Consider the following 72,089-nt stretch of genomic DNA (forward strand, 5'->3'; position numbering starts at 1 on the left):
GGTTCAAGGAAAATAGTTTATAATTCTTCATGTCTATGTGGAACGTAATCATAAAAATGTTTAATTAAAAAATAAGAAAATATAACAAGTTCCACAGATGGTACCCACTCATTTTTGATAAGACCATTTCAAAATTATACATATTATAAACATTGAAGATTATATCAGTTCTCATCGTTTTGGCTCTTATCCTTGTGTTTATTCCTCTTACTTTCCTTGCCTGACTTACTTCTCACCTTATCTTTCTTCTTTTTAACGACTTCTTCCTCGTCTTCTGACCGTTTCCTCTTATCCTGCTGTCAAATACCTTGATTAAGTTTTCTCTCATATAATGCCAAATTTCCTAATCGGGTCCAACTAGGAAGGGGCATTTGCCAAGGAAGTTAGTCTACCCATTTTAAACTATTAGTATCATTACTAATAGTTAGAAACGCAGGGGCAATGTTAAAGCACTATTGTGATTGCAATATGTGTGATGAAAATAATTACGTTAAGTTCTGATTATATTGGATACTAGAACTGAAATATATCTTGATGTTCAGTTCAACAAGACGTTCAGGACATTTTGATATTTCATTCGAGAATAACCTGCCCTTTTCTAGAGACTTATAAGTTTGGTTACATATCATAACCATGCTACATGTACCTATTACATGTACCCATTACACGACTGAGGTCTTATCTAGTCCCTGCTGAACCCGAATCAAAAGTTTAATATCACTTCTTTGAATTTTTCAAATCTGATGATATATATTATGGTTTAGATCAGTAATTCAACAGTCGAGGACAAACGTAAAACAGTTTGAAAGAGCAATCAATGGTTCTTGTTTCAGTGATTAAAGCAAATATTGAAAAAGAAAGGGCGCAGTAATAAAAAGGAATTTAAACAAACGATACTAAGCTGAAATCATGAAGTTATTTTTAAAATAGCGAGTAATGATAATTCTTAATGGATTTTTAAGCTCCTGAGCAGTCTAGGACTAGATCCTGAAGGTTTTATGATTAAGCAATATATGCGTCTCTATCAGCAGCAAATTTAGAGTATTCTATGCTTTACTGATAGTGCACTTCAATGTCTGCAGTATGACCTCTTCATTTTGCATTTAAAAATAATAACTTCATTAACGTTATTCAGTAATCAGTTAATATGCCAAGTGCCATTTACACCATTAAGATTATGTCATGGTTAAAACTAGTGTGAAGCAAATGTTAGACATTATGGCAAACATAAATTCTACTAAATCATCAATTGCTGCAAGAAATGGGTTCAGGCAAGGTTTTGAAACAGCAAGCTTCAACTTACTTAACTAAAATTTTAGTGATCGTGGGTACTTTTTAACCTGAGTTTAAACAAATTACAAATTACAGTAAGACGTTTTGCAGTTATAATAAAAGTTGGGCATCGATAAAATATGTAAGTAATAAGTAGGCTAAAATGAAAGGACCAGGTTACAGAACTAATATAAAAACAAAACTGGACTTTTAACGTTTTATCTAATCCTTACCTTCTCATCATCGTCGTACTTTTCTGATTTTATTTTAGATGACGATTCTGCTTCATCCCTTCTTTTATCCTAAAACAAGCTAGTTATTTTCAACAATTAAAATGACGAGAGGTAAAAGAAGGAGAGCGGTTTTTTGAGGCCGAAATTTATGCAACATAGATCATTTGAAAACTTCAGCCAGCCACTATCAATTGCAATAAACTGTTTCACGTAAATATACTTTTTTTTATTAAATACTTTTCAAATTTTACTGATTACAGAAATGGAGAAATTAAATTAAATAATACGAACTGATGATACACCATCTGTAAAATTTGATGGGCAACCAAACACGGAAGCTCATCGCAAGCGATGACCGCAATTACATGGACCCATAAATGGAAAAGCCTAAAACAAAAATAATTAAAAGTAAATTTGAAAATTCACCTCATAATTTTTTTCTAGCTTTTCATTTGCTGTCTTCAACTTGTCTTGTGTGTATTTAAGTTGCTGTTGTAGATGCAATATAGTTGCCTGCATGCCTTCGACCTGTGAAAATGTAACATTAAAATGTATAATGCAAATTGTAGTGTAAAAATTCAATAAGAGCACAAAACTATGAAATGGTACAAATCTTGAAATAAAAACACTTTTTCTGTGAGTTAACTAAAATATCCACATATTAAGACTCACTTCCTCATCTAGCTGAAGAACAAATCCAGTCATTTCATCCAAATTCTTCTGCATTTCTTCATTTGCACTCTTTTGCAGAGACAGTTCAGCTTGAAGCTGAGCTACACGACCCTGTGATAACTGACGTCCCAACTCTTCGTTCTCGTCAATCAACATTCTGCATTTCCCCATCAGTTTCTGAAATAAAAAACTAGTTAGGAAAAACTTTAGATTCAATGAGAGACTTACCATTTACCAAGAATGATACTATAAACATCTGGCTTTGGTTGCCAAATCAGAACATACATAAGAATAATATGAGTAGGATGATATTTTGTTTCTCTATTTTCATGATGACCATAGTCGAAAAATAGTATGAATAAATAGATAAGAACTAACCTTTCCTGTCACACTGTCAGCAGTAAAAGACCAGGCATTGAGTTCTTCTTCTGCTTTTGCTAGCTTACCCTGGAGTTCCTTTATTTGAGATTGCATCTTCTGGAAAAGCAAATTTACACAAGGATCCAATAGGGTTGTCCGCAAGTTACTTGTTGAAGGAGCCAGAGAACATTTCAGTTCCTGAAATTTGCATTTGATTAAAAATTGTAGATTGAGTAGATAAGTTTTGTTATTAAATGTTTCAAAAATTGCAACCAAATGCAGATGAAATCTAAAGAAATATATAAGAACATACATGACATCTTGTAATTATTTCATGAACTTTGAAGACTTCTTTTATAATATAGATACATTTTGAGACTATAGAGCATTACCTGAATTTGGTTTATCATATCTTGGGCCTCCTGTTCTTTGCTTGCAAGTCTCATAATCAAAATATTTTCTCTTCTGGTTGAATCTTGATTCTGCGAATCTAACTTTGATTTAGATTGGTCCTTCAGTTGATCTAACTTATCCTCTAAGAAATCGATATATTTGTCCTGTTGACGCCACTTTTCAGCTATCTTCTCTGCTTTAAATTTTTGCAGATGCCTCTCTTCCAACCTAATCCTCTGCAAATCTGTATCTAATGAACTAGTTTCATTAGTAGCTGATGCCATTTTTGAGCCTGCTAATGAGAATATTGTAGATTAGTTTTTTCAGAGATATTCATGCATAGGTGACCTAATGAGTTGAACGTCAATGTGATTTGAAAATATGCATAGCATAGGACAGTTTTAAGTTATGATCTATTATCAATCGAACTATCAACAACATACTAAGACTTTCATTTAGTGCAGTAGCCTAAAATTTGAGCTACAAGACACATTTAGGGATATACAGTCTTTGTTATCCAGCAACGTGTTGTACGGCAGGCTATGTTTTAAGAAACAGTTGTTACTATTCCCAATCAAGAATCAAGAATCCAAGCCACATTTCCATTGAGTGTGATTTTACAAGAACACTATGTATGGGTGTTAATTATTAATCAACAAGTAATATAGTACTATGTATAGTGTATACAGTCCGCCTTAGGGGAGCATTCATCAATGCGTAAAAAAAATATTTGGGGTACTTTTGGGGGCAGTAAAAATATTTGCAGGGGCGGCACACAGGTGCGTCTCGCCACTGTATACAGTACAATACAATCTAGAATGTAGATGTACTAAAGGGTATCCTAAGAAGATTATTGATCTTTTGGCAGGACCCCTCCTCATTTAACCATCAATAATGGTTCCAATGGCAGCTATTGATGGTGTTCAGGCGTCTGTGGACGCCCTAAAATTATTATCTGATGGCTGGTGCTTTTGTCGGTGAGAGGTTTGCAGGGAGCGAATGCAAGGGGATTTTGTTTTCCTTAATGCACGCGGCGCTCTTTTTGAGCTTCTCGAATTACGTGAGAGGAGCAAGCAATAGACTAGCAATCTAGGTAAGACTTAACTGAAATTAAGGTTGGCGATAATTTTGAGCTGAGCAAAATATTTTATTATGAACCAATGACCAACAAAAGTAGTTGTCAGTTGCGAAAAGCATTACTTGATGCACGGCACAGCCCATTCATGCATTTATGCATCGCGCTAAAAAATTAAAACATTTGGGCAAACAATTTAGCTAGCGCGGATTCAATTTCGAATGCGAGAAGCTTGAAAAAAGTGCCGCGTATTTGGCATTGTATGCGCGCGTGCCAGGCCCATGAAGTAAATTTCAAAACATCCCTATGACATAGGGTTAAAAGACAATTTATATTTCTACATTGACTTCTTTCAGACTTCATGGGTTTTAAATATACATTTTAATTACTTTTCAAAGAGAATGCAACAAATAAAATACTGGTAACCGTTTTGCTCTATCCAAGGAGGTGTTCTAGCAAATGTGTGGGCGAAATTGCGATTATGTCGCTTTATGTCGCGCGAGGTTTATTTCTCAGAATTGTGGGTATGTCGCTTTTATTTGGATCCATAAAATAAAGAAAAGTTACTTGCGTGCGCGTATTTTTATATAGATTATAGCGTTACATATTGTAAATCTGCTGAGCCTCTAGTAGCACGGCGGCTAAGGCGGCTTATGTTATTGAGCTCATCCCGGTTCGAACCTCAGAGGTCATTTTTTAGCATTTATGAGAAAATACTACAATATAATCAAGGTACGATGTTGGATACCTGAGTTCTATATCTTTCGATAGCAACTCCATCTATGTATCTGCTTAGCTGTTTTAAAAACAGTAGGTCATCAAATGTTTCCACCCCTGATCTGCCCATGCCTCCTTTTAATATAGGGTCACCCGCACCATGTGAAATGGACCAAGAACAGCTTCTCCTAGATGCACAGAAGCATGCAAGTGTAGACGACCCTAAGTCCAAGCACATTCTGTCGTATGTCCCAGAATTTGTAGATGAAAAATTGAACTCTGAGCTTTCAGTTTTCTTAGACCAACAGAAGGAAGCCTTTGATAGTAACTCCGAAAATGGACATGGGGTTGTGAGCTTTGGCGAACCTTATCAGTACCCGGGGGCTAAAGCTGAAAAACCGACATCAACAGAATTTCCTGAGGTTCTTAATAAGCTTGTCTCCAAGATAAAGGAAGGATGTCCTAGTTCAGCAATCAATCAGTGCTTGATAAATCGGTACACTGATGGGAACAGCTTTCTTCCTAAGCACTCTGATAACGAGCAATCACTGGTCCATGATAGTTCCATATTTACAGTATCCTTAGGTGGTGATTGCTCTGTAAAATTCACAAAAAAGGATCAGCTTGAAGGAGAGGTCGTAGAGACAATAGAGGGACGTAGTCTCTATGTCATGAGCAAACAGTCCCAGTTTCTTTGGGACCACCGAATTGATAAAAGCACAGAAAAGAGGGACTTAAGATACAGTATTACCTTCCGCTACGTAAGCAGGAGCATCAATGCGACCTTGATTGTCGGTGATTCAAACACCCGGTTCCTCAAATTTGGGGCTGGAAAAGGAACATTTGGACACAAGCTGCCTGGGAAAAGAATCGAATGTTTCACAATAGATCAGTTAGACCCTGTTCTTTGTGTTGGATACAAGAACGTTGTAGTACACTGTGGTATAAATAATATCAAGAGGGGAGGGGGTGATGTTAAACATTGGGCTAATGAGCTGATGAAGAAGCTCAAGAATATTTGTGATATGTGTCCATATTCTAAAGTTATTGTCTCACCCATCCTTCCAACTAGGTCCTCCTGGCTGAATGACAGAGCCATGGAGTTTAATAGTTTATTATTTGGGTACTGTAATACTAATACTAGAATAGGCACTTTAGATTTTGATAGTTTTGTTGATGAGGAGGGTCTACTGGACAAGCAGTTTTGTAGATACAAGAAGCCGGATGACCCAATCCACCTGGGGTCAAGCGGTATCTTTAAACTCTCCCGGGCAATTGCACATAAGATCCTAGGTAGCCCCGTTGATGGGAGGTTGTTCAGTGATGTTACCAAGGCCCAAAAAAGATTTTCCCCACGTTCTCGTAGATCCGTAGTTATGTCATGATAGCCAAACTAATATGCGAAATTTGCTGCTGCTGCAATAGACCTGTGCGTGCTGGACATCCATTCATAACTTGTCAGATGTGTGACAAAATAATGCACAAAAAATGCAAAACTGATGATAACATAGTCAAATTTCGAGATGCAACATACTGCAAAATATGCACTGATGCCAATGATATCGTTCGGTATAACCCTTTCTACCAAGCTCCCCACTTTGCAAACAATGGCCTCATTGATGATGAGCCAGTTAATTATATTGAATCTATCTACAATAGCTCAAAGATTCTTGAAAATTGCAAAACATTCTCAATAACAGAGTTGAATGCCACCATCCTACCTAAAAATTCAGCTAAATATTTGTCCAAATTATTTCTAAATATTGATGGAAATGCATCAAACTTCGACAACTTTGCAGTTGAATTGTCTTGTATCGACCACAAATTCTCTGTTATCGGCCTTGCAGAAACAAACACTAATCCCGAAAATGGAACTCTGTATCAGCTTAACGGATACTCCTCCTGTTACCAATCACGCTACTTTTGCCAAGAGAAAAACCAGTTCAAGGGTAAAGGGTCAGGAGTGTGTCTTTACCTACACGATTCCCTTAACTTTAACAAAATCACTGACTTATCTCTCTGTAATGAACACATAGAATCACTGTTTGTATCTATCACTAGCTTGCAAGATCCAACTGTCGTAGGGGTTATATACCGTCCCCCAAACGCATCACTTGAGATGTTCAACAAAGCGTATGAATGTATTCTCTCAAAACTGAATGGCAAAAAAGTATATATTCTTGGTGATTTCAATGTTAACATTTTGAACGACCCATCTCCATCAGAGGACAAATTCCAAGAAATAATATTCAACAACGGCTTCATACCAACCATATCAGTACCAACTCACCAAATGCCTGGCTGTTCCAGGACCTGTATTGACAATATCCATACCAATGTCGTAGATCAATCCCTTATTTCTGGTGTGATATCTGACAAGATCTCCCACCATCACCCTATATTCACTCTTATTGAACTTTCCCCTGACTCTGTGCCAACACCTGATTCATCAGACAAAATTACTATACACTACGACTATAGTAATGCTAACTTAGAGAAGCTCTGTCTTGAAATAGAAAACGATATAGATAGGTTCCACCACAGCTGTAACACATTTGACTCTTTCGTGCAGTTATTTCAAGAAAAGATAGATTTGTCTTGCAAACTTCTAACTCCTAGAACCACTAAACGTAACAGCATAACCAACCCTTGGATCACCCAGGGCCTCATTAACTCCATCGACAAGAAAGCTAGGTTGTATTTCGAATGGAAGAAGACTTGTACATTAAAACTACCTGATGGGGATCCAAACAAGCACATCTACTACAAGGAATTCGACAAGTTTCTCAAGAGCTCAATAAAGATGGCAAAGGCCATGTGCTATACTCAAAAATTCGAGAAGTACAGCATGAACTCAAAAAAGACTTGGGAAATTATAAATGAACTCCGTGGCAAAAATTTGTCTAGATGTAAGGACGATTTTGTCATAGATGGCCAGAGAGTTACTTGCAGACGAATAATTGCTAACAAATTCTGTGAATATTTTACATCTCTTGCAAGTAATCTCAATAAAAATGTACTGTCAAACAATAGTATTTCTCTGGAACCAGTAGAATCATTTGCTCAGTTTATGTCTAATTCGGTATCTGACTCCATATACCTGGAAGAAACTAATGAAGAAGAAATTATAGAGGTGATCCGAGACTTTCAAAATGGTAAGGCAAGTGACATACCTATAGTTGTTGTAAAAAAACCGGCCAAGCTCATTGCTGGTACCTTGGCTAGGCTTTACAACACATGTATACAAAGTGGTACATTCCCAAGTATTTTTAAAACTGGTAAAGTTATTCCTATTTACAAGAAAGACAATAAAGAATGCATTGAAAATTATCGGCCTGTATCAATATTACCTTTATTTGGAAAGATCTTCGAGAAGGTCATTTATAAACGCCTCTATAATTTCTTCACATCTAAAGGTGTACTAACAGACTCACAGTTTGGATTTAGAAAAGGCCATTCTACCACCCATGCTCTACACAAATCTATAGACTCCGTTACTAAGTCTCTGGCAAGCAATAAACATGTCCTAGGGATATTCATTGACTTGAGCAAAGCCTTCGACACCCTTGATCACGATATTCTTTTATGCAAATTAAATTCCTACGGTATTAGGGGCACAGCACTTACCTTACTAAAAAGCTATTTGACTAACAGAAAGCAGTATGTTATGTATAACGATGTACCATCAGAAACAATGGACGTGAAATTTGGAGTACCGCAAGGGTCAATTCTAGGGCCGTTACTCTTCCTATTGTATATGAACGATATAGTAAACTGCTTTTCAGACAGTGAGGTGAAATTTGTACTTTATGCTGATGACACTAATATCTTCATATCAGGACCATCTAGAGAAGCAACATACAAAAAAGCCAACTTAGTACTTAAACATGTCTCGATTTACATGAAATGTAATCTACTTCATATCAACATGTCCAAATGCTGCTACATACATTTTAAACCTGCCTCTGAATATGATGACACCTGTGCACGGACCAGACCATTTGCTATCCTGCTAGATGAATCTAGATCAATATTCATCAATGGTAAGGTTATTACTAAAGTCAAGGATACCAAATTCTTAGGTGTTGTTATAGATAGTAAGCTAAACTGGATTGCCCACATGCACTACATCCGTAAAAAACTGAGATCTATGACTGGTGCAATCTGCAGAATTCGGCACTCGATACCTTCTGAACTATATTTGAAAATATATAATGCTCTTTTTGAATCACATCTCAGTTATGGTATAAGTGTTTGGGGTGTTGTCCTCAAAGAACGGTCCAATGATAGTCTTTTCATCACACAGAAGCACTGTATAAGGATCCTTTTTGGCGACCTTGACTCATATTTAGATAAACAATCAACATGTGCACGTACTAGACCATACGGTATGCAAAAACTAGACCATAAACACTTTGAAAAGGAGCATACAAAACCCATTTTTAATAGATTAAAAATTCTTACGACTCAAAACTTGTACAAATATCACTGTATTTTAGAATTCTCTAAGATTATCAAGTACCACTGCCCATACTCCCTTTATGAGGCTATCAACATTTCAAACCGTGCAACGAGTCTAATGGTTATTCTCCTAAATAAATCAAACACCTTTTTGTTTAATGCAGCCAAGCTTTGGAACACTGTTCATAGAAAAATTTTAACTTCAAGCAATTGCTTAGAAACGTCCATTAGCTTGATAAAACTGAGAACCAAAGCACTATTAATACAAGCACAGGCAGCTGACTTAAAAGATACTTGGACTCCAAACAATTTCAAATTGCAGTAATCAAATCTAATTGCAGCGGCACACACTTACTATTACTATCATGATTGTACTATAGACAGAAAATCTTTCAAATCGATTTTGGGCGCTTTTTAACCATTTGTTGTAATGTTTTTAGATAAGTTAAACATCTAAATTTATAAAAATTTTTATCGGAATGAATTAATTGATATTTAATAATTTATTCGGTAGGTTTATCTGATATTGATATTGATTATATTGATATTGTTATTCACAAGAGTATTATACCCAACAATGACCGGCGAACTGATAGCTACTTCAGAAGCAATGAAACTACGATCTTCTAAATAAAATGAGTCATAGTACTTTCAGCCGGAGCCATCATAAGTGACATAAATCTAAAAGATAGTATGGTTAGTTTCTAAATATAAACTCAAACTCTGAAAAGGAAACTGCTGTGATAAATGAAACATCAATAAATGGACCAAGTATATTTTAAAATAATTTATGGAGAGCCCCTCGGACAAAATAAAAATTAATTATGCAGTAAAGGAATGTACTATTCATTCCTGAGGGGCGAAGGGACTTTAAGGCATGTATATATCGGTGCTCCTTTACATCTAAACTACTAGGACTTGAATTTTCTAGAATACACACTGAAACACTATTGTTAAAATTTTCCTTCTGAGACAATCCATGCTCTATATGGAGGTGGAGTCCTACACAGTTTGAGTCATCATCCGTGTCAACCTTTTGCCCACTGATGATCTTGTAGAATGCTCTTCTGTGTTCGCCAAACCTTACCCGTAGCATTCTGGTGGATTTGCCCACGTATGGTTTCTCACACAGTTTACATCTGATCAAATATATGATGTTGTAAGTGATGCATGTACCTGGTGCTGGTTTTACCCGTTTCCCATTGATGCTGATTTGTGTAGCACTATCAATAGACTCACACGTTGCGCAGTTCTTCTTTCTACACGGTTTTGTTTGACCGTGCTTATTCCCCAGAGCTATGTCTTTCACCTTAACCAACCGGCTTTTGAGGTTGCTTCCTGTTTTCTTGACAAACTGGAAGAACTTTTTGCCATTCTTCTTTTCTTCAAGGGTGTTACTCTGTTGTTTTGAGTCACTCAGGTTACAAAAACTTCTGGTCTTCTTTAAGTTCTCCTCATACTTAATCACTGTGGTGACGATATCAGAGTCACTTCCGTAGGTTGAGACAACCCTTATTGGCAGGATCTCTGGCTTCAGTGTGTTGTCCTTGGGAGGTCTTCGTTCAAGGTTTCTTTCTGAGTTGAGAACTTTTTTGCTGATGTTGTTCACCATTTTTGAGGGATATGCAGCTGCCTTGAATGCTTGGCTTAATTCACTCAATCTGGTTTCCAGTCGTTCTTGCGAGTTGATTATTCTTCTGAGCCTGATGCACTGGCTGTAAACTATTCCACTATAAATGTGGTTTGGATGTGCACTGCTAAAGTGTAGATAGCTTCTTGAATCTGTTTCCTTGACATGAAGGTCAGTTTGTAAGTTTCCCTCAGGGTCGAAACAAAACTCGATATCAAGAAAAGCCACAGGTGTGCCAACTTCCTTCCATTGGGATTCATCAATGAGTAGCCCATATTCTTTCAAGGATTTGTTTACATCGGAAATCCATTGGTCAAATTTCCTTTCAGTGCTGTAGAAGAAACCTGCACCATCGTCAATGTAACGTCTTACAGTCCTAACTCTCTTCATCATGTCAGTGTTACTGTAAACGCATTTGTTCATTACATAAAATACAGTTATGTTGGCCAACTGCACACACAGACTTCCACCTGTAGGCACTCCGTTCTTTTGGACGTACCACTTGTCTTCAAAGCATCCAATAGAGGATCTTAGGCTGATATCAACGAGGTCGACCAGCCAATCACAGAGTGCTGGTGTCCAGTCTGGTCTGGTGGTATTCATTGCGTGATGAACGGCTTCCTTGACAAGTTCAGGGTTTAATGAATCGTAGAGACCTTTGAAGGTGTTATTATTGAACGAAGCTAACTCTAGACATAGTTAATACTACTTCTTTTAAGAAAGGGACTTGGAGTATAAACGACCAAGTTTGCATAAATTTCTATCCAACCAAGAACTCAGGAGGCAAAGGTGGGTGCGTAAACTTTTGGTCTGCACTCTCCGATCCTGTATCACCCTGGATTCTTCTCGACGTATCTTTGTAAAAGTTATATACCTTCTAGTCAATCTCTTGCTACTCCAAGTCCCCTAAGATATCTGATCTAAAGTTCGTGCTAGTTATATATATATGAAATATATTTTTGTGTGCTTTAATTGATACTAAATAAAATTGTTGTTTTCTTGAAATTGTTGTTTTCTTAGCTTCCATCACTGATCCTGGTACTTGAGATTCCAGGTGTGGCTTTAAACAATGTTTTAAGGGCCCAACACTCAGCTCACTCAGTTGATGGTAGAACAGTGGGTCTTTGTGCGATGTTGTAGCAGGGACTCCACTTCTTGTTTTCTCTTGCTAACCAGATTGCATAGGAACATCTGAGAGCAACCAAAGCCGCCTCTTGGAACACTGCTTTCTTTACTCTCTTTGTAACACCAAAGTAGTTTAGTAGGGCTGGTAAGGTATGATGCCAGAAGCCTCTACACCCAACCTCTACCGTAAAAAGCTGAGCTTTCCACCCACTGCCATGCAGCCCAGGAATAAGCTCTCTGTTGTAACGTGCTTGTTTACGTTCTACTTGGTCACTAAAGTTACTCTCGTCACCAACTGTCAACTCTACTAATATGACCACCTTTCCTTTATCAGACCAGACTACAATATCGGGACGTTCTGCAGTTCCGTAGATGTGCTGGGGGAACTGTGCTGGGAGGTCATCTTCGTCCCAGATAATCTGCCAATCTTGGTCTTTCTCAAAAGGGCTCTCTCTTTTCATCTTCGTCTTCGGTTTTTGGTAACAGCTGCTAGATGACTTGAAGCCTGTCCAGTCCTGAACTTCAAGTTTAAAATCTTTGTTGTTGAACTTCTCGATTTGATCCAGTAGGGATTTCGCAATGACCCGCAGCACGTTGTCATGCCTCCAATTGTATCGTTTGTTGTTCAGCGAGAAGTTGCAAGCTACCAAAATGTGCTTAATGTTGCAGTGTCTCCATCCGCAAAGTGGACAGTGTCCTGTGTCAGCATAGTTCCACAGGCTCATGTTTGCTGGAGTATTTGCAACGTCATGGGTTGCATTGAGGTGGAACTTAAGAAGAGCAGGGCTCATCTTGTAGTTGTAAATAAGGTTGTTCCAACCTAGGTCTAGCTGCATGGTGTTTTCCCATGTTAAGAATTGTCCTTGAACTCCCTTGTCTACCAGTGTCAACAGGATATCCTGCTCTGAGATGTGGGATAACAGTTCTTTCAGTTTTTCCTTTTCACTGGCTACACTCCTCTTGGATCCCAAGCCCATCCTGCCTTGCACTGTTACCCCTACTAACTCTCTGAAGTAGAGATCTCTTTCTCTAGCACTCAGCTCATTAGTGTAACCCCACCGACTGCTCCCTTCTTGTTTCTTGGCCCTGTGCTCGTAGACCTCCTTAACTTTAGGATCCTTGCTACAATTATCAGCAGAGCACCTTAGTAATACACTATCAGATAAATTATACTGTTCGGACTTCAGCTAGAGAAGACTTGCCTTCAAGAATTTGTCCGGAGAAGGCCTCGTTCACTCTGGAACATGTCAAATGGTAAACGGAGTTATCTGTTAATGGTTTTTTTGTTGTTTATGGTTAGAATTTAGAATGGAATCAATTTGATGAGGATCCAGACCTGCGTCCTGCTAGGATTAATAAGTCAGTTCTACAGTTGAAGAGGTCACTTTTTCAAACTTTGAATGGCGAAATTGGCTCGGAACTTCATTCCTAGATTCATCACTGTACGGCCAGGTAGCGCAGTTGGTTAGAACGCCTGTCTTACAATCGTTAGGTTGCGAGTTCGAAACCCACTGACTGCCTGGTCGTGGGGTGAGCGTCGTCGACGTTCAGTTAAGGATCATGAGTGGTCTATGCAGCCCCCCGGTCTACTCAGCCGAATACTCGAGAAATCGGGTGTGAGGGTTAAATGAGGAGCTGCACATTGCAGCAAAGTCTCGGACGAAGAAAGTATGGTACACACTACCTTAACCGTCACTGGCCAAAAAGATCCTTCGGCTTCCTGTAATTGGCTGGTTGCACTTGTGTAACATTGTGGCTGTTGGAATACACCGAAGTAAAATAAGTGTCTAGATAAAAAAAAGTTAGTAACTACGGTGTACCATGAAACCAGTTATAGAACTGTATAGAAAGACCGATCCACCGGCAATAAATGAACCACATACTATATACCGACTCAATTTGAGTAAAAGTATAACCATCTTAAAAGGTTTGAGTCGAACATTTTTTTGTGTCTGCAAAAATATATACAAGGAATACAAGGAATAAAAAGAATATAAATCACCCATTTTCCCAATTGTGCCCCTTTATCGTCCTGACGATATAATACAGGGGGAGCCGCGCACTTCGTGCACGGCGGGTCATACAACGTATGACAACTCCAGACAGTATTGATTATCTATGTAAACCCGCGCACGCACCTACCTTTTTGCAATATTTAGGATCAAATTTGTTTGATTCACGATGTCAATCCTTCGCAGCTCGGTGAGGCACAGTGGTGCATCTCGCCGATCTACCGAAGAAGCATTATTTGATGCGCGCGCGACCCAGTAGTGCATCGCGACCCAGTAGTGCATCGCGCTACAACAAATTTGTGTTTATAACCATAGTTTTGAAAAGCGACATACCCACATTTTTAGAAGAAAACATCTACTGCTCTATCCAGAGCCCTTGCGCTTGCAGTAGCGCGCGCCCGCCTTAATTGTGAAACAAGCGCGTCCGCAGTGGCGCGAAAGCACATGGTTAGGTGAAGTAACCGTTATGTTATTTTATTTTTCATTAAAATACAATAGCATGGGCACGGCCATGGCGTGATTAAATTTTTAAATGATTTTATAAGATTTCCCGCTTAATTTTGTGGTTTTATGTTAATTTAATAATAATAAAGCAAAGTTTAAAATTAAACAAGTTATACATTTATTTTATACGTATCGCGCGTTTTTGTTAATTATTATGTAAATTAAATGTTGGCTATTCAAATTTATTTCAAATGATTATACTTTAACACACAAAAACTGATCAATTTAATTTCATCGTTTTATCATTATTTCAAAAATAGTACAACGCATATTGCACATAAATTAAACCAAAGGGTACGTTTTTTGTGTGGCGCGCAACTAATATTTAAAATAAGATTATCAAAATTGATATCAAATCGAGCGCTAATAAGTTGTTCAATGTACGCGGCACTTTTGAATCTGGAATATATTTACTCGTATCATGTTCAATGGTTAAATTAGTTTTGTGAGTCACTGAACTGATCGAGCACGTTACATCCATTTGGTTAAAAACTGTTTTGTTGTTCGTTTATCCCTGGAATGAGGTCGAAGGCGTCTGGCTTGTCTGCTTTGATGTGTTGTTGTTGTTGTTGTTGTATGATAAATGCAACTACATTACTGCAGTTGCCCTGTCTGGACTGCGCTAGTAGTCGGGGACTAACTAGGTAAGAGTCACAGCATACAGGTCCCGGTATCCATTGCAGGAAAGTGATCATGTCAAGGGTTGGTTGCACCAGCGCTTGTGTGAGACGGGGAGCAGAGCTCACTCCGAAACAGGGACTGACATAGTTGTTATCCTCCACAAGACACTAAACCTCACATTCTTCAATGGAAATGCAGGAATTTATATCGCGTAGGGGTTTCGTTAGCCCTAGGCATCCTCCATCACCATACCACACAGAATTGCGAGCCCAGAGCACACTATTTAAACCCGAGGGTACGCGTGCGATTGTGCGATACAGCTAAGAGGGATACCCTAGGACATCCTTGACCGCCCAGACTGGCACCCCTAATGGCCAACAACATTGCAGTGCGGCTTTAGCCCATACAGCATTGAATCTACTGCAGGGCTGTAATAAAAAGCACACAAAGCTTCAATTTACCCCTGTTAGCAACGTCACATCTATGGTAGATGAGACGCCGGGCAACAGGGGCTTGCTTTGATGTTCCTCTTGTCACCTACAGACACGAGATGACACGTGCTGATAAATTCATCCTGCACTGAATTGAAGTAGAATCTACTAGATGACATGATGCCTTTAGAAATGGAGATTGATCGAGCTCCTATTTTAAATACCTGTCATGTTTGTCAGCGACATGTTTTGCTAGATTGTTTTTCTCGCCGGTTATCGTCCGTACGGCGTTATTTTAAAACTATCTGTCAGATTGATCTCCGTCAGCGCCAAAATCTATATATAACATGATAGTTTATATGTTAGAACCTAGATTGAGCTGTCAGATTTAATGCCGTGAAGGTAGTGGCAAATTAAAAGCTATTTCCGTTTGCTAGCTTGTTTGAAACTAGGCTCACCTGTCACCTGCATCTCTAACACGTATTTAATGGTATGTCTTAACACTTGACTGATATTTTAGAAATGCCAAAGACAGGGGGTAAAGTACCCACCCGATCATATGGGCAGATTATTGAGTTGGAGTTGATAGAAGATCTGAAGAAAGTGCACAAACCTAAGAAGCAGTTTGCTTATCAGATAGATGTCACGTGGACTGATAGTTCCACACGTAGAGTTTACAGGTTAGTTTTACATTAGACTCAGTATTGTAGTAACTTAGTGTCTGACTCAGTAATCATTGCGAAGATGATAGAGAAATAGAAAGTTTACATGTCTGCTCGGATAAAAGTATAAAATAATGAGTAACTGTATTTTATTGCAGGTCCTATGATCAGTTGTACGAGCTTTACTGTTCGTTAACTGCTATCACTAAAGACGGTGGCATGGTTAAACTTCCTGGTGAGCAAATATTTCTATTGTCTACTGAATAATTAATTTTTGGGTTTTAATGCACAGCATTTAAGCTATGTGAGGTATTCATAGCTTGTCTAGATATTATAATTGGATATTGTGCTCCGTAGAGCGAGCACAAGTTAAGTGGAAAGTGTTTCCTGGGGAGTTCGCCAGGGGAGGAAAACATGAACTTGGTGAGTGAGCTTGGAATGCTCGCCTTCTTTAAAAGTCACATTCAGTTGGATATTGCAATCCTGAGCTGCTAAAATGGATGTCTACAAAATACTTTGCTGTTGTGTTGGCTCTTTCTGCTGATAGAATGTCTGCTCGGTGGCTGAACTAAAGATGCGAAATGAATTCTCTTTAACCTTTAAATGTTTATTTTGTGATTTGAACTAGATTTCAGCACTTCTTTTCACTATAGGTCGCCAAATATTCGAGCGCTCAACTACAGAAAGCTTTGCTCTGAAGCACCTTCCTCATATAAAGCACTTTGTTGATTCACTTCTCAGTATTCCCACTTTCATGCAGCAGGTAACGTTATATTATAAGCAATTCTGCCGTTTTCTGGTAAATGTGCTTAAAGACCTTTTAAAATTCTGAATTCTTTAACGCAAATTTCCTTTTTGGGTCAAGAACTTTCCCTGAAAACTATCAGAAACCATTAAAGAATCAATTGCAGGCTCCCAAAGATCCCCTTTTGGAACCTTCTAAAATGCCAAGATTTGTCAAATATGTGTCATTTAAAGTGCTTGAAAACTTTGGATTTTTTAATGGTCTTTAACACTTCTTAAAAGCACTTTAGTCAGAAAACGGCAGAATCATTTTACCTGGGTATTATACTCTCCTCATTTCCTTTATAATATTCACATACGTAACAAATCTTTTATTTATCTATAATCAATCTGTTATTTGTTAAAATAAATCTGTTATTTATTTGTAGTCTATCATTGCGATTGGAACATTTTAAACTAGTTGGAAGTTACAAGTTTTAGGTTTACATGTTACTTTATCTTCACCAATAAATGTGGGGCAAAAATGGAAATGATCACCAAACATCTTCTACCATTGTTGTTTTCTGTTACTATTCCATAACTGTGTTACAAAGTACGTCTTTCAGAGTGATCCGTTCCTTTGGTTTTGGGAGCCAAGTGTGGATGATTTGAAGATATTTGACATTGATAGGACGATAGAAAATAACCCTAAATACCCGCAACCCTCCGCTACTGTGCTGGTCAGTTTCCACACCCTGGTTCTTGGTAAACTCAATATTAATTATACTAAATACTGGGGGGGGGGGGGGGGGGGGGGGGGGCAACTATATTAAAGTATATCCCCGGGTCTAAATCGGAAAAAATCCTACATTTTAATATACTTTAATATACCTACAATTAGAAGATTTATATTCTTCGTTAAGATTTACATGATGAACTATATTTTTCACTCAGATTCGCAAGATAAGCCTGTTTTAGGACTAGTACATGAATTTCCATCCAGATTGGTCAAAAATTGGCTGAGCTATGAGCTTTAAAAAGTATGCCCATATTTGGGCATACGCTTTTGCCCAAATTCGCTTTTGACCAAATTCGATAAAATTTCAATATTTTTTAATGAGACTAACTCTATGTGAAAGATATAACTCAGTGTTTGTTGAATATAGTGGATACTAAGTAAAAAGACCTCCATGAACAAAATTGGGAAAATTGCACATAATATCTCGGTTCGGAATACTAGCCAAAATGACTTCATTAAAATTGAAATAACTCCATCTAAATCAGTTTTTAATATTTTTTCAAGAACTTTTTGGAATAGATTAAGAATTGCATTTCAAGCTTATTTTGGGCAACAATTTTTGAAGTAGGCCTCCAAGGAGATAGGGATATTAAAGTATATTGTAGGTATATTAAAGTATATTAAAGTATATCCCCGGGTCAAAATCGGGAAAAATCCTACATTTTAATATACTTTAATATGGTTGGCCCCCCCCCCCCCCCCCCCAATACTTGTCAGATATAATAGTTATGCAGAATATGTGGTTATTCGATGTCTCCAAAATTAAAGAGCTACGACTTTTATAAAATTTCACATGATAACAGATATAGTTATGCAGAATATGTGGTTATTCGATGTCTCCAAAATTTACGAGCTACGAATTTTATAAAATTTTTTTAATTATATTTTATTTGAATTTTATTGGGAATGGTATCGCTGCCTTAATATTTAGTATTGCATTTGGGGAGCTGTTATAATATGCTGAGAGTTTTTAACTTGTTAACTGCTTGGTTAATAGCTTGGTTAGGGAAAGCTTGGTTAGGGAAAGTTCTAGGCTTTGCTGATGTCACCAAAAATACCTGAGTTTGTATGATTCAAATCAATTTGATTATCAATAACACTTCGCAAAATTTCTTAGATTCCTTAATTGAAATGTTTATAGCAAATAGAAGTTGTATAGAAAATAATTATATTCTTTTCCTTTCAGAAAGGAGGAACTGTGATCGTTAATGAAGATGAACAGGATTACATTTGTGTGTGTACTGCACTTAATCTGTTCTCAGGCACTATGCCACCTGAACATCAAGGTAAATCATTGTAGTCTTTAGTTGTTCAATGTTCATCTGTACAGACTTTAATTAACAATTATGATTAGTTTCTCAGGACTTAACACTCCCTTTCTGCTCTCGATATTATTGATGATATGTAATATTGTCACTGAATCTTCCTGAACTAGTGAACTAATGCTATTTTTCCAGATGAGAAGGGGCTGTCTGTTAAAGAAGGGGATGTGATATATGTACTGAGAATGTCAAACTGTCCGTCTGGATTCTGGCAGGTATTTAATCATTATAACATTATAATCTGATATAACTTTTGTTGAACGTTTGTGAAGTGGTATCTGATAAAGCGAGTTTGCTCAAATTTGTGGTGCTTTAAAAATCTTACCATTGTCTAGTACAAGGTCTCTACAAGGTCTCCCGAAGTTTCTAGTACAAGGTCTCCCGAAGTGTCTAGTACAAGGTCTCTACAAGTGTCTAGTACAAGGTCTCCCCAAGTTTCTAGTACAAGGTCTCCCGAAGTGTCTAGTACAAGGTCTCCCGAAGTGTCTAGTACAAGGTCTCCCCAAGTGTCTAGTACAAGGTCTCCCGAAGTGTCTAGTACAAGGTCTCCCGAAGTGTTTAGTACAAGGTCTCTCCAAGTGTTTAGTACAAGGTCTCTCCAAGTCTCTAGTACAAGGTCTCCCCAAGTGTCTAGTACAAGGTCTCCCGAAGTGTCTAGTACAAGGTCTCCCGAAGTCTTTAATACAAGGTCTCTCCAAGTGTTTAGTACAAGGTCTCCCGAAGTGTCTAGTACAAGGTCTCCCGAAGTGTCTAGTACAAGGTCTCCCCAAGTGTCTAGTACAAGGTCTCCTGAAGTGTCTAGTACAAGGTCTCCAAGTGTTTAGTACAAGCTCTCCAAGTCTCTAGTACAAGGTCTCTCCAAGCGTTTAGTACAAGGTCTCCAAGTGTTTAGTACAAGGTCTCTCCAAATGTTTAGTACAAGGTCTCCAAGTGTCTAGTACAAGGTCTCTCCAAGTCTCTAGTACAAGGTCTCCAAGTGTCTAGTACAAGGTCTCTCCAAGTCTCTAGTACAAGGTCTCTCCAAGTGTTTAGTACAAGGTCTCCAAGTGTTTAGTACAAGGTCTCTCCAAGTGTTTAGTACAAGGTCTCCAAGTGTCTAGTACAAGGTCTCTCCAAGTGTTTAGTACAAGGTCTCTCCAAGTGTTTAGTACAAGGTCTCTCCAAGTGTTTAGTACAAGGTCTCTCCAAGTGTCTAGTACAAGGTCTCTCCAAGTCTCTAGTAAAGGTCTCCAAGTCTCTAGTACAAGGTGTTGTAACTTGTAGGTACTAGGTAGCTCCATTTCATGTCCATTGTCCCTGTACTAGAGCCGGACTAGTGTATCTCTTATAACGGTCTTTAGTTACTACTCCTTTATGTAACAAGCACTCAAACTGCCACACCAGCTGTGCGTGTAATCCTACACTCAGTTATACACTCTACACAGAGTGTACACTGTACACGCCTTGTATTATCACATGCAATAAGAGATCCCTAATTAGGGGGTGTAGCACATATTTAGTACTACTAATTATTACATGACTACATTTTATAAGTGCCCAATTAATTGTGGGCTACTGTAGTACGTATTCTGGTGTTAAATTGTATTGATCCCGTTTGATGCGACAAGGAAAAATGCTCTTATCAGAAGAGGAATTTACTCAACGTTTCAATGTTACAATGTATCGTATTCACGATCTCAAATTATTTGTTATGTAGTTTGCAACCATGCGACTCATAAACAATACTCATAAACAATACTCCAATCCGGATTTTACACGTACTGTAGTATGTACTTTTTTCTCCACTAATTAATATTTTACCGGGGTAAGCACAGGGCTCCAATTATACTCTATCCAATAGTGATGATGACCACAGCCTCCTACGATAAAGAAGAAGTATGTACTATACTGATTAATTTCCCGTAACACTTCCCCGTGTCAGACGGTAGCACTTTCACACTGTTTCACGGTTCCACATTGAATCACAGAGTTTGAATCACAACAAAGATATTATGAAATTCATTTTTATAACAGCTCAGCACAAAACAAGACTGATTTTCTCCCGCTATTCTTATTAAAAATCCAAAGATTAAAAACATTAGCCAAATGTACAAACAGCATCAAAACAGCAGGAAAAATTCTTCACACCGTCTTTCGTTGAAAAGCTACACAAAGTAGTAATGATAAGCAGCTATCTGCTTATCATTAATGAATAATAGTTATTGATTGATAGTATTACCATTCTGAACCAAACACACTGTTTTACAAAGAAATAATTTAGCAGGTTGCCATAGCAATAGGTTTCCATAGTTTAAAAACAGATAATTTCATTATCTGTTGATTCACAAGCGGGTCTCAACTTGTACTTTCCTCTCCCGTGGTTCAATTGGCTTGCTCAACACATGAGGATTGCCGCGAAATTCGCCCTCTACAACGTTCACTACAAATGTCCTGTACCTCTTCATCCTCCAGAAGAGTACACAGGGGTTAAGCGCTGCGTTAATAGCGACACACACCACGTAGACAGAGGGCCAGGCGTAGTAGAATAAGTATTGGTTAGAGTACACCTCAACGAACTCCAATTTCCCCTCCGTGTAGATCAGGTGGTAGAGGAAGAAGGAGAAATTAACCACTACCGGGATGTTAAACAAGATGTAGAGTAATGTTACCATGGTGACGGTTATTGCAGCTTGGCGCTGCGGGCAGGTTCGATTAGTGTTTGGTATCTTGTTTCTGTCCTTGGAAAGTATGACCATGGTGATTACAAAGCAGACAGTGACAGGGATAATGGGCAGTGCCAGCTGACTTATCAAGATTGCTAGTGTGGTTATCTCGTTCTGTGCGAAATACTCGTCAGTATGTGACACCAGGAAACAGTAGCGTGACATGGCCTCGTAGTCCATGTCATCATACGTCATCAGGAGGAAGATCTTTACACTGACGGTTATCAGAAGGTATGTAGCCATGAAGAGGTACACTATGGAGGGTACCATTATAGCTCGCTTCCAAGTGAGGAGCACAAGTCTAGATATGCACAACACCCCTACTAGGTAGACTGAGAAGGAGGGGAGGATCTCCCACAGCATCCCCCACACTGTGCAGAACACACTGTTCCCAAAGAATATGGGGTTTTTTGAACTGAAGTCTGGGTAGCCGGGGTCCTCAATAAAAGCATCGATAACAGGGAATAAGGAGATACAAGTCAACAGGTCCACCATGTTGATAACCTGGTACACTCTCTTAAAGTATAAACTGTTTCTGTTCCTAACTGCTTTAGTTGTGAAGAATACAATGGAGAGAGAGTTGCCGATTGTGCCGAATATTGTTGCTAGTATCAGGACCGCTGCTATTGATTTATCTAGCCATCTGATCGGAGGACCTATCTTCTCCACATCTCCGAGCAGGCTCTTAAACTCCGTTACCGCCATCCTTCTACTTCCTCTTTTTCGTCTCTTCTCACGTGATCCAAATTGACGTGTTGATTACTCAGAGAAGTTTCTACCGTCTATAATGACTACAATCTAGGGGGAAAATAAGATACATTTTTATTGAAAAGCAAGGATTGTAACAGAATTTGATTACTTCAGAAAACGAACTGGAGACATGCATCTGTCAAGCAATACCATGAAATTTTCGTGATAGTTTAGATTAATTGTATGGCCCAGTTTATCGGGAGAATTTCCATTGTTATATTGTGCTGATCGGAATCGCAATTAACAACAATAGAGAGTCACCAGTACCACTTTGAGTTTGAGTTACCACTGCACTAAGACACTATATAATCATCTAATTATCTAATTAGTTAATATACCCTCAGGTGAGGAACGTGTTTGGAAGTGAGGGTCTAGTGCCAATAACCTCACTCCGAGTGGATCAGGACATTTTGCAGCGCAAAAAGAGGCGCTCTCAACGAGTCCAGCAACAGAAGCGTCTAGATATGATCAAATCTGCAGGTAAATAACAACAATTAAAAATTAATACTAACGGAACATTTACGAGGATAAGATAAATACAATTAGTCACGTAATCATGCATTGGTGACAGCTGAAGATATATGGTGGTAATGGTAGGCACTGTCCTGATTCCAGAGCCTGAGAGCACAAGTAGAATAATATAAGGTTTATAGTGAAAGTGAAGGCTAGAGCTAAATTTAAGGTTATGAATACGATTAGGGATAGGAAACGGCTGCACGGTTACTTAATTGTACAACTATAATCATACACGTTTAAACTTTAAAAGCTGGTCAACGAACCCAGAAATTATAACTTATAAGGCAAGAATTTATAGAAGTAGGCTGTCACATGCGCTGGAAGACTTTGGGACCGGAAACTGATCCGGCCCCCAAAGAGGGGTCAAATCACGTCACTAATTAGTGACGTATAATTAGTGATGTGATCGTTGGATTGAATTTAATTTAATTGACATAGAAATGGGCTAGATCTGGGGTAGAGTTTACATGTCAATTCTGTAAATCATAGCTGTACATTAAGAAGTAAACATGATCTGACTGCTCGACTCGTAGATCACATAAGGGACGGGAGCTCTTGCTAAAGGGGGGTTCTCGTATCAAGGGATGTGAGACGTACGTGTCAAAGGCATGCAAGGGGAGTGAGCCGATCTGGTCTTCTAGGTATAAATATTGGGTGATAGAAGGTAGTAGTATCGCATTCTATCAACAGTCATGCCTACCTTCTCCAAGTTCCTCAACGGTTTCAGAGGATGTGATCACGAGTGTGATTAAGTATTTCTTTGACCAGAATTGTCCAACTGACACTGGTACTGCTCTGGTTGCGTTTTGAGTTGTCATATGAACTCTACCCCAGATCTAGCCCATTTCTAGGTCAATTATATTCAATCCATGGATCACATCACTAATTATACGCCACAAGCTTCAAGCTTGCATGTTAATTAATTGATGACGTATATGGTGGATCATATCACTCCGGCCCCAAAGTGTGGCAGCCGTCACATGGGCGTGCGCAGGGGGAGGCGACGCAGGTGGTCGCCTCCCCCTTTTTGAAATTTGAACCTAGCATTTTTACAATGTAAAGCAACATGAAATTGTAAGGAATGATTTTTTAAATGTTCATAAAAAGATTGAATGACATCAAACACATCAAAACTTTAACTAGCATCAGAAAAGCTAGAGGGGTCATCAGAATTGTGGATATCACGAACTAGTAGTTAGTACCAAATAGTTTACATTTGTCGCAACAAACGGGAACACTACAAATTGTCAAAATTTTTCCCCAGATTCATAAAACAATGCGACTAATTAAATAAATAATGTTCCAATACGGACATTACATATCACCGAGTGTTTTATCAACTGTCTTGATTCTTGAACCTTCTCGAAAATAGTAGAATGTTATAATCTGTATTGATATCCTGTTGGTTTAGCGCCTAATTAAGTAACAATATTTTCCGGGGGCTGCACCCCCAGACCCCTGCCGCAGCTCGCTTCGCTCGCGGCATTCTATTCGGATCCGGCGATTCGCGCCGGTTGCTCACCTACCTCTTTCAAAAATCCTGTGCACGGCTCTGAGTATTCGCTAAGTGGTGAAAGTACAGGGTGGGCCAAAAGTCAGTGGACATACGTTGGCCCTAATAGCTCAGTCGCTGAGTGCCCAATTGAAATAATTCTTTTTGGTATGCATTATGACTTACTACCACCACTGGTTCGAGGAATTTGTCAAATCGAAAAATATTCGAGTTCATTTTTTTCAAATTAAGGTTCATTTTTGCATTTATTTGATAGTTTGGATAGTCGGATCGAGCTAAATTTTATTGGATTGTGTTTGGCCATTCGAATTACGTTTGTCCTGAAAAGATTAGAACTGTAGCTTCTCAGATGACCGAGATATGAAGCATAACGAGTTTATTCATTACGTGTGATCAGGTGATTGGTCTACCTAATAGACGAAATACAGAAAATGCTTGATAACTTCGTCATTTCTAATCCGTTTTGCCTCATGTTTTCATCATATGCAACATTTAATAATCTACCGTCTATGAAACAATTAGACGTTCAGCACGTTCAGAGAAAACAATATAGTTGTTTTAATATTGAATGAGCGTGGTCTAAAATATTCAAATTTTCAAATTTTGACTACGGAAACCAGTAAGTTAAGTATGCCATCTGCAAAGCAACAGCTCTCAAATATAAAACACGGCGGAGCTATTAAGGCCAACGTATGTCCACTGACTTTTCGCCCACCCTGTCATAAATACTTCGACGTATGCACAGGGACTGTCCCTGTGCATACGTCGAAGTATTTATAAAAACTTAACTGTCGTTCAGTTGTAATCTTAAAGTTTAATTCTTCATGTTTTAATCGGTGTCGCTGAACACGATGGACTAGTGTTTCCACAAAACTGGTTCCGTTCCGGTTGATATCCGGCCGTTTCCGGTCCGGCAGCCAAGACCCCAGACCGGTCGGTTTCTAAGTGGGATACGAGTCAAGATAAGAGCAGGACGAACTGGGTGTAACAGAAACGCATATAAGCTATCAGTAAAAAATATAATGCGTAAGATAGGAAGCTCCTGTGAAAGCAGTATTTTGAAACGAGCTATTAGTCAAGAATCTATTAGATACCAACAGGTTACCAGAGTTTAAGACACGCTCATATATAGTATATAGCGCAAGAGACGACAACTTCTCAATCTCTGTGATTCCGTGACAACAGACAACAGTAAATTAGTTCACGAGTCATGTTTGACATCTTTATTATATTATCGTCAGGTAGCGATAATTAATATTATTGATAACTCTGGTTGACTGGGAATTGGGATACAGCCAATCGTAAAGGGAAGTGTTAGATACATGACCAAATAACAATAACTAACGATTATTTTTTTAACTGCTGAACAAATTTTAATATATCCAGTCCAACCTTAAGGGGGCATACCCCAAATCTGTCCAGACCTAATGACCTCATAGGCAGTTCAGTGACCTTCTAGCGCACCGTTTCCACACCAAAAAAAATTATTTTGAGAATTCCCATTTTTGTAATCGAGCATTTCCTGGTTAAGAGTGCAATTTTCGGAAAATATTATTTTGTGGTTGAGACGCTATAAGTTAATTATTTCTTGCGGTATCGGGTTGAAATTTTGCTCGCCGTTTATTCACATCTATGTCAAGGTGTGTGTAAAATCTTGATATCGTATCTAAAAAGGCTGGTGTGTTATGAATTTTTAAAGTCAAAAAGCTAAAATTGTCCTTTTCAGGCTTATTTTAACAAAAAGTCAGTCAGGGAAGATCGGATTATTTGATGCTTGACATCAAATTGTTCTCTGAATTCTGGCGCAGTTTTTGATGCCCTCAAAAATGTTTTTACTCATTCACCTTCTGATCTATTGGACCTCAAAGCCAAACAACAAATTTAGGCACATTTTTCGTTTTTAATATTTACTGATTTTTCTAAAATTTTGATAGGAATGTGCTAGTGACTTTTTGAAGGGTGCAAAATAACCGCAACTAGCACATTTATATATGAGTTATGAACAACAAAACACCCTAAAATGCTTCCCTTTGAAGTTATGGGAGAAATGTGATTTTTTGGCTTTGCAGATAAAAAATCACATGGGAATGCGTTGTAAAGTGAGTCAAACCCCACAGACCACAGCACCATAACCTCGGTGTATAAATTAATCAATGACCCTGGTCATTAGAAACACCCATAAAAATTCGTTTTTTGACAAAAAAATTGAAATTTTTGTTTTGATTTTTGTTTTTTCCGCATTTGATTTTTGGTATGCGTATATAATTTATACGGCTTTAAAATGATATGTTCAGCGACCTCCTAGCTCACTCACTAGACTCAGTAGGAGTGATTTGCCCTCGACTTAATGCTTCAAAAATTTTATTAAACGAAACTTAATTAGTTGAACTATAGACATGTGAAAATTTATCATATGCTTATCTTAAAAGTTCTTCCTGTGACAATCTTCTAAAGTTCGTGCAAACTTTCCTAATGACCAGGGTCCAATCAGCAACAAATGATAATTTTCATCTAGCTGTGTGCACATACAAATATTGATTTAATGACCTCGTGATAAACAGTTATACTATATTTAGACAAATAGAACCTTCGTAGGTGCAAATGAAACCATTGAAACATGATTCGCTACACGTCGCAATAAAGCACATAAATCTCAAAAAGGTATTATACGACAAATAGAACCTTCGTAGGTGCAAATTAAACCAATCAAACATGATTCGCTGCACGTCGCAATAAAGCACATAAATCTCAAAAAGGTATTATACGACAAATAGAACCTTCGTAGGTGCAAATTAAACCAATCAAACATGATTCGCTGCACGTCGCAATAAAGCACATAAATCTCAAAAAGGTATTATACGACAAATAGAACCTTCGTAGGTGCAAATTAAACCAATCAAACATGATTCGCTGCACGTCGCAATAAAGCACCTAGACACTGCATCACGTGAAGGCAACAGATTGGCTACCAGTAGTAGTAGTAATTATATCTTCAGTAGGCATATCTACTGGGCCCATCCATCAGGAGTGCAAATATAATAAACTTTTTCCAGGAATCGCCGTTATAATATATATATATATATATATTAATATATATAATTGTAAGGTCATTAAAATTCTCGAATTAAAGTTATTTTGAGAATAAAAATTGCCGATTTTACAAGATCAAACCTTTAAAGGACTAACCACAAGCTAATGCAAAAAGGAGATCTAAAATTTCAATTCTTCCTTTTATTTCTTCCTTCAATTTTATTTATTCTGACACATTTAGAATATAAATAAATAGGTCAAGCTTTTAGAGAATAAATAAGTAGCCAGAACATGTAGATACATATAATATCACGTATTATGAATGAATGAATGAATGAATGAATGAATGAATGAATGAATGACTGAATGAATGAATGAATGAATGAATGAATGAATGAATGAATGAATGAATGAATAAATAAATAAATAAATAAATAAATAAATAAATAAATAAATAAATAAATAAATAAATAAATAAATAAATAAATAAATAAATAAATAATTTAAAGACGACATAAAATTATACAATTACTGTATGCTCGATCCTCTAAATACACCGAGAAACTAGCCCCTAATTGGCGTGAACAATTATAAAAGGTAAATTATTGAATTACTTCAGACAACCTAGCTGACAGATCTATGAGACTACAGCAGCAAAAACGACTGGAGATGATCAAATCAGCGGGTAAGAATTCTAAGTTTTGAGTTAATTCATTTTTAAGATGCCGCGAATTAAATCATTCACCAAGTAAGACAAAGGACTAACTAAGTTAGTCCTTTGTCTTACTTATATAAGTAACTTATAACCTATTCTGGGGAGGGATACAGCTGATGTTATTACTCTAAATTTTTAGTATTAATTAGCACCTTAGTTAGTGTTGCAATCATGTTGCAGTTGCACAAGGAATATAAAATACTTTGCGAGTAACTAGTGCTTAATGTGACAAGTTTGCAATATTATGAGGCAACAAAGAAACTCTTAGTTTTAATAAGGTTTAAACTAGTCCATCGCTTCATAATATACATTTTTAACTTACAATATTTAAAACTACATTTATTTTCATAGCAAGAATATTCGCGTGGGCGTTTCCGTTTTCAACATTGCCGTTCAGAACCATTTCTCGCGAGAATCAGAAAAAGCGCCATCTGCAAGATGCTCATGCAAATACACACAAGTTAAGAGTCTGACTCTTAGAATTAACGTACCTGCTGAAAATGCTGGGAGTTCTGTGGCTGTCAGTGCGAAAATAAACCATTTCTGCGATATATTCGTATAATATCAAGTTGGAGCGAAATATCCACTTTAGGCACTTGCTATCGTGACCAGAGTTTCAGAGCTATATATAATATATGTATATGTACGTTCTTCATTGAAGTAGTCAGTAAAACAAGGACATTATACTATGTGTGGGGACTACGGACCCCATCATAACCCATTTCAAATTTGCCGCCTGGTTACATAGCACTGAAATACAATATAATTCAATATACAAATTCAAAGCAATGTAATCATAGTACACACCAGCCCAGACGCTCAACATTTTCTAATACAGATTCCAAAAAGGCACACAAAATAACAAAAGGTAATACTAATAATATAGAAATGTACACATACAAGAACTGGCGTTCAAATAATGCCAGTACATGCTAGAGCATGTTAAACAGAGAACAAAATACTAAAGTGTAATATATCCACCAAAACACGTTGCCAAACCGTTAGAATTAGAGTGTTACACATGTTGCGACCTTAAGTAATTTACTAATAGCTTTTAACAACAATACTGAGGACGTGGTGATCCAATTTATAACGGAGCTGCACAATACCAGAGAGAAAGTACGTTAATAGCTCACGTGTAATAACGCTCAGCTAGCACAGCCTTGCTATCTCTTCAGCACTATTATATGGTCTGCCCTGAGCTATAGAGGACTTGATCCTCTAAAAAAAACAACATAATATACTGTTAATGTGTTTAGTGTATGTATTCTGGGATTAGAAAACGATACAAAGAAGCAGCTGTGAGATCATATTGTGAGGGATATTTTTGTAAAAAAGAAACCGCATATAATATAACATCCTAACAGAGAGCTTATTTCTGGGAATTAAGAGGGGATTTTCTACGGTACATGTTTGGGACATGTGTCAAGTTTGACAAACTATAATCGTAATGGAATCGATATAATTTGCAAAATCGATTCCATTACTCAAGTCTTTGAGTAATTCGTGCGCTTAATTATTTACAACGAATAAATGATACCTTTGAATTTTAATACCTTTCAAGTCTTATGAAGATTCTACAAATGGCCTAAAATGTGTCCCTCTATTTAAGTATCATGCAATGTCACGCAATATCACGCACTATCACGCAATATCACGAAATAATTTACTTAGTATGGTTAATAGTCCAGTCATTTATGGAAATTTATTGACATCTACCTGCAAATCTTCAGTTCTTACTTCTTTTGCACCCTATCCGAAGACTGTATCATGATCCAGGATCCTATCAAAAGTTAGTAAAATGGGCTCAGCGCCACCCCCCAAATGGTTTTTTGGCGAATTTCTCGAAAAGTAAGGATTTGAATCCATATGTTGAACAATAAGTCCTATATAAATTTGCATATGCAGCTTCGTTCAAGCGTATTTTAAAGTCTCTACGACCTTCAGAAGCAAAGGGTCAGTTACCTCATTGTGTTAATATGGGCGTGGTCCTCCTGGGTTTTCCCCACGGAAAAAAAATGTCTCGAACTGAAGATCGTTTATTCATACCTTTGGAAAGTTTCAAGAGTATCTGAAGATTTGCAGGTAGATGTCCTTAAATGACTGGACTATTATAAAGTAAGATAAGACAGTGGTGTAAGTTATAGATCTGTAAGATAACTCAACAGAAGCTTCCCTCTAAAAACTGTCTTGAGCAGTTCAGCTTTAAGAGATCGATGTACCGCATTGCGACATGGCTCCCAATATATCCGCATTGCGACATGCCTCCCACTAAGTAGTAGTTATAATTCAAGCAAACCGCTGAGGAAGAGGTTATATATTAAATTCATTATTGTAACGGTATATTAGAACCAGACAGAAACAAACGATTGGGCGACATCTGTCCGACAGCGGACAAACACAAGAAAATAGTGCTGTCGGACAGATGTGGCTATCGGACAAATGTCGTGTTACCCAAACAAACAGTTCCTTGTTAACACTGAGAGGTTATATAATGCAAAGTTCGTATATTATTAAAGCTATGGTATGTATTTTATATCATTGTAATTATAGTATTACAATTAGACCTTACCTTTATAACAGGTCTTGTACAAATCGCATGAATACAATTTACAATTTACAACTAACAATGAGCCAGGTAGACTCTGGCTCTTTTTGGGGGGGGGGGGGGGGGGGGGCCTTGTAGTTATAAGATCTGTTCTTGCTTGTCTCGACAATACTACTATTGTACCTACTTAACTATTGTACCTTCCAAGATGATTTCTCACTAATTATATAGTACCGCACGTTTTACTAATTATGGGAATTATTCAGAGATTTCTCATTTCTGCGTGACTGCAGGAATGTTGTTAATTTAGAAATAGTGTGTACTTGAGAATGTTGGAACCATAGTAAGGACCTTTTGAGCTATGAAAACGGTCAGTAAAAATACAAAGAACAGTTTGACAAGGAAAAAGGAAGGAGGAAGGAGTAAGGACCCTGACGTTTTGTGACGTGTTGTAACAAGGATTGGAATGCACAATCTCACTGTGGAATCTAATGTTTTATTAGTGTTGTCCTTGTTTTTATGGGTATACCTCTAACAAACAAAGAGACACAAGTCACAACGACACAGAGACACTAAATTAATTATAATGAGTTTGAGGAGCATATTATATGGTACACATATCAAACTTCTCGTGATATGTGAGTCAGATAAAACATTTCTTTGATTGCTTGAAATGAGGCTGCAAATCTAGTGTCATTTGATAAAATTTAACTATATGCCTTATAAAATTATGAATTATTGACAATTAATCAGTAAGCACTAAGCAACGACTAATGAAACTATCATATAGTTGAATCGATGATTTTGATAAAATTGATAGTGAACGATATTTATCAAAAATCTATTTGACGGCGCAATTTTCATGATTTGAATTTGTACGTGTATATAATGATAAGAGTTAAGATATGAGTATAGTTCCAATATCCTAAACGGATGAAAGTTAAGTATAAAAGTAGTCAAACAGTACACACAGATAATTTCAACTTTTCAACAGTGGTCAATGTCCAGCAATAAGGTTAGACACCCTCAACAATATATAGTACTTTTTGCTGTATCAGTGTGAAAAGGTTTTACTACGGTCCACTAACTCCTGTTCAAAAGAAATGTCAAGGTCGACACTCCAGCTAACTCGGCAAAATGTTTGGCTTCTCAGTCATTCCAATACTATCATTCAAAGCTTCAAATCACAAGCTAAATTCGTGGACAGGTCGCAATTTGTTTTGACATCTCTGACATCTCTGATGCTATATACTATTAAATATTGCGTGATAGTGTGTGATACTGTGTGATACTGCGTGATACAGCGTGATATTGCGTGATATTGCGTGATATTGCGTGATACAGCGTGATATTATACATTTATCACATGCCTTCTCATGCGATATCAAAACTTTCGCCCACGAGGCTTGCCGAGTTAGCGAAAGTTTCGATATTTCCCGAGGCTTGCCGAGGGTTATATCGACATTTTCAATCACGAGGCTTGCCGAGTTTTGAAAATGTTGATATCGCATGAGAAGGCATGTGATTAATGTTTTATCACACTTTCTTTGGAGCCAAATTTGGCCGGGAAAGCAGAATTTGATCAAACGTTAGTTATAAATCTCACCAAAGCAAAACTAGACATGTCGAACTTATTTATGTTTATAATGTCCAAGCTATATATAGCTCTCGATAAGTTAGTATTTCAGATATTAAAGATACAATACGTGAAATTAGAATCTCGCGTTTCACATTTATGACACAGTGAATGCTGTGTGCCGCGCTGAATTTGCTTTGTACTGCTACCTAGTGCATGCAATATTAATGTGTTTTCCGCCTATGGGTCTTGTACTTATGAGTCTAGAATATTCCGCCGCGAGCGCGTATGATACGTAATTACATCCTGCAAATCAATTGATGTGAGGTGATTCTAATACTTTATTTCTATTAGATATTTTTAGAGTCATTAAAACTGTAGATGCAGTATAATGTATAGAACATCCGTTTAAGTGTTGATTATACATCACAGTCCTTATCGTATAATCTGTATCTGCGATAAGGTGAAAGAATTTCCTGGTTGTTAAATTTGAATAGAGCTGTGCAGCCATGATTGTCTATTTATCAGTCCACATTATACACTGCACACCCTAATTTACTACTACTACTACTATGTCGGAGCTAAGTCCGATCTACGCCAGAAAACCCCCTCCATATATCCCTGTCCCGCATCAGGGTTCGCAGTTCCTCTTTAGAGTTTGTCCCAACTTCCTTCAGTAACATAGACAAGTAGCTTTGTCTTGGTCGGCCTTGCTGTGCTCTACCGTGCGTAGGTTCCCATAAGACTAAATCACTGGCAAGTAGCTCAGGATGTCGGATGCAGTGTCCCGCCATTTTTAATCTCCTGCTTCGTAACTTGTTTGACAGCCTTGGGAGGCTACCATACAAAGTTATATTGCTGACCTTGTCCTTCCATGAGATACCCAGCACCATACGCAACATCTTTGTGTATGTCCCGTCCAAACTTTTCTCTTGAGCCTTTGTCAGTGTCCAGGTTTCTGATCCGTAGAGCAGTACTGATTCACAAGCCGCTATGAACAATCTAATCTTTAGGCTCTTTGAGAGTTTGGATTACCCTAATTTACACCAACAATATTATCGTCCGTCTTGATTCTTGATTGTCTGTTATTTCAGAATGATTTAATCAATGCAACTTGTAATCGTTGACTTAGAATTTTATCAAGTATTCTGCTTAGTTCTTAGTCAGTATACATCTTTACTTGCCATTATTTGCCATTATTTGGAGCCAAATTTGGCCTGGAAAGCAGAATTTGATCAAACGTTAGTTATAAATCTCACCAAAGCAAAACTAGACATGTCGAACTTATTTATGTTTATAATGTCCAAGCTATATATAGCTCTCGATAAGTTAGTATTTCAGATAATATTAAAGATACAATACGTGAAATTAGAATCTCGCGTTTCACATTTATGACACAGTGAATGCTGTGTGCCGCGCTGAATTTGCTTTGTACTGCTACCTAGTGCATGCAATATTAATGTGTTTTCCGACTATGGGTCTTGTACTTATGAGTCTAGAATATTCCGCCGCGAGCGCGTTTGATACGTAATTACATCCTGCAAATCAATTGATGTGAGGTGATTCTAATACTTTATTTCTATTAGATATTTTTAGAGTCATTAAAACTGTAGATGCAGTATAATGTATAGAACATCCGTTTAAGTGTTGATTATACATCACAGTTCTTATCGTATAATCTGTATCTACGATGAGGTGAAAGAATTTCCTAGTTCTTGTATTTGAATAGAGCTGTGGGGTCATAATAAGTGTCTATTTATCAGTCCACATTATACACTACACTCCCTAATTTACATCAACAATATTAACGTCCGTGTTGATTCTTGATTGTCTGTTATTTCAGAATGATTTAATCAATGCAAATTGTAATCGTTGACTTAGAATTTTATCAAGTATTCTGCTTAGTTCTTAGTCAGTATTCATCTTTACTTGCCATTATTTGCCATTATCTGCTTCGAGCTAGAAATTATCTGAACTGGAAATTATCAGAACGTTTGTAATATTCAAATGTATCTCTTCAACATTTTAGAACGCAGTACTCCACCACCCTATAACCACCCTGGTCATGGCCGGGTTAGTTCACCCGTACTGTTACCAATATTGAATTGGTCTAATGAATGGCAAGCCTTTAATCATCGGACTGTTTGCCCAGTGCCCAGATTATTTAAACAGATTAGCTGATTAAGTTACGTCATTCGTCCTTGATATATTTATAAATAATATATTTTATAGGAGTTTTTATTGCACTATTGCATAACTAAAATTCGTTAAAATGGTGCAGGATAGAATTTTGTCTTTATGTACAGAATTATAATTTCTTTATCAGCTTGTAATCAGCACGAATTTCGCAATAATCTAGTGCAATTGGAAAAAATTATAACTATTGCCTTTATATATGGAATATTGACAATAAATCAGTAAGGGGGTAAAATTGAGTATGAAACTATCATATGTTTGATCTGTAGTGATTTTGTTAAATTGATAGTGAACGATCTATTTATCAATATCTATTGTGACGGGGCATGTTTCTGATTTGAATTTGTACGTGTATATAATGATAAGAGTTAAGATATGAGTATAGTTCCAATATCCTAAACGGATGAAAGTTTAAGTATAAAAGTAGTCAAACAGTACACACAGATAATTTCAACTTTTCAACAGTGGTCAATGTCCAGCAATAAGGTTAGACACCCTCAACAATATATAGTACTTTTTGCTGTATCAGTGTGAAAAGGTTTTACTACGGTCCACTAACTCCTGTTCAAAAGAAATGTCAAGGTCGACACTCCAGCTAACTCGGCAAAATGTTTGGCTTCTCAGTCATTCCAATACTATCATTCAAAGCTTCAAATCACAAGCTAAATTCGTGGACAGGTCGCAATTTGTTTTGACATCTCTGACATCTCTGATGCTATATACTATTAAATATTGCGTGATAGTGTGTGATACTGTGTGATACTGCGTGATACAGCGTGATATTGCGTGATATTGCGTGATATTGCGTGATACAGCGTGATATTATACATTTATCACATGCCTTCTCATGCGATATCAAAACTTTCGCCCACGAGGCTTGCCGAGTTAGCGAAAGTTTCGATATTTCCCGAGGCTTGCCGAGGGTTATATCGACATTTTCAATCACGAGGCTTGCCGAGTTTTGAAAATGTTGATATCGCATGAGAAGGCATGTGATTAATGTTTTATCACACTTTCTTTGGAGCCAAATTTGGCCGGGAAAGCAGAATTTGATCAAACGTTAGTTATAAATCTCACCAAAGCAAAACTAGACATGTCGAACTTATTTATGTTTATAATGTCCAAGCTATATATAGCTCTCGATAAGTTAGTATTTCAGATATTAAAGATACAATACGTGAAATTAGAATCTCGCGTTTCACATTTATGACACAGTGAATGCTGTGTGCCGCGCTGAATTTGCTTTGTACTGCTACCTAGTGCATGCAATATTAATGTGTTTTCCGCCTATGGGTCTTGTACTTATGAGTCTAGAATATTCCGCCGCGAGCGCGTATGATACGTAATTACATCCTGCAAATCAATTGATGTGAGGTGATTCTAATACTTTATTTCTATTAGATATTTTTAGAGTCATTAAAACTGTAGATGCAGTATAATGTATAGAACATCCGTTTAAGTGTTGATTATACATCACAGTCCTTATCGTATAATCTGTATCTGCGATAAGGTGAAAGAATTTCCTGGTTGTTAAATTTGAATAGAGCTGTGCAGCCATGATTGTCTATTTATCAGTCCACATTATACACTGCACACCCTAATTTACTACTACTACTACTATGTCGGAGCTAAGTCCGATCTACGCCAGAAAACCCCCTCCATATATCCCTGTCCCGCATCAGGGTTCGCAGTTCCTCTTTAGAGTTTGTCCCAACTTCCTTCAGTAACATAGACAAGTAGCTTTGTCTTGGTCGGCCTTGCTGTGCTCTACCGTGCGTAGGTTCCCATAAGACTAAATCACTGGCAAGTAGCTCAGGATGTCGGATGCAGTGTCCCGCCATTTTTAATCTCCTGCTTCGTAACTTGTTTGACAGCCTTGGGAGGCTACCATACAAAGTTATATTGCTGACCTTGTCCTTCCATGAGATACCCAGCACCATACGCAACATCTTTGTGTATGTCCCGTCCAAACTTTTCTCTTGAGCCTTTGTCAGTGTCCAGGTTTCTGATCCGTAGAGCAGTACTGATTCACAAGCCGCTATGAACAATCTAATCTTTAGGCTCTTTGAGAGTTTGGATTACCCTAATTTACACCAACAATATTATCGTCCGTCTTGATTCTTGATTGTCTGTTATTTCAGAATGATTTAATCAATGCAACTTGTAATCGTTGACTTAGAATTTTATCAAGTATTCTGCTTAGTTCTTAGTCAGTATACATCTTTACTTGCCATTATTTGCCATTATTTGGAGCCAAATTTGGCCTGGAAAGCAGAATTTGATCAAACGTTAGTTATAAATCTCACCAAAGCAAAACTAGACATGTCGAACTTATTTATGTTTATAATGTCCAAGCTATATATAGCTCTCGATAAGTTAGTATTTCAGATAATATTAAAGATACAATACGTGAAATTAGAATCTCGCGTTTCACATTTATGACACAGTGAATGCTGTGTGCCGCGCTGAATTTGCTTTGTACTGCTACCTAGTGCATGCAATATTAATGTGTTTTCCGACTATGGGTCTTGTACTTATGAGTCTAGAATATTCCGCCGCGAGCGCGTTTGATACGTAATTACATCCTGCAAATCAATTGATGTGAGGTGATTCTAATACTTTATTTCTATTAGATATTTTTAGAGTCATTAAAACTGTAGATGCAGTATAATGTATAGAACATCCGTTTAAGTGTTGATTATACATCACAGTTCTTATCGTATAATCTGTATCTACGATGAGGTGAAAGAATTTCCTAGTTCTTGTATTTGAATAGAGCTGTGGGGTCATAATAAGTGTCTATTTATCAGTCCACATTATACACTACACTCCCTAATTTACATCAACAATATTAACGTCCGTGTTGATTCTTGATTGTCTGTTATTTCAGAATGATTTAATCAATGCAAATTGTAATCGTTGACTTAGAATTTTATCAAGTATTCTGCTTAGTTCTTAGTCAGTATTCATCTTTACTTGCCATTATTTGCCATTATCTGCTTCGAGCTAGAAATTATCTGAACTGGAAATTATCAGAACGTTTGTAATATTCAAATGTATCTCTTCAACATTTTAGAACGCAGTACTCCACCAGCCTATAACCACCCTGGTCATGGCCAGGTAGTTCACCCGTACTGTTACCAATATTGAATTGGTCTAATGAATGGCAGCACATTAATCATCGGACCTGTTTGCCCCAGTGCCCAGACTAATTTATAACCAGATTAGCTGATTAAGTTACGTCATTCGTCCCTTGATATATTTATATAAATAATATATTTTATAGGATGTTTTTATTGCACTTATTTGCACTAACTAAAATTCAGTTAAAACTGGTGCAGGGATAGAATTTTCGCTCTTTATTGTACAGAATCTATAAGTCTCTTTATCAGTCTGTTTATAGATCAGCCACGAATTTCGCAAGCTAATCTAGGCGAAACCGGTTTGGAAAAGCCAAGTATAATTTCTGCACAATTTCTATATGGAATATGGCTCAAAGAAGGGATCAGAGGGGGTTAAAATTGAGGTCTGAAATGGCTGAAATCTGGCTTTGTTTTGTGTGTTTTCTTCGTTCGAATTAATCAAACATCGTCTAGTGTTTACTATTTTTTGTGAGGGTGACTGTAGTTTGTTCTGACACTTCCTTTTTAATTTCAAGTAAGCGATTAAGGAAATTAATTATCCTGATTGATTGTATCGCTGACAAGTACCAAAACTTTGTGAAACTTTCAAGTCTGCTTGTAAACTTTGATCTCGTTTTCAATAACCTTAAGTCACTTAAAGCTCGTACAAGCCAGCGAGTTTTTACTTTGTTTCATCATCCGAAGCCTAATTAGGCTTTGAACTATAAAGTGCAATAAAAAGGGAACAGCTTGAAAAAGTTTTACAACAAAAAATTGTATTTTGCTTGACGCATCTCAAACACAAGGAAATATTTTCAAAACTAGTTATAAATATAAATTTTTCCTTATCCTGGAAAGTTTTTCTGATCATTGCATTTACGGTCATGGACTACTTCAGGTTGTTGATTTAAATCTTTATTTAAATCAGTACCTCACAGTAGAAGAACAGTTGTTGAGAGTGGGCTCCTTGTTCCTATTGGAATATCGGGCTCTCTCTGAGCAACTGATTGATATTTCATGCCCCCGGGTGAGAGCCAGTGCTCGGGTGCTCCCCATCGGGGCATGCAATATCAATTCTGCTTTCCTGCCAAATTTGGCTCGAAAGTGTGATAATGTGCGATATTATACATTTATCACATGCCTTCTCATGCGATATCAAAACTTTCGCCCACGAGGCTTGCCGAGTTAGCGAAAGTTTCGATATTTCCCGAGGCTTGCCGAGGGTTATATCGACATTTTCAATCACGAGGCTTGCCGAGTTTTGAAAATGTTGATATCGCATGAGAAGGCATGTGATTAATGTTTTATCACACTTTCTTTGGAGCCAAATTTGGCCGGGAAAGCAGAATTTGATCAAACGTTAGTTATAAATCTCACCAAAGCAAAACTAGACATGTCGAACTTATTTATGTTTATAATGTCCAAGCTATATATAGCTCTCGATAAGTTAGTATTTCAGATATTAAAGATACAATACGTGAAATTAGAATCTCGCGTTTCACATTTATGACACAGTGAATGCTGTGTGCCGCGCTGAATTTGCTTTGTACTGCTACCTAGTGCATGCAATATTAATGTGTTTTCCGCCTATGGGTCTTGTACTTATGAGTCTAGAATATTCCGCCGCGAGCGCGTATGATACGTAATTACATCCTGCAAATCAATTGATGTGAGGTGATTCTAATACTTTATTTCTATTAGATATTTTTAGAGTCATTAAAACTGTAGATGCAGTATAATGTATAGAACATCCGTTTAAGTGTTGATTATACATCACAGTCCTTATCGTATAATCTGTATCTGCGATAAGGTGAAAGAATTTCCTGGTTGTTAAATTTGAATAGAGCTGTGCAGCCATGATTGTCTATTTATCAGTCCACATTATACACTGCACACCCTAATTTACTACTACTACTACTATGTCGGAGCTAAGTCCGATCTACGCCAGAAAACCCCCTCCATATATCCCTGTCCCGCATCAGGGTTCGCAGTTCCTCTTTAGAGTTTGTCCCAACTTCCTTCAGTAACATAGACAAGTAGCTTTGTCTTGGTCGGCCTTGCTGTGCTCTACCGTGCGTAGGTTCCCATAAGACTAAATCACTGGCAAGTAGCTCAGGATGTCGGATGCAGTGTCCCGCCATTTTTAATCTCCTGCTTCGTAACTTGTTTGACAGCCTTGGGAGGCTACCATACAAAGTTATATTGCTGACCTTGTCCTTCCATGAGATACCCAGCACCATACGCAACATCTTTGTGTATGTCCCGTCCAAACTTTTCTCTTGAGCCTTTGTCAGTGTCCAGGTTTCTGATCCGTAGAGCAGTACTGATTCACAAGCCGCTATGAACAATCTAATCTTTAGGCTCTTTGAGAGTTTGGATTACCCTAATTTACACCAACAATATTATCGTCCGTCTTGATTCTTGATTGTCTGTTATTTCAGAATGATTTAATCAATGCAACTTGTAATCGTTGACTTAGAATTTTATCAAGTATTCTGCTTAGTTCTTAGTCAGTATACATCTTTACTTGCCATTATTTGCCATTATTTGGAGCCAAATTTGGCCTGGAAAGCAGAATTTGATCAAACGTTAGTTATAAATCTCACCAAAGCAAAACTAGACATGTCGAACTTATTTATGTTTATAATGTCCAAGCTATATATAGCTCTCGATAAGTTAGTATTTCAGATAATATTAAAGATACAATACGTGAAATTAGAATCTCGCGTTTCACATTTATGACACAGTGAATGCTGTGTGCCGCGCTGAATTTGCTTTGTACTGCTACCTAGTGCATGCAATATTAATGTGTTTTCCGACTATGGGTCTTGTACTTATGAGTCTAGAATATTCCGCCGCGAGCGCGTTTGATACGTAATTACATCCTGCAAATCAATTGATGTGAGGTGATTCTAATACTTTATTTCTATTAGATATTTTTAGAGTCATTAAAACTGTAGATGCAGTATAATGTATAGAACATCCGTTTAAGTGTTGATTATACATCACAGTTCTTATCGTATAATCTGTATCTACGATGAGGTGAAAGAATTTCCTAGTTCTTGTATTTGAATAGAGCTGTGGGGTCATAATAAGTGTCTATTTATCAGTCCACATTATACACTACACTCCCTAATTTACATCAACAATATTAACGTCCGTGTTGATTCTTGATTGTCTGTTATTTCAGAATGATTTAATCAATGCAAATTGTAATCGTTGACTTAGAATTTTATCAAGTATTCTGCTTAGTTCTTAGTCAGTATTCATCTTTACTTGCCATTATTTGCCATTATCTGCTTCGAGCTAGAAATTATCTGAACTGGAAATTATCAGAACGTTTGTAATATTCAAATGTATCTCTTCAACATTTTAGAACGCAGTACTCCACCAGCCTATAACCACCCTGGTCATGGCCAGGTAGTTCACCCGTACTGTTACCAATATTGAATTGGTCTAATGAATGGCAGCACATTAATCATCGGACCTGTTTGCCCCAGTGCCCAGACTAATTTATAACCAGATTAGCTGATTAAGTTACGTCATTCGTCCCTTGATATATTTATATAAATAATATATTTTATAGGATGTTTTTATTGCACTTATTTGCACTAACTAAAATTCAGTTAAAACTGGTGCAGGGATAGAATTTTCGCTCTTTATTGTACAGAATCTATAAGTCTCTTTATCAGTCTGTTTATAGATCAGCCACGAATTTCGCAAGCTAATCTAGGCGAAACCGGTTTGGAAAAGCCAAGTATAATTTCTGCACAATTTCTATATGGAATATGGCTCAAAGAAGGGATCAGAGGGGGTTAAAATTGAGGTCTGAAATGGCTGAAATCTGGCTTTGTTTTGTGTGTTTTCTTCGTTCGAATTAATCAAACATCGTCTAGTGTTTACTATTTTTTGTGAGGGTGACTGTAGTTTGTTCTGACACTTCCTTTTTAATTTCAAGTAAGCGATTAAGGAAATTAATTATCCTGATTGATTGTATCGCTGACAAGTACCAAAACTTTGTGAAACTTTCAAGTCTGCTTGTAAACTTTGATCTCGTTTTCAATAACCTTAAGTCACTTAAAGCTCGTACAAGCCAGCGAGTTTTTACTTTGTTTCATCATCCGAAGCCTAATTAGGCTTTGAACTATAAAGTGCAATAAAAAGGGAACAGCTTGAAAAAGTTTTACAACAAAAAATTGTATTTTGCTTGACGCATCTCAAACACAAGGAAATATTTTCAAAACTAGTTATAAATATAAATTTTTCCTTATCCTGGAAAGTTTTTCTGATCATTGCATTTACGGTCATGGACTACTTCAGGTTGTTGATTTAAATCTTTATTTAAATCAGTACCTCACAGTAGAAGAACAGTTGTTGAGAGTGGGCTCCTTGTTCCTATTGGAATATCGGGCTCTCTCTGAGCAACTGATTGATATTTCATGCCCCCGGGTGAGAGCCAGTGCTCGGGTGCTCCCCATCGGGGCATGCAATATCAATTCTGCTTTCCTGCCAAATTTGGCTCGAAAGTGTGATAATGTGCGATATTGCGTGATAGTGTGTGATACTGTGCGATACTGCGTGACACAGCGTGATACAGCGTGATACAGCGTGATATTGCGTGATACAGCGTGATACAGCGTGATACAGCGTGATACAGCGTGATATTGCGTGATACAGCGTATAGTTGAATCGATGATTTTGATAAAATTGATAGTGAACGATATTTATCATTCAAAGCTTCAAATCACAAGTTAAATTCGTGGACAGGTCGCAATTTGTTTTGACATCTCTGACATCTCTGATGCATATACTGTTAAATATTGCGTGATAGTGTGTGATACTGTGCAATACTGCGTTATACAGCGTGATATTGCGTGATATTGCGTGATATTGCGTGATACAGCGTGATATTGTGCGATATTGCGTGATACTGTGTGATATTGCGTGATAGTGTGTGATACTGTGCGATTATCTAAAACTTTTCAAACAATACATAATTATACAGAATTGAATGCTTCTAAATAAACCCAGTTATAAAAGGAAAAAACCGATATAGCCATAATTTTCACTATCCCAGAATATTGAAACCCAAATTATGTATTAATAAAACAAATATTAATAAAACAAATATTTATTTTTACGGCACAATCAAACAATATCAATAATAAATAAATCAGGGGAGGTTTGAAGAGGTTTCAAGTGCCGAAGGCCACTGCTTATCTTTAGGATTTGAGAGTGACCTGTGCTTGAAACCCCCTCAACCATCCACTACGTCAATATACTAATTACAGTATACAAATATAGAAAAATATTATAATCTTAATATTGAAAGAGGGGTAACCAAAACACGGTAGTGTGCAGTAATACCACACCCGCAATAACATTGGGCCCTAGCAACAATTAATTAATCAATGAATCAAAACATATAATATTGTACTTATAGAAAATATAAAACTCTCAAGGCTCCTTCTCCGAGCTAATGACTCTAAAGTTCCTGATTACATGAACTTTGTCCGGCTCTGCTGTCCTTTTATTGAGTAGCTGGACGACAACATTCTTGTAGGCTATTCTGTCTGCAGCTGATCTATCAGGAGTAATGTAAACAGAACTAAACCCCTCTACATGTCTTAATAACTTAGTCTTGCTCAAGATGGTACGAGCTTGATCTGAGCTTGACAAAGTGAATTTAACTGGTCTGACTCGTTCACTCGTGTCCTTTCCAACTCTATTACATCTCAAAATTTTTGGTTTTTCGTTGAGATGGTCCAACAAAATACCAGATACCTTAGCATCCAGGTTCTCCTCAGTCTCTGGAATCCCAAAGATGATCAGACTTTTACTTCGATCTTCTTCTAGGGCAACCCTTTTCACTGCAGCTTGGATTTTCTTCGGTGCAAAGGCGTTTTTGCACGTGTTTTTCAACAGAGACGAAAAGGTCTTAATCTCTTTCTGAGCTGCACTTTTCACAGTTCCAATCTCGTCATCCTTCTTCAAAGCTAACTTCTCCTGCAGATCACTGATTTTTGCCATATCTTCTTCTTGCTTCGAGAGTAACTTCTCTTGTAGTTCTATGATCTTAGTCGCATCTTCAATTTTTTCTTTCCTGAACACTCTGTTGTCGTCAGCTGTTTCTGTGGCGGATTGTAACAATGGACCACAATAATCGTTCAGCAAACAGCACACTGTCTCTAGCCATTCTGATAACTTCTCTCTAGGCACACTTCTCTGGTTCAGTTTGTCAAATTGCACATCATCGTTGTGTTCGGCACCGATTTTACTTCTAATCTCCTTAAAAATACTGTTAGTTGCCATGTGTATCTGATTTACATACTCCGTAAGGAACTGGCCATTCATAACCATAGCATCATCTATCATATCCAAGTGTTCATTCTGTAGCGGCAAAGGCATCGTACACGTTGTACAGAAAATGTACAAACAATGTATACAAATCTACAAAGCCAGAGAGATAATTCAACGCGCACACAAAACTGCTGATAAGAGAGCTACAATTTAGCAACGAATGTAAAAGTGTAATATCGGTAATCGGTAAAAGTGTAATATCGGTAATCGGATACTGCGTGACACAGCGTGATATTGCGTGATACAGCGTGATACAGCGTGATACAGCGTGATACAGCGTGATACAGCGTGATATTGCGTGATACAGCGTGATACAGCGTGATACAGCGTGATACAGCGCGATATTGTGCGATATTGCGTGATACTGTGCGATATTGCGTGATACTGTGCGATATTGCGTGATACTGTGCGATATTGCGTGATATTGCGTGATAGAGGGACACATTTGAGACCATTTGTAGAATCTTCATAAGACTTGAAAGGTATTAAAGGTATTGAAGGTATTATTTAATCGTTTTAAATAATTAAGCGTGAAAGAAACACTGCTATAATACAGTGCTATAATATACTGATATTCACTTTGCTATAATGCGTCCCCTGGACTAAACTAAATCTTTTAATTTCCTTTTCAAGTAGTGGAAATCCGTCGTTCTGCATAGAAATATGACCAATAAAGAGTAAATATAATTTACCAATGACAAAGTGTTTGTAAACAGTAAATGAAAATGAATATAATATATTGCTGCAATAATTACGAGACTATATGTGAAGGAACAGCTGCTCTTTATTACCAGCAGGTCAGCAGGTCGGCTCCAGGTGAGCTACCACCTTATTGTAAAATGTAGACTGCAGTAAATTTAGTAAATTTCCATACTTAGCACAGAAGCTTTCAACTGGTCCGAAATAACTAACGCAATCCTTCATACTTTTGTCAACTGATGGCAAAATTGGCAAGCATTAACAAACAAGATTTATCATAATTGACTGCGAGGAAGTATAAATGGCTATTGAGTGATGAGTTATCCATTGTAGTTGGTGGGTGGGGGGGGGGGGCAACCCCGTAAGGCTAAACGTTACTTTTCTGGACGTTTTAGAAGATTCTGAGCAACAATGATTTTTTGAAATTTTAGGTTACAATTTCATGTCAAGGTTGGTTTTAAATTTTCGACTAAAACTTTTTTAATTTTTGTTCAAAAGCAACAAAAGCAACACAAATTAAAACTTCTTGCTCTATGGATAGAATTGCATATATAATATGTTAAAAGTTGAAAAAATGCTGAAAAAACAAAATAATAGGTATTTATGGGGTTGCTCCGCCCCCTCCTGATTGGGAAGGAATGTCAAATTATATGATCATTGAGATTTTCTAGAACTGATGACAAAATTGGCAATCATTAACAAACAAGATTTAGCATAATTGACTGCGAGGAAGCTATAAATGGCTATTGATTCATGAATTGTTGTTGTTTAGGATGGCAAATATTAGTAAGATGAGTGAGATTTCTGGTTCTGAATTCTTTTCTATGATTATTTTAGAGTTTTTACTGAAACTTTCGTTATAACGGCCAGGAAGGGGTACCACACGTCCAAATAACCTTTCCCGCCCATTCTCCAGTAGTATGTGGATTAAGAGGCATCATGCCGGTTTGTCGGGGTTTGTCGGGGTTTGTCGGGGTTTGTCGGGGTTTGTCGGGATTTATCAGGGTTTGTCGGGGTTTGTCGGGGTTTGTCAGGGGGGGGGGGGGGCCAAGTGGATATTTGTAGATATTTGTAGAATGTCATCCACTTTTTTCGTGAATTATCCATTGACAATAATCTACAAATATCTACATTTATCTACAAAAAATGTATAGAAATTTGTGTGATTTCTTATCCATTACATGTTTTATCTATTGGATTCCAGAAAGCTTCCAGTAATCATACATGTCATTAAATACGGGTATATGGCCCCCAGAATATAGGTCGTTTTTTGAGCACTTAGAAACAGGTGTTAAAACTACTTCTAAGCATGTTTAGGGCTGTAAATATGTACATAATAACCCTTTAAATGTTTCTTGGGTAGTTGAAAATAATTATTAGGTTTTTAAGTGTACTTTTTTTTCACCTGTAAAAATACCATTTTTTAACAGGGCCCCCAGAATATAGGTCCAAACATCTGTTCCTAAGTTGTTCTAAAATTGTCACAGACAGTTATATGCAGTCAGAATATGTTGCTGAGACTGTATTGATGATGCCAATGGCTCCAGATACTAAATTGAAATGGTTTAGAGTATACTTAATAGCAAAAAATCAAAAACTACGGCCCCCAGAATATAGGTATGCAAAAATCGTCCTCAAATACTCCACCTTCATACATTTTGATGATGCCATCTCTTCAGCATATGTTCTTTAACTGTTTCTCATCACTACCCCACATTCCTTAATGCTCAGGGTGACAGAGAAAATGCAGAATCTTGGTCGCTATTTTTTTTTTAAAACCTATATTCTGGGGGCCATATACCCGTAATGAGTAAAATCTTTAATTTTACTAGTTAAAAAGCTTTCATGCACTCATTTAGTAGGGATCTTAACTAAATACTTAAATAAGATTGAAGGAGTGTCCCTAGATATGATTGAGGGGGGCTGTTTTTATCTGTATCAATACAATGTGCACCTCAATGACTGTAAATCAGACATTTTTGGCCGCCAAATTTTTTTAAAGGCCTAACTCAAAATTCTGTCCCAAAACTTAAGGTCATGAGACAATTCTACGTTGATTCTGAAAATTTCATGTGAAAATATTGAAACCCTATTGAGTTCTATTGTTTTGAGCGAAGTCAGTTTGAGATATGGGCGATTTTGTTCATTTTTTGCGATTATTTGAACACAGAATCCACAGTTAGGTAGATATTGAGCTGATAATCATAGAGAATGTGTAATATATGCTTACCTTCCATATAAAGTTGGTTTCATTCAAAAATATTGATATTTGACCAATTTATGGACCAAAATCGATCAAATTTGGTGCGTATGCCCAAATATGGGCATATGGTTTTTGTTTTTATCCCATAACTCGGCCAATTTTTATCCAATTTTGATAAAACTTGATATGTGGGTTCAGGAGACTAGTAGCTACAAGTAGAGCATCCCAAAGCATGGTTTTGGGCATGTTCAGGGTTTTTGACCAACCTATATTCTGGGGGTCGTATAGACCTATATTCTGGGGGCCCGTAAAATTGTGGTGGCCATAACTTTTTTCCAAATTGTCAGTTTGCAGATGTCTCGATGAAAAGATAGCTTAAAATAATACTTATACTCATACCAGTAGTCTTAATGGCATGTGTTGGACAGATTTTTGTCATGACAATTTTTCGCCATATTTACCCCTCTAGAAAATGACAACATCGTTTAAATCTTTCGCTGTCATGACCAAATATACCAAAATACCTCATGTAGGTCCAAAATTTTTATCCAGAAACATTAGTTACATGTTTTACTCCAACATAGCAGTAACAGATCCCATTAGTATCGCTTATCTTGGTTAGAACTGTATCCACTAACATGACCTATATTTTGGGGGCCACCTATATTCTGGGGGCCATATACCCGTAATTGGTGGTTTAAAAAAGCTATAGTTGTGATGATAATCGAAATAAAACATGAAAATGTGAATACTGTTCAGTGACTGAGCTATAAAGGCCAACGTATGGGTACTGACTTTTGGCCCACCCTGTATATAAATCCTAACCTAATGCTGGAAATGGTTTATTTAATTTATATGGTTTAAATACGGCAGTATTGGAATTGTAATTGTAAAAAATAAACTACTGTATTGCCGCTCATTAGGAAATAAATGCAAATTGGAGTTTCACTGTCTAAATAATTGAAGAAGGAGGAAGTATGAAATGTTTAAGGTTGTTGTAGAGTCCTCTTACTCTCCGAAATCAGTTTTACCATTTACCAATCAGTCAATACTAAAATTATATTCTGCTAAATGACCTGGTGCTCCGTGTAGTAGTAGCTTAGTAGTGCACTACAAGTAAGTTATAATGTGGATAATGATTAATGAGCCTTGCTGGAATAGATAGGAGCGTGCTTCAAGCTTACTAACTTATTTAAAATATGTGCAAACCAACATTTTGCCCATTTATTCCTCAATTTTTAATCTAATGAGAATTGATGGGGTTGTCCCCGCCCCCGCCCCCCCCTCCAGTCACTGGGCACGAGGCCCTGGGGCTTGGGGTATAAAGCATCGGAGTACAAAGCACGGGCCCAATTACCACGTTCTTGGGTCTAACATCTTCGCAGCCAATAATTAGGTGCTGGAACAGGATAACGTTAATCAGTTGTTTCAGTTTAGGTTAAATATTGGGTTAGGGCCGGGGGAATGGGGATCGTTCACATATTATTTCGAAAACCTAACATTTCATGGTTTTACCATTTTAGCCATTTGAGACATAGTGACAGGCGCTTCTGGATTTTACGGAAACCACAAAATGGAATATACAGGGTGTACCGCATAAAGTGTGTATTTTTTCCACTTTAATAGTTTCTGACAAAATTAAGCTTCATTTTGTAAAACTCTACCTACAACCGAAAGTGCACCTTGAAAATTTTAGCAGTAAAATTGGCAAAAACCAAACTAGTTACCTGTCAAAAATTGTCTGGTCGCAAATGAAGGATGCAGCACGGTATTTTGAATATTTGAGCGATCCACTGGAATCATTTAAAAGGTAAACTGTTTCTGACCCCCTGCCGTGCCTTTCAAAACCGTTCCTTAGTTAAATAGTTGAATATTAGCATTACATCGTCAGAATCCTTCGGCTAGTAGTTCTAATGCTGTATAGTGTACAAACTCTTACAACCAGCACAGAAACATCCCAAAACAACTTTACTTATAACATAGCACACTAATTGCAACCAAATCTATAAATTTATTTTATAATAATATAATTTATATAATAATAATAATATATAATAATAACATTATTTATTAATAATATTTTTGATCTCTTCTATCTCCGTAATATAGCTTTGATGGGAAAGATTAGACCTGGGCGTTGTTTTAAGCTATCCTTTGTTTAGAACTTTTATTTAATAATTTATATAAAATAATATTTAATTACAAATATAAACTCAACTGGAAATTGACGTGTGCATGAAGCAACTAACCAGAAAGATAATCACAGTAAGTAAAAAGTAAGTAAAAAGGTCTTCAGAGAACCTGGAAATTCTGAATTAGTTGTAACATTTCCCTTTGCATCACAAAGGCTTTTGTCAACAAAGAAGCTTTTACAAATGTGTATAGCTGAACAGCTTGATGAGCTACGAACCACCCCCTTCATGCCATATAATACGGACCCAATTATGGTTCACTTTGGTTAATTAGTGTTATATAACACTATAATACCTCCGCCACTGAGTAGAACCGGAATGTATTATAACATGAAGACTTTGTTGTAACTTTGTTGTAACTTAGTATGAAAAGCATTAATTAGAAATAAGTTGTAGAATTTTTGGTTGGAATGTGGTTACATTTTAAGACATCATGAAGACAATTTTGTTTCTAATAAATTAGTTATATTTTATGCAGTATCTTTGTAGCAAAGTAGCGGGGTAGTAGAAACTGTGTTCCGTTTCGAACGTCCCATCTAGGCTCACTACTAAAAATGGGGCTCTGTCCGAGAAATTTAAAAATCTCTGATGCCCTGAAATAATAATTATTTATAATTTATACAAGTCTGCGACCCACATGGAATAATATTACTAAAGTATTCCATAATCGATACTTATTACCGCATGAATCAGCAGCTCGTGAAATAAAGCTAACATATTGCACATAAGTTGTCCACGTTATTCTACAATCTACATTCTACATGCGTCATGCGTGTAAAACTGCGAAATCGTACCTCAAAAGTCAAAAGGCTGTGTAGTTATAAGCGTTAAAAGTCCAAATGTAGGAATTTTCGTGTTCAGGCTGGTTCTGAGTGAAGTCCATCAGCTAATTGCGCAACGTTTAAATCTGATGGAGTTTATTTATGATATTAATAGCATTGATTTAGTGAACGCTGAAACTATTCAGTTATATTATTATAGCTGGTAAGCTTTTAGACCCCAGCTAGACGGCACGCTCTTTATCAACAGTAAGGGGCTAGAGAGATGGTAGTGTAAGTACCACAATAAATGGGACTGGCATCTCTCAGGAATAAAAAATATTTTACAATTACCTATAAAAATGTATATTACTGAAATTTTTTCTCACATTCTTACCTCACGCTCTAACCTCACGCTCTAACCCCACACTCTAACCTCACGCTCTAACCTCTCACTCTAACCTCACACTCCAACCTCACGCTCTAACCTCACGCTCTAACCCCACACTCTAACCTCACGCTCTAACCTCACACTCTAACCTCACACTCCAACCTCATGCTTTAACCTCACACTCTAACCTCACGCTCTAACCTCACGCTCTAACCCCAGACTCTAACCTCACGCTCTAACCTCACGCTCTAACCCCACACTCTAACCTCACGCTCTAACCTCACGCTCTAACCTCACACTCCAACCTCACGCTCTAACCCCACACTCTAACTTCACGCTCTAACCCCACACTCTAACTTCACGCTCTAACCTCACACTCTAACCTCGCGCTCTAACCTCACGCTCTAACCTCACGCTCTAACCTCACACTATTGTTAGTAGTTTATTAACACTATCATACTACTTAAAAAAGCATAAAGCACAGTGCAAAGTTCTAACTCAATAGCCTATCACGTGATCCAGTGACCTTTTAAAGCCAATAATCACGTAAACTATAAATTACTCCTCGCAACCAATAGTGGAGAAACAGAAAGTGTATTATATGAAATGAGATAAAATTATTGAAGGTACAAATTGTTAGACCATCTCTTTCAATCATGTAATCATCAGCTAGAACTTACAAATATGAAATGAAATATTAGAGCATATCCTGCTCATATTGATAATCGATATTAAAATATCAATTTATGTCTGAGCGGGGCTGAGTAATACACAGTTTATATATATTTAAATTTAACAAATCTAAACTTTAAGACTTAAGTACAACCGAAGATATTAGAAACTTGACTTTATTTTTATTTTAGTAGTAATAAACCCGCGATAGGATATGTTAATAGGATATGTTAATAGGATATGTTACATAAATTTATATAATGATAATCATATGTTCAAACAATTGCAATATCAATAAATATTATGATGAATCGTTCACCCTAGATTTGAAAATAAAATTAGTCTACACTAAAGCATCAATAATTTATATTATATGTAAATTGATTTTTTTCATTTCTCCGTGTTCCTGTTTATTTTGAATTGAAAATTACTAATAATCTTAATATACTATCAAGGCGTTAGAAATCCAAGTATTTTGTTAACGCACGCACTGAGGGGGGGGGGGTTCTTTACACTTTTTTACACGATACATAAAAAATGGAAAAAGTTTAGTGTCAAAAAGTGTAGTGAACCCCCGCCCCCACCCTCACGCACTAAGTGTGGCAGTGAAATATTGAAAGAAAATGCAGTGAATGCTAAATGCTTTATCGCAGTTTTTATATTTTACTGCATTATCAATCAGAGCGGTAAAGTGAACTGAGCAAGAGAATTGCACATTTGGGATATACTGGCGAAATTAATGAGCACAGTTGATTTTATAAAGTCATCTCCTAGTGCAGTATACACTGACATCTATTAGCTATCCAGAAACCCAGACTTTTGCCAAATTTGTCTGGTCTTGAAAACAAATAGATGCAATTAATTTATTCTTGAGAGTTGAGAACACAATGGGAATAAAAAGCAATCTCTGGATTGGATTTTTAAACCTAGTTTGATTGCATAGCAAAAGTGTGGTAGTCAAGGTGAAGTGTGGTAGTCAGGGTGAAGTGTGGTAGTCAGGGTGAAGTGTGGTAGTCAGGGTGAAGTGGTGGTAGTCAGGGTGAAGTGTGGTAGTCAGGGTGAAGTGTGGTAGTCAGGATGAAGTGTGGTAGTCAGGGTGAAGTGTGGTAGTCAGGGTGAAGTGTGGTAGTCAGGGTGAAGGTGTGGTAGTCAGGGTAAAGTGTGGTAGTCAGGTGAAGTGTGGTAGTCAGGGTGAAGTGTGGTAGTCAGGGTGAAGTGTGGTAGTCAGGGTGAAGTGTGGTAGTCAGGGTGAAGTGTGGTAGTCAGGGATGAAGTGTGGTAGTCAGGTGAAGTGTGGTAGTCAGGGTGAAGTGTGGTAGTCAGGGTGAAGTGTGGTAGTCAGGGTGAAGTGTGGTAGTCAGGGTGAAGTGTGGTAGTCAGGGTGACGTGTGGTAGTCAGGGTGAAGTGTGGTAGTCGGGTGAAGATAAACAAAAGTAGGTATGTTTTGAGAGAGAAGACCTTTCCAGAGCGAGACGTTCTGCCCCATCCCACACTTCAAACTGAGAAACCACCCACGCATATGAACAGTATTATAATTCTTCTGTCAGAGTAACTACCGAGAGATGTTTCGCTCTCCCAAGCACTTCAAATCGGAGTCTTTCTACCCCATCGAAGAGGGAACCCCTCTCCTGATACAAACGAGAAGAGCGACAGCTAAACAGGAAAAAAATCCACGACATGCACTGACCAAAACTAAATCATCCAAATCCTTAGCAAGCCATAGCACTTTTGTGGATTTTGGAGAATTCCGAGTTATTCTGTAAAACGCCCACCAGTGCCCCAATCACCACAAAAGACCGTGCAGTGTATAAACAAAGCCTGTTTTTATTAGATGAGGTAACGTCCTCCTACCACGTACTCCACATCCAGTGAGAACTAAACCGAATTACGGGGTAATGTACGGTGGGTAACCGCGTGGAAATGTAACCGATTCATCCCATGTTTCTTTCTTTTTTTTCGCAACTCTCCTTAGCTTTTCTCTGCTCTTGGGCGTGCTTTGTGCTGTCTTTCTCAAAAGTTTTTCATTCTCTTTTTTTCTTTCAGATCTCTCACCTCAGGTTGACCGCTTTCCTGGACCTTACAGATGTCAAATCGTACTTACAGCCAGGAACAGAAGAAACATTCTCTTTATATAATTTCTTCATCAAACTGATTTGGTCGGATCTTTTACTTCTTCTCTCGTATATTAGTGCCTTCAAAATCATAGTATTCATCAACGTCTCCCTCCACCAATTTGAACCATTTGTATTTGCGTTATTATTCCAATTTGCTATGTCAATTGGTTAAACACTGTTCCACAGTAGGCTTTACTTTTGGTAAATTGGCAACTGTTATTTTTTATTTTTTTATTATATCAGGGCATTATCGACAAATTACACCCGAAGATATTGTTTAAACTACCTAGGAAGGGAGCACCCAATTTTTTCCTCAAAATTAATTTAATCTTTAAAAAAATGAGAACTGCTAATCGGTAATACGTAAAGCTACTAATCATTGTTCCTGTCACAACCCGTGAATCCATGATAGAGGCTGTAACAATGCAGTCTGAAGCTCCACGATGGTCCGTGCACCCTGCTTATCTCCCCATAAACCCTGTAAACCGTCCCAACTAACAAGCTATTCACAGGAACATCTCCTGTCTGTGAGGCTCTCTGCATCCAGAAAGCAGCTACTCTTCCTTATATGGGCATCACGTGGCTACTCTTGCCCTACTGCTCCACGTATCGGGGGTTATCTGGACACTAGAACCCTTACCAGGCTGATAATAACATGCGGGCAGATGTAGACAGGGCTGTTGTCTGGAGATATAGGTAGTATGTCTTCAGTCACACTTGTCAGAACCGCCCCCAGCAGCTTATTTAATATCAGCCTCAGACCAAAGGTCATCAGTGTTCAGTGGTTTGCTTTTCGAGAGCTCCATTGAGGTATGGAGCCGTTAGTTTTATTTCTCAGTTCTTCTATATGGACTGAGTGCGTGGAACTTTTTTGTCTAAAATATGGAGGTTATTTTCTTTTCGGACACATTTAAATTATATTATATCAAGGCGAACTAAATAGTTGTTAGGGCCACGCTTTTTTAACTCGTACGTTTTTATCTGTAGATCTGTGTAGTATTTGTTTAATAAGTTCATGAAAACTTTTGTGATCTATTTCGTTACACGATGTAACATTTAAACGGAAGTAGTTTTTTCTCGAGCCCATTGAGAGTCATATTTACTGTCTAAGCGCAGTAACAATAGGTTTTTGAATAAGAATTTGTTTATTCCACGCCAGCAATCATTCGTCGATAATGCCCATTTTACAAGCTTATATAAGTCACCTTGTTTTTTATACTGAAGAGTAAAACATCCGAACTCTTGTCGTACCGTACATGAGGTATTGGAACAAAACCTGTGTGAGAAACAAGGTTAGTACTTTAGTAGTAGTGTGAGAAACAGTGTTAGTACTTTAGTAGTATCCAGCATATCCACCTGTTTGAGAGGGTTAGTACTTAAGTAGTATTCAGAATATCCATATCCGGCCCCAATTGTAATGTTATCATGGTCCCACCGCTGTGTTCCGGGTTATATTATCCGACATAAAGTTTACAAATGTTAGCATTGATCATAGGCTCTAACAAAATATAAGCTCACCTCCGAACACGACAATACTCCCTGAGTCCTCATCATACACAGCAGAGTGGCCGTACCGTCTTATCTCAGAACACTTGTAGATAGTGGGGGTCACCAGACCCCATACGGGACTCCGGGAGGATAGATCCATGGTGTGAAGTGAGCAGGAATAGTGGTCCGTGTCTCCACCGGTAAGACCTGTCAAGTGATTAGATTATCAATTGGCTGATTAGTAATAAGTATGAGATCGTAAATTTATCGGTAAATTTAAAAAATATATAGAATATTTTGGATTACCGCCCCAAACAATTTAACAAAGACTGTTAATTGTAACCCGCCCTATGATGAATGAAACCCGCTATATGATGAATGTACTACGGCAGACTTTTCTAAAAATACATTTCGTTATAATAATGATAATAATAAAATTTGGTAGCTTAAACACAAACTCTAAGCCCAGTGGATAAACCACAAAACTTATGCTCTATTGTGTGAAACAAAGATACTAGATTAAGATAACTATCAAGGAGTGTATGCATAGGACATAAAAAGTTTTGGAACGAAGATGACATGCTTGTGAAGCGAGCTAACAGTCTAATTGCTAATAAGTTCAAAAAGATCATGACATTAGGTTGCATCCTAAACAGTTTAAGCAAATAACATAAAGTTATTATATTGTCAATTAATCGCTCATGCCATAACTTTTCTTAAACAGGTGAGTTTTTAATAATGTTTTGAACAGATCAACATCGGAACAAGTCTTAATTTCAATTGGTAGTTGGTTCCAGATTTTCGGAGCAACAGTCTGAAACGCTCTTGGGTGTGATCTTGTAGATCCGACGGGTAGGTGTAAGGAGGAAGTTCTTCTGCTACTCGAACTAACAAATGTTACTAGATCACACAGATATGCAGGAGCAACACCATTGACTGCTTTGAAAATCAGTAAGCATAACTTAAACTCAATCCTCTCCTTCACCTTGAGCCAATGAAGGGATTTGAGCTTCTCCTCGACTGAGTCTCTCTTCTTTAATCAAAAAACCAGACGGCATGCTCGGTTCTGAATGTTCTGCAGCTGCGTAATTGAGGCTTGACTACAACCATAGTAAAGTGCATTGCAGTAGTCAAGCGATGAGATTACAATTGCTTGAGTCAGTGTTCCCATCTGTTTGGTTGTGAGGAATGTTTTCATCTTAGCAAGGTCTCTTAGTTTCAGAAAACACGATGTTTTAAGTTGCTTGATTTGCTCACCAAAGTGAGCAAATGATTGGTCCTCTTCTTGTTAATTTAAACAGACAAGTAACAATTAAACAATTAGGGTTTAAATTAAAATAACAAACTTATTAATAAATGATCAGTATTCACTATTCAGTAATCTTAAAGCAGGATCATGTTTTTGCAACTCCTAACAGCCCTGCTAGCCCTCCATTGCAGCATCCCCACTATATCGGCATCAGAGAGATCCTTAACAAAGGCACTGCAGTTCGGTACCACCCTTGGTGACTACGTAGAGTTTTCACCTGATATGAGCCAAGTCAAAGACTCCCTAACGGTGTGTTCATGGGTAAAGAAACAGCTGACTGGCCCCTTCAGATCCTGGTTTAGCTACAAAACGTCAACATACATTTGGGAGATCCTAATATCAGATGGTGGTTACTACAACCGGATTCACAACATCAACAACGACCTGAGAAGTGCTGTTACAGTACCCCTCAACACGTGGACTCATCAATGTCAAAGTTGGTCAACAAGCACTGGGACAATGAAGACCTACTATAATGGTACTCTGATAGGGTCTAAAGGTAATTGGAACTCAGATCCATTAGAAGAGGGGGGTGTCATCACTCTGGGACAAGAAGCTGCCACCCCACTTCAAGTAGAAGTATTCGGTGGGCAGCTGATGAAACTAGATATATTTGGAAAAGTGCTCAGTTCAGAAGAAATTGCAGAGTTATACAACGCTGGGAGATGTTCAGATGTAGAAAAGAAGCACCAGGAAGTCAGGTTCATCACCTGGGAGAGCATCTTGAGTCAGGACAGAACTGGTAATGTCACAGAAGTGAATCCTGGGTGTCCTGCTGAAGAAGAAGAGGAGGAAGAAAAGGATGATTGTGAGTGTACTCACAGTATTTGGGACATACTGTATGATCAGACCTACTTTAACCAAACACTGACAACAGAGAAACTGACCGAGCTAAAATCCACTTGGAACATGTTGGGTAAGTAAGCAAGTTGGGTTTGCTATTATCTTAATATGTACAGCGATTTTTAATAATCTTTAGAAGGAAACTATTTCATTAACAAATGTTTTAATTCTGAAAGGGGGAGGGGTGATGGACACTTTTTTTGACACGTGACAGTGGTAACCAGTTTTGTCTGGATATGCTGGAACCTGATTGATTAATTTATCTGTCACGTGTCAAAATAAATGTTATTCGCCTCTTCACCTGTTTAAAAATCCATAACACGTTAAACAATTCTCATGTTTAAATAAACATTAATATATAATTTGTTTGCAGAACATTTCGTCGGGACACCGATCACAGAAAACATCGTATCTCATTACAAAGTCTTCCATCCTATGCCTGCAGAGCTAGAGGAAGAGAACGAAGAAAAAGAAGAGGGAGATTGTGAGTGTTCCCACAGTATTTGGGACATGCTAAATGATCAGACCTACTTCAACCAAACACTCACCACCGAGAAACTTACCGAGCTAAATGCTAACTGGAACATGTTGGGTAAGTAAATAATTACCATGAGTAGGTTTAGTTCATGTCTTAATATATTTTTAGAGATTTTCCTTCGTTCTGGTTAGACTACGACTGGATACTGGTGCAGGGGAGGTTAACCGTATTTGTTGTGACACGTGATAGAAAGTCTTGTTTGATTGGCTAATTATACTGGAAGCTGACTGGTTAATTACTGGCACGTGTCATAGTAAATAGAGTTCAAATCCGGTCTTCCTGACCGTGTCTAGATATATTGAACGCGAACAATTTTTCTTGTACCCTAGAAATAAACTAATAATAAGTTTACTTGCAGATTATTTCGTCGGCACACCGATCACGGAGAATATCATAGCTTATTTTAAGGCTTACCATCCTATGCCGGCAGAGAAAGATGACAGCAGCTAGAGGAAAGAAATCAAGGGGGAAGATTAACTCATCGGTACGTTGATTTTAATAACAGCACAATAACTTATTATTAACTAGGTTTGCTGATTAGACATTTTAAGATTATTAATTACTATCAATATTATTGGTTATCCCTCCGTCTCCGGCCGGTAAAATGTATGATATTACTAATCAACTTCTCTTCAGGTCCTACTACAAAGTACACTGTTCTCCTTACAGCTGCTTGGTTACTAATTTGGAGACGAGGATCTAATTTTTCTGATACGTATCATGGGATTAGTCTGATGTCAGAGCTTTTGTTGCCTTAATGTTGCCTTAATGTTGCCTTAATGTTGTCTTAATGTTGTCTTATCGTTTGTTGTCTTATTGGTGTTTGTTGCGTTAACGTTGGCTTAATGTTGTCTTATTGTTGTCTTAATATTGTCTTATTGTTGTCTTAATGTTGTCTTAATGTCCCATCGGTGTTTGTTCAAGTGGCCGAGCTTTTTGAACCCATTTCCATTATAACAGTAACCCGTTTTAGAACATTCTTAATAATTATCATTAGAATAGTTATACGGGTATATGGCCCCCAGAATATAGGTGGCCCCCAAAATATAGGTCATGTTAGTGGATACAGTTCTAACCAAGATAAGCGATACTAATGGGATCTGTTACTGCTAGGTTGGAGTAAAACATGTAAATTATGTTTCTGGATAAAAATTTTGGACCTACATGAGGTATTTTGGTATAGTTGGTCATGACAGCGAAAGATTTAAACGATGTTGTCATTTTCTAGAGGGGTAAATATGGCGAAAAATTGTCATGACAAAAATCTGTCCAACACATGCCATTAAGACTACTGGTATGAGTATAAGTATTATTTTAAGCTATCTTTTCATCGAGACATCTGCAAACTGACAATTTGGAAAAAAGTTATGGCCACCACAATTTTACGGGCCCCCAGAATATAGGTCTATACGACCCCCAGAATATAGGTTGGTCAAAAACCCTGAACATGCCCAAAACCATGCTTTGGGATGCTCTACTTGTAGCTACTAGTCTCCTGAACCCACGTATCAAGTTTTATCAAAATTGGATAAAAATTGGCCGAGTTATGGGATAAAAACAAAAACCATATGCCCATATTTGGGCATACGCACCAAATTTGATCGATTTTGGTCCATAAATTGGTCAAATATCAATATTTTTGAATGAAACCAACTTTATATGGAAGGTAAGCATATATTACACATTCTCTATGATTATCAGCTCAATATCTACCTAACTGTGGATTCTGTGTTCAAATAATCGCAAAAAATGAACAAAATCGCCCATATCTCAAACTGACTTCGCTCAAAACAATAGAACTCAATAGGGTTTCAATATTTTCACATGAAATTTTCAGAATCAACGTAGAATTGTCTCATGACCTTAAGTTTTGGGACAGAATTTTGAGTTAGGCCTTTAAAAAAATTTGGCGGCCAAAAATGTCTGATGTACAGTCATTGAGGTGCACATTGTATTGATACAGATAAAAACAGCCCCCCTCAATCATATCTAGGGACACTCCTTCAATCTTATTTAAGTATTTAGTTAAGATCCCTACTAAATGAGTGCATGAAAGCTTTTTAACAAGTAAAATTAAAGATTTTACTCATCACGGGTATATGGCCCCCAGAATATAGGTTTTAAAAAAAAATAACGACCAAGATTCTGCATTTTCTCTGTCACCCTGAGCATTAAGGAATGTGGGGTAGTGATGAGAAACAGTTAAAGAACATATGCTGAAGAGATGGTATCATCAAAATGTATGAAGGTGGAGTATTTGAGGACGATTTTTGCATACCTATATTCTGGGGGCCGTAGTTTTTGATTTTTTGCTATTAAGTATACTCTAAACCATTTCAATTTAGTATCTGGAGCCATTGGCATCATCAATACAGTCTCAGCAACATATTCTGACTGCATATAACTGTCTGTGACAATTTTAGAACAACTTAGGAACAGATGTTTGGACCTATATTCTGGGGGCCCTGTTAAAAAATGGTATTTTTACAGGTGAAAAAAAAGTACACTTAAAAACCTAATAATTATTTTCAACTACCCAAGAAACATTTAAAGGGTTATTATGTACATATTTACACCCCTAAACATGCTTAGAAGTAGTTTTAACACCTGTTTCTAAGTGCTCAAAAAACGACCTATATTCTGGGGGTCATATACCCGTACTGACCCTATATTTTTGAACAATAATTTTACTATCAATTATTGGCATTTTGATGTCAGGAATTTGTTTTACCAACCGATTGTCATTGCAGTAACTAATTTTAGAACATTTTGAACATCAATTTATTGACCCCTATAATACTATTCAGTTGAGTGCCATTTTAGAACATTTTTGATACGTAATTATTTTAATAATGACTCTTATTTGATTTAGAGCTAATTTTAGCTAATACTAGTATCTACTATCAACGTATCATAAATATAAAATAAAGATACGTTTTAAAAAATTTGAATCTTAGTCTTACATTTAAAGTATGGTTAGTGAATTTATTTACGATTTATTTACGATAATAATTATTTACGATAATTTATTACGATAATAATATGTTATAGGGAACTTAGAGATTTTTCAACATGAATGCTTTCATCAATTGTGATTTGAAACGATTTAAATTTTATTCGAAATCGTATCTTTAATTGGTTCAAATATATAACTGGGTTAAATGGGGGTCAGAAATGAGATCGGTGGCAGATAATTCAACTTTATCTCGGAAAAAAATATTTGTGCGGCCAACACTAGCTTCCAGCATTATATTCATGGAAATAATGTAATATTATGTTTTCTACAAGGGAAGGTGTCCCAAAAAGTGATCAGTTTTAATAACTCGGAAACAGTTATGAAATAATTATGACAGGGTTACGACATGCAGTCGAATCCCTGTGCCACAACCAAAAACCAAATCGTATTTACATATTTTACAACCATGCCATAACTGTGTCACAACATGGTTATGAAATGGTTAAATAAAGTTTACCCAGCCAAGAGGGAGACATCTTCAACATTTAAATTTAAAAGTTTAAATGTTATTATTGAATGGAAAAAATACTACAATTCTGTTGGATTTGTCCAAATAAATGCTAAGATTACTTTTACTTCTTTTCTCTTGAACAGACAGGAATTAAGTGACACGATATTGTGAGAACAAAAAGTTAATATAACCCTGACCATAATAACTTAATTGACAATAATCTTTGATGAATCCCCCTCCCCCTTTTTCAACAACGCCCAAAAGGCAAAAACTTCAAGACCCCCCTGCCCCACAGCAATTTTGAACATACCTCCGAAAAGGTAAACGTTGCCAGCTGGCACCACAGTGGTTGTGTGCCCGGTAACCGGTACTGGAAGAGACGGGTACTGGTACCAGCACGAGTCTGACGTGTTGTACAGCCAACAGTCGCCTCCGATAGTCGTTGTGCTCTGATGTATAATTGTAGACAATTTTTTCGATAATTTTTCTTAATTATATCTAGCCATAAATAATAATGGAGACCGCGACCGTGTACACTGCACAGCATAATTTTGTTTAAAAATCTGACTGTAATAAAAATGTGCGCTATTTCAGTATTTCTTAGACAATTCGAATAATTCACCTTGAAGAATCCGCCACAATACAGGATACTATCACCAAACACTGCTGAACTGTGCATATAGCGTCCTGATGTTGAAATACTGTTATTTTGAATAAAATCTAATTTCACGTCTTTTATTAAAACAACAAAGAGTCTATCTCTCTAAAAAGTAATAAGTGTACCAACTAGCGGGGTACACTTAGTTTTCTTGTTGAGAAGTTTTCTTGCTGCTTTTAAACAATAGTCACAAATACATCTTGTTTTACTGTAAAATCATAGTGCAACAGTAATGTAAAAGTAGTGCAGTAGTAATGTAAAAGTTGTGTTTAAGTGAACACTTTGACTGGGGAGATAATAATAGCATGATATGATTTATTGATAAAACATAATATTTTAACTGTAAATTTACACACCTCCAGGTAGCGATGAAGAGGCAGGACTAATCGGGACATCAGACCAGTCACCGGACACCACGTGCAGTCTCTTGAAGCTGTACAGGACCAGGTTTAGATCGTACCCTCCAAAAACGTACAGGTAGTCTCCGATAACATCAGCCGTGTGACCTTGTCTTGGTAACATTCTCTGCAACAAGTTGTGATCTATTTATTGTGCTAAAGGAACGTTTGGATAAGCGAGATTTTAACCTTTCGAGACCCTCAATAGGCGAGATTTTTTAAAAGGTTTTTCAAAAGGTTAAAACCTTTTGAGACCCTCACCTCCCCTTCCCTTCCCTTGTCCGTTTTACATGTTATTAGGTGTAGAGATAACAAGCTTTTCCAAACCATCTCCACCCCTAGCTTACGTAATATGTGACCGATCACTCTGCCGTTTTCTGACAAAATTGCTTAAATTTGAGGTTTTTAAAGTTTTAAACTCTTTTGTCAATTTCCCCACTAACGGTATAAATTTATAGAATGGACAGGAATTTTTCAAGGAATTAAACTTAACACAAAACATTCATGAGACACAGACAATAATTCTCAGTAAAACACTCTAATATACAGTAACTATAGAATAAATCCAAAGTAATTCCAAAAGCTCAGAGATTTGATGAAAGAAAACCAACCTTGGCTTGATCCCAGCTGAGGATAGACTGTCTACTCTCTGGCTGTACTAAACTAAACCAACTATTGTAAGGGGGCTCCTCAGCTTTAGAGATCAACTTGATGTTGCACTTCCAGCCAAAATATCCTTCATTACACCTGTATAGATAGAAACGTAGTTATATATCATCGTAGATTGTAGACATCATATTGAATAAGCAGAATAATGACCATACAAATATTCGACTATACTTGGAAAAGAGAGGACTTATGAAAATCAATCAGTCAAAAGGTAGTAATAAAATTCATAGAACACTTCCGGATTTCAGATTATAAAATTGAATGTTTGACAAGAGGTATTATATACCCAATAACAAATCCTTGTTCCAACAACTACAAACGAATGAAATAGTGAAGAACCTGCATTTGTTGAGGAGTGTATCCAGCTGGCCGTGTGACCCACAATCTAGTGCTCCCTTATCACACTTGTCTCCATACCAGCCAGTATTACATGTGCACTTGTTGGAGTTCGGATTACACCTAAGATGTTGGTTTTAAGGAACAGAGACGGTTATCTAAATAGTATGATATTATCATTTACCTCAGCCATGAAATTTATTATGCTGTATAATATTATGGTAGGACTATAATATTATCTCAATACTGTTCCTACCTTCCATTGCTTCCAGTACAGTTGTTAGGACAGATAGTGACACTAAAAGTAGCTTTAAACCCCCTGAACACTCTATCTGCATCACTAGTCAAGTGTATGTACATTTGTCCTGAGGTGTTTAGTCAAAATCTACTGGGCTCACAAACACCTGTTCAAATTTCACACTTTTATCTAAAATATTGTCTCTCTGTTATATTATACCTATTTACAGTGCTGTAAAATTTACAAAATGTTCATACTATTTGAACAATTATTAAAAATGAACTATTTATTTGTCCTGCCAATTATAATGTTCAAACCTGTATCAGAGACAATGTCTTCCATGGAACGTAAATTTCCACTTATGGCAGCCAATTGTAATCTGTTATCCTGTAAATATGTACTGAATAGGGAAGATAAAATAGCACAAATTAATATAACAATCTATGCTCACAAAAAAAGTGAAGCAACACACAGAAATGAAAAACCAGTCCAGGAAAAAAACAATTAACTGATATAAATTTAAGATGTACCTAGGCTCACAGACTTACCTCATCATTATTGTTGTATACTGACACGTAGTCATATAAGCACTCGGTTAGAAAGGCAGGAAACTTTAATTCTATGAAATTTCCACCAACAGGCACTGGAGTTAACTAAGGTTAAGATAATGCAATCTCAAAAAAAATCAATTATTTGAATTAGCATAACAATCAGCAAATTTTGTATAGAGAAACAATTAATAATTGAGGGAAAGAGTGCAACAAATAAAAATGCTTTCAAACTTTCAAACCATTACCTTTTATCAGCCATTCATACTCTTGATTTTTCAGATATTTGTTCCCTGGATTACTAGTTATGTTTCCAGACCACTTGTCAAAAATGACTTTTCTTGGGCTTCCATCAAAAGAAATAACCAATGATAGCAAGACAGCAATCACCAAATATAATCTATCTACCATTGATGATGAAATAGAATATACTGTTCTGCAACTGACATTGCCTGATTAAATGTGGGACTTATAATGAGGTTGTTACTGCTGCTTGTGATGAACATACCAACTTGTCATTGAAAGATAAACTTTTAAATGATTTAAATAATAGTAATGATAATAATTTAAACTTATAGATTATAGTGGCACAGCAACTTAAAGTGCACAAGTGTGCCACAAAAACAAGTCAGGATACAAGAAAACCTGAAAAGCAATCCACATAATATATATAGGTTCCAAACCATGGAAAATTGATACTTGATACATTATATTACAAGGTAAAGGGTATGTGCACTTAACAGTAGAAACATTGAAAAAATATTAGATTAATTAATATCATAAGCACTTTTAAAAAGAAACTTTTTCAGATACACTTTAAAAGAGTCCAGTGACATGCAATTCTTAATTCCAAGAGGCAGCTCATTCCATAATTTATTACTGTGATAATTTTTAACATCACAAAAAATTAAGCAACTTTCCCCACTTCATATAACCACACCTGATTACTGATTCCCTGTGATATTTTTGCCTTCAGCAATAGTAGGGAAAAATAGATTTTCCGAGATTTCAGATATGGGTCAAATTAGATTCCCTGAAAATTTTGTAAACTTTCAAAGAATTCCATCATAAAATAAGAGCATTTGAGTTAAGAATATATCAGTGCACAAATGATCTTTGTGAAATTTGGTGTTGTAGGGTTTCAATCCTCGTTTGGACAACTAAGCCACGCAGTTTTAACACATAGTTAATTGTAAACGGTACAAAACACATCAAGTGCATCCCACTACAGGTAATTTATATGATTTGGTCGTCCAGGACACTTTGCAATTTGAACTATTGACTGCTATGATACTGCGCGGCTGAGATTGTACACGTGTGGACGTGTGGTGTCATGTATCACCCATGTTATAAGTATTTGTTTTTGTTTGCTGTCGCCTGTGACACATTACATACATGAGGCCCTGTGTGTAACTGTAATGTACGTTGGAATAATTTAATTAATTAATTAACTCTCTGCTATGGTAATGGTATTGTATGCAGTCTTCAGTGTATAAAGCCACGTGATAATGTAAAAATTGAGGATGCCAATTTAACATATTACGGTCGATACACATTTTTGAAAATGTATTCAATACAATGAATTGTACAATATATACATTTATATAAATCGATTAGAATACTTTTGAAAAAGAGTAACAAGCTCAAAATCGCTACTGTCTAATTTCTCCGTAAAAAAGCACAGTAGCATGAATAGCGTTTGTCAATGTGCATCAAAAATGATTTTAAACGATTCCCTGTTCAATTTTGGTTCAACCGCAACTTAATTAATATTGCAATCAAGCATGGGTTATAAACATATTTCATACGTATCAAATTCAATGTGTTTTTGGTGGATAAATATAACTTTTGATTACCTGGGCTATACATTGATTACCTGGGGATTGGAGGACTTCGCCGCTTCGACGAGCCGCGCGAACTAACATTCTTGCTTCGATCGTCGTCGATACTTGCTCTGCTTCGCAGAGCAACGATCTCGACGGATTGACATGTCGTCAATCAACCTGGTATGGGGAATATATGGGTTGACCATTGTTAATGATTTGGCCCGGCGCGCGCTACTTCGTAGCTCGTGCCATCGGGCCAATATAACATTTCGAGAAGAAAGCGGCGCGCGCTACTTCGAAGAAATTTAGACGAGTAACATCCGTCAAATATATATAATATGGGGTATGGGGACACCGGCCATTATGTCCAATAATCAGATTACCAATCTCACTCCAGACACTCAGCGCGCAGCTTTTGTAACTTATGCGTCACTTCTTTTTAGTTTGTAGTTAGCCTGCATTTGTTTTTATTCTGCGATTGATTGTATTAATCAGTAAACGGTCACACCTTACTTGTGCAATAAAATTTATAATTTACTTCACCCAAATATAATGAAGATTCTGCGAAATGATAAGGTCGGCTGAGCGCCGCCCAGTAACGCTTTGCATTAAAAACTCTCTCGATTATTTTTATTTGTGTTCTGTTTATATACTTAAGGCTTTTGTTTAATTGATGACATTTATATATAAACCCACTTTAAATTTGTACCATTTTGTGATACATGATGTAATTAAAATTAAAATTTTATTTAGTTTTAAAACAAACAGCGGTGGAAAATGTATTTAGTGCGCGGCTCGGCCCAGTCACGTAACACAATGCAGACAAAAATTCGGCCTAAAATAAATCTTTTCGGAATACCCTGCGGTTTCTTTGCGTTCGCGACTATACTTACCTGAGGACCCCAGGCTATTATGTTCATTAACATATGGAGCGACATAAGTTGAGGTGTCCGTAGCCTAGGAGCCATCAAAAGTCACATAACATTACCCATGTTTATGGAATGAACGGAAATGAACAAACATGAACATTATCCTCAAAGTGCTCAAAATTTTCAAAATTGGTCGGAAAGAGTTAATGTTTGTCCTAGGAGTACTCAAACCAAGTTTGGGAATCACTGCATGTCTAGAACCGATGTAACCAATGTTCCAATTTTGTCCCAATAATCCTCCTAAGTATCCCATATAATATTCAATTTTGCGACCAATTTTGTATTATATTTTCGTTAAAGTTCCAGAATTTTCCAGTTTTCAGAATTATGTACACAATTATTAACACACGTACCTGAATTCTCTCCAAGTGAAGTGAGCAATTAAAATAATATGTTGTTGTAATATTCCAACTTCATGACCGAAATGTTATCACGAGATGTACATGTTCGCTTACTTTGTCATTACTTTATTACGGCTGCGGTAATCTATAAATAATCATACTTTACACACATTTCTTTACACGCTGTAGGTTCCACACTGCACATGGGCGTATCATATTCCACTTAAAATTAAAAATTACCATGCACATGCACAAATTGCCCATTTTTGTCGATAAATGGTACATAAAAATGTAACCATTTATCGACAGAAATACGATATATATAATGTTCCCGGAATAGTATAACCTAAAAATGACTTGTTTGAAATCAAATATCTAATTAGCCGAGTTCTGATTATATCTTACCAACCTTCCCGATAACACCAGTTTGTATCTAAACATTTGCTCCTAATAGCAACACTAACGTAATGGGTTTTATTTTCAGTTACTGATGGACTGACTTGCCATTGTGTGATACTGATAGTCGCCGAAGGATCTCTCTGACATGAAAACGGCTATACTGACGTCTGACAAAGAAGAATGTTCTTTCTTCTCTAATCTCTGACTCTCATTTTGCTGTGCCGGGCCCGGAATGTCGTGCCCTTGTTATTTCTGGAAGATAATGTACTGCTGGGAATAATCTATACTCTATTTTAATGGTCTCCTTCTCATAAAACTGTAAAACATACAGTAGGTGAGGACATACTAGAATTTTTGGAATATAATTATATGGCTTAAAAATACAATTCAGTCACACTGTAGGCTCAATATTGTGAACAGTCATAATTGTGGGTCAAGTTTTGTAGTTAAATCAGTAATGCATCATGTCTTAACTCCCAAACCATCTGATAAACCGAGTTTCGACCTCTGATCAATTAAAATGAATTACTTTCAGTTACTGCCAAAACGTTCTTCTACAAATCCTCTACAATGATGCCGAACGCTTGAACTTGAAGATTGAGTTAATCTTCAAGATGTTGCTCCGATCAAAGAATTTAAGATGAAAATTCCAGTTCATAATGTTACACTGTGCACGGGATTTAGAAAGATAAACATTATATATTATAATCCGTTGTTTCAATAAATTTGTTTTCTTTGTTAATCACTAACTGATCGATGATCTAACTAGGTTTTATCTCTAACTTAAACTGTGATCTGAGAGAAGCTTTATCAGTGTGTAGTGTGCGTGCAGTACTGCGCCGTGACGTAATAGGACGAAAAGTACCTGCCACCAATGGTCAACACCAAAAGCGCGGCGTACTGCGCGCGACCAACTTTTTCGCCCGTACAATATATGGAACAGATATTTTACGAGTATCACCCGTTAAAAATTTGACCGATGATTTTATGGAATTTCGAACCTATTGGAAATAATTTTAAAAGAAAAATATTTGATATTATTGGTTTATTGGTTAGAAATTATCGCCGATAACCGATAATGAATTTTTTGAAAATTATCGCGGATAATTTTACCGTCGATAATATCGGTTGCAAAATCAACAAAAACAAGTTTGCACGAAAATTACAAAAAAATAAAATTTCGAAATCAAGCCCGCCGAAACGAATGCGTTGCCAGACACGTGGTTGGTTGCTTCACGTTGTATAAGCCCGCCTTGCTCGATTATCGTAATATATTATTAATTGACGATGTCAATTCATCGCAGCTCGGCGCGGCACAGCAGCGCATCTCGCCGATCTAGCGAGTGAGAAGCCTCATTGAGTGCGCGGCACAATAACGCATCGCATCGCGCTACAATGTAATAAATTTATTGACAATGTCTACCCTTCCATATCGTTGCTTTGCGAATTAACAAAGCTAGCAAAGCAACAATCTTGTCAGATGCGAAGCAAGAATGCTAGTTTGCTTGTAGGTTCACAACCTACCAGGATGCGCGCCGAGTTGGGCTCGTCGACGGTCCAATTTACCATAAGCCGCGCTCAGCCTGTCATTCTGCCTTGCTCTAACCAGAGCCCTCTCGCTTGCAGTAGCGCGCGACTATCCTACTTGTGAAACAAGCGCGTCACGCAGTACGCGTAGGCACATGGCTATGTGAACATTCCGCCGAATCTTTATGTTTACGAACATAAAAGCCTGAGGTCCCCAGGTAACGGTCCAATATATGGAACAGATATTTTACGAGTATCACCCGTTAATAGTTTGCGCGACGCGCCGAAGTTCTCCAACGTGCAACGTAACATTATATATTATTAAATGAAATAACAATGAGGGTCACAACGTGATACAAATTAAGTTGCTTTAACTACCGCCCTGATTTCGCTTGAAGAAGCGTGCGACTGCCGAAACAAGCGCGTCACGCAATGCAGTTATACGCGTAGACTCATGGCTAGGTGAACAAGTTAAGCAATAATGAATAAATGATTTATATAATTGATAGTACCGGCCGAAAGCCCACGTTTGGGTGAATTCCCGTTTAGCCAATTCACATCACATGCACGATGACAGATGATTTTTCTAAAATATTTGTTATTCTGCATTCTGTACATGACATGATCGTACGCCATACGCGTAATTAGTTAAGTCGGACATTGATTCACGATGTCAATGTTATATATCCTTCGCTTCGCATCTCGCCGATCGAATCTGCATACGGCACTACTGGGTTGCGCATCAAATAATGTTTCTCGAGCATCAAATAATTTTCTTTGCTAGTTCAGTACGATGCACCATTTAATTGACGGGTGTTACTCGTCTACATTTTTTCGAAGTAGCGCCGCTTTCTTTTCGAAATCAGAAATGGCCCGATGGCATGTTCTACGAAGTAGCGCGCGCCGGGCCAGACCATTAATAATGGTCAAACCATTAAACTGGACCTCGCCTTGTATCACGTCGTTACCCCCAGGCCACGGTCGTTTCGTTCTTACGATACCTAGGGGAGCCGCGCACTCGTGCGCGGCGGGTCGTACATTAACGTATGTGCAAGCCTCGCCGGGCTGCGCATGTAAAGGATTGACATCGTGAATCAAGGTCGGACAGTGCACTAAACTTTTAAATATATCGCAATTACTTTTTACATTACCGGCGGCGCTCAGCCTGTCATTCCGAATCTTTATTAATTGTTTATGAATTCCTGATACTGATAGCCCGAGGTCCCCACTCCCCAGGTTGAGGTAGCTTACTAACTTATTACATGAATGCAATTTGTACGTAGTAGGTCCATATTGCTCCTTATTTCACCTTCAGGAAGCTTGAAAAAAAGCGCTCATACTGCATGCACAGGGATTGGCCGCATGCATTGGATTGGCGGGTCAGGTAACAAAAGAGCACCGCGCACTTAATTCGATCAATGACTGAAAACTCACAACATCATCAATCAATATCATGTCACGATCAACTTCACTAGCTGTTCACGTTCAAATTAAACTCAAACTGTAATAATAATTGCATATGATTTAATCGTAATTTCAAATTTATTACGAAACTTGCTTTAATGTTTAAATTACAATATAATTTCATCCGATCAACAAAATAAAAAATCTGAATTGAACCACATACACAATACAACAAATGATAAAGACAAAGTATCATCATTCATCGTTTTTTTGCAATTATATTATTGTCAATGTCATGAAGATGTAAGTGTAACTAGGTGAGACCGAGCTAATAGTCGTACGCGCGGGTAGCTACTTACCTGTAGACTACAGGTAAGTAGACCTAAGACCACCCTGTCCACCGGCCGCGCACTGGTAACGACTATTAGCTCGGTCTCACCTAGTTACAGTTAGGATCAGGAGCAATTATATATTAGCAATAATATTAGCAATTATATTAGGAGAAATTACAAATCATACGGAGCACGGAGAGTGGAGTAAATCAAAAAGTGGAATAAATTATAATTTTAATCTAAAGAATAAAAATCATCTGTAAAATAAGATGGGCACCCAAAACACGGTAAACACATAGTCAACTACGTCCGCAATTACTTGGACCCAATACATCGAATTAATCTAAGTCCAAAAATTTATGAAAAACTATTTAATAACAAACAACAGACCAACTTTTAGTAATCAATTGAAAATGTAACTTTAAAGACTTAACACATTATGGCTACAGCATAAACAGCAAATTAAGAAACAAAAGTTAAAAATCAAACATGTGCCTAATTGCCAATCTACGGAAAATATTCTAAAAACACGGCCTTTTCAAAACGATAAACCCCCTCATGACGAAGACGTCTCAAAATCAAACACAACCGAGTTTATAAAGTCCAAACAGTCCTGTATCACAACATTCCTTATCTCCTGTGTATCCAGCAGGAGAGCATGTCTCGCTCCCTCGTACAGCTTCAGCTGGGCAACCTCAGGGATCCGCTTGAAGGGTTCAACCCCCGCCACATCACACACCTGTAGTAGGGTAAACTGTCATATTGAACGGAGTGCTTAAACCTCAATAATAGCGAAAAAAGTATTATGTGATGGATAAAGTGGATTTTGAAAATTTTGAGATACAATAAGAAAGGATGATGATTAATTGCATACCAGGTCATCTGTGCCGTGCTGTACAAGGCATTTTACTTTCAGATTCATCAAGTTTTTCTGTGCCTCGTCTATAGCATCAAACACTGCCACGGTGAACCCCGGCTTGCTCTGGTAGTGCCAGATCAAGGGGTCGGTCGCGTACCCTTCCCTGAAAACGACAACTACTAATCGACCGATGACAAAATAAAGTCCTCTTAATTTCCTGGATGTTAATTTGTTTCACAATATCATACCTATTACCTTGAGATATCACAAAACTTTAGAGTTTCAAACCTGTCCTTTTCGTCTGCGATCACGTCCTTAGGGTCGAGTGCTAGGGCGCGACTGGGAATGTAGAATCTTGGAGCTATCCAGGACAACGCACGTGCAGCGACGCGCAACGGTAACTTGTTGTATTTCCCGTGGATCTACAGAATAGAAAGACTGAATAACTGTCAGTTTCAAAGTTTACGGAAAATACTGTGAAAGTGTGAACAAATACACACTTAAACTTCGAAATCTGAAAATTCTCGAATATATATCGAATGTCCATGATTGGCCATCAGAAATAATAACATGGGAGAACGATAATAGTAATACTAAAGTCACACATTCAGAGCTCACATAATAACTAATTACTTTATAACTTAATAACTAATAACTTAATACTAATTACTAATTCACTTAACAACTAATTACTTAATAACTAAATAACTAATTACTTAATAACTTAATAGCTAATTATTTCTTCACTTAAAAACTAATTACTTCTTCATTTAACAACTAATTACTTAATAACTAATGACTTAATAGCTAATTACTTAATAACTAACCTTCAAACAAGGAGAACTAAGTATGCATGCAGTGAAGAGCTGAGGAACCTGCAACATACAATGAGTAGCTAGCAGCCCACCCA

At 37.3% G+C, this 72,089-nt stretch overlaps 5 protein-coding genes and 1 long non-coding RNA gene across 9 annotated transcripts in view; 2 read left to right on the forward strand and 4 right to left on the reverse strand.

Annotated features, from left to right (window-relative positions):
- Positions 1–7: 7 nt before the first annotated feature.
- On the reverse strand, positions 8–3,221 carry LOC134819446 (pre-mRNA-splicing regulator WTAP-like). Of its 4 annotated transcripts, none has more exons than XM_063829399.1 (7): positions 2,930–3,221; positions 2,556–2,735; positions 2,178–2,354; positions 1,932–2,033; positions 1,506–1,574; positions 1,304–1,340; positions 207–296 (listed from the first exon to the last, which is right to left on the reverse strand). In XM_063829399.1, the coding sequence occupies exons 1-6, from the start codon at positions 3,212–3,214 to the stop codon at positions 1,308–1,310; spliced, it is 846 nt and encodes a 281-aa protein (XP_063685469.1). In that variant the 5' UTR covers positions 3,215–3,221; the 3' UTR covers positions 207–296; positions 1,304–1,307. The 4 variants fall into 4 exon arrangements, with proteins under 4 accessions (XP_063685468.1, XP_063685467.1, XP_063685469.1 ...); XM_063829401.1 differs by having other exon boundaries at positions 219–293; XM_063829398.1 differs by lacking the exon at positions 1,304–1,340 and having other exon boundaries at positions 8–293.
- A 5,465-nt stretch (positions 3,222–8,686) lies between these two features.
- On the reverse strand, positions 8,687–9,181 carry LOC134819967 (uncharacterized). Its single transcript, XR_010160826.1, has 2 exons — positions 9,128–9,181; positions 8,687–8,939 (listed from the first exon to the last, which is right to left on the reverse strand). It is a non-coding gene; the product is annotated as an uncharacterized LOC134819967 (long non-coding RNA).
- A 6,844-nt stretch (positions 9,182–16,025) lies between these two features.
- Positions 16,026–28,228, forward strand: LOC134819820 (SH3 and PX domain-containing protein 2B-like). The gene is made up of 8 exons (XM_063829968.1): positions 16,026–16,186; positions 16,327–16,403; positions 16,822–16,931; positions 17,518–17,631; positions 18,877–18,976; positions 19,148–19,227; positions 22,809–22,944; positions 28,143–28,228. The coding sequence occupies exons 1-8, from the start codon at positions 16,029–16,031 to the stop codon at positions 28,226–28,228; spliced, it is 861 nt and encodes a 286-aa protein (XP_063686038.1). The 5' UTR covers positions 16,026–16,028.
- A 25,819-nt stretch (positions 28,229–54,047) lies between these two features.
- Positions 54,048–64,010, reverse strand: LOC134819821 (multiple epidermal growth factor-like domains protein 8). The gene is made up of 12 exons (XM_063829969.1): positions 63,811–64,010; positions 63,563–63,657; positions 63,332–63,401; positions 63,033–63,141; positions 62,780–62,899; positions 62,383–62,518; positions 61,730–61,898; positions 61,338–61,402; positions 61,026–61,164; positions 54,589–54,765; positions 54,276–54,346; positions 54,048–54,059 (listed from the first exon to the last, which is right to left on the reverse strand). The coding sequence occupies exons 1-12, from the start codon at positions 63,971–63,973 to the stop codon at positions 54,048–54,050; spliced, it is 1,326 nt and encodes a 441-aa protein (XP_063686039.1). The 5' UTR covers positions 63,974–64,010.
- LOC134820021 (uncharacterized) lies at positions 56,242–58,242 on the forward strand. The gene is made up of 4 exons (XM_063830198.1): positions 56,242–56,783; positions 57,084–57,302; positions 57,607–57,732; positions 57,885–58,242. The coding sequence occupies exons 1-3, from the start codon at positions 56,327–56,329 to the stop codon at positions 57,696–57,698; spliced, it is 768 nt and encodes a 255-aa protein (XP_063686268.1). The 5' UTR covers positions 56,242–56,326; the 3' UTR covers positions 57,699–57,732; positions 57,885–58,242.
- A 6,861-nt stretch (positions 64,011–70,871) lies between the features above and the next one.
- The window catches only part of LOC134819823 (monoglyceride lipase-like), a 2,314-nt gene continuing 1,096 nt past the window's right edge, over positions 70,872–72,089 (reverse strand). The window contains exons 4-7 of the mRNA XM_063829972.1: positions 72,007–72,089; positions 71,468–71,601; positions 71,195–71,342; positions 70,872–71,059 (exon numbers count right to left, since the gene is read on the reverse strand). The exon at positions 72,007–72,089 is cut by the window's right edge and continues 135 nt beyond it. Of these exons, the coding sequence (XP_063686042.1) occupies positions 70,877–71,059; positions 71,195–71,342; positions 71,468–71,601; positions 72,007–72,089 (548 nt within the window). The 3' untranslated portion in view covers positions 70,872–70,876. The remainder of the gene's footprint in view (positions 71,060–71,194; positions 71,343–71,467; positions 71,602–72,006) is intronic.

Source organism: Bolinopsis microptera, chromosome 8 (assembly GCF_026151205.1).
Source record: "Bolinopsis microptera isolate Bmic1 chromosome 8, MBARI_Bmic_1.0, whole genome shotgun sequence".
NCBI lineage: Eukaryota > Metazoa > Ctenophora > Tentaculata > Lobata > Bolinopsidae > Bolinopsis > Bolinopsis microptera.

Excerpts from the sequence above, each read along its gene's own strand:
- LOC134819446 (XM_063829397.1), bottom strand. The coding sequence starts at position 3,214 with ATGGCATCAGCTACTAATGAAACTAGTTCATTAGATACAGATTTGCAG. Across the intron at positions 2,355-2,555 it reads CTGACAGTGTGACAGGAAAG|AAACTGATGGGGAAATGCAG; the intron begins GTTAGTTCTTAT and ends TTTTTATTTCAG. Across the intron at positions 2,034-2,177 it reads TTCTTCAGCTAGATGAGGAA|GTCGAAGGCATGCAGGCAAC; the intron begins GTGAGTCTTAAT and ends ACATTTTCACAG.
- LOC134819820 (XM_063829968.1), top strand. The coding sequence starts at position 16,029 with ATGCCAAAGACAGGGGGTAAAGTACCCACCCGATCATATGGGCAGATT. Across the intron at positions 17,632-18,876 it reads AACCCTCCGCTACTGTGCTG|AAAGGAGGAACTGTGATCGT; the intron begins GTCAGTTTCCAC and ends TTTTCCTTTCAG. Across the intron at positions 22,945-28,142 it reads AGATATGATCAAATCTGCAG|ACAACCTAGCTGACAGATCT; the intron begins GTAAATAACAAC and ends GAATTACTTCAG.
- LOC134820021 (XM_063830198.1), top strand. The coding sequence starts at position 56,327 with ATGAAGACCTACTATAATGGTACTCTGATAGGGTCTAAAGGTAATTGG. Across the intron at positions 56,784-57,083 it reads ATCCACTTGGAACATGTTGG|AACATTTCGTCGGGACACCG; the intron begins GTAAGTAAGCAA and ends ATTTGTTTGCAG. Across the intron at positions 57,303-57,606 it reads TGCTAACTGGAACATGTTGG|ATTATTTCGTCGGCACACCG; the intron begins GTAAGTAAATAA and ends GTTTACTTGCAG.
- LOC134819821 (XM_063829969.1), bottom strand. The coding sequence starts at position 63,973 with ATGGTAGATAGATTATATTTGGTGATTGCTGTCTTGCTATCATTGGTT. Across the intron at positions 61,899-62,382 it reads TCAGCTGGGATCAAGCCAAG|AGAATGTTACCAAGACAAGG; the intron begins GTTGGTTTTCTT and ends AACTTGTTGCAG. Across the intron at positions 54,766-61,025 it reads CAACGTTTACCTTTTCGGAG|GTCTTACCGGTGGAGACACG; the intron begins GTATGTTCAAAA and ends ATCACTTGACAG.